This window comes from Aulonocara stuartgranti (assembly GCF_965226115.1).
Source record: "Aulonocara stuartgranti genome assembly, chromosome: 16".
In the NCBI taxonomy this organism is placed as follows: Eukaryota; Metazoa; Chordata; class Actinopteri; order Cichliformes; family Cichlidae; genus Aulonocara; species Aulonocara stuartgranti.
In genome coordinates this window covers 34,567,127-34,638,660 of record NC_138952.1, presented here as the reverse complement: position 1 = coordinate 34,638,660, position 71,534 = coordinate 34,567,127, and the positions used below count along the sequence as shown (strand labels likewise).

The 71,534-nt window shown below is 39.4% G+C and overlaps 1 protein-coding gene and 3 long non-coding RNA genes across 5 annotated transcripts; 2 read left to right on the top strand and 2 right to left on the bottom strand.

Annotated features, from left to right (window-relative positions):
- Positions 1-33,455: 33,455 nt before the first annotated feature.
- On the bottom strand, positions 33,456-36,385 carry LOC309690754. Its single transcript, XR_014271806.1, has 2 exons — positions 36,294-36,385; positions 33,456-36,214 (listed from the first exon to the last, which is right to left on the bottom strand). It is a non-coding gene; the product is annotated as an uncharacterized lncRNA (long non-coding RNA).
- A 5,869-nt stretch (positions 36,386-42,254) lies between these two features.
- LOC309690753 (uncharacterized protein) lies at positions 42,255-56,622 on the bottom strand. Of its 2 annotated transcripts, none has more exons than XM_082508067.1 (6): positions 56,513-56,622; positions 56,333-56,434; positions 55,797-56,057; positions 52,625-52,767; positions 50,993-51,096; positions 42,255-42,693 (listed from the first exon to the last, which is right to left on the bottom strand). In XM_082508067.1, exons 1-6 carry the CDS (start codon positions 56,574-56,576, stop codon positions 42,678-42,680), a joined length of 690 nt encoding a protein of 229 aa, XP_082364193.1. In that variant the 5' UTR covers positions 56,577-56,622; the 3' UTR covers positions 42,255-42,677. The 2 variants fall into 2 exon arrangements, with proteins under 2 accessions (XP_082364193.1, XP_082364192.1); XM_082508066.1 differs by lacking the exon at positions 42,255-42,693 and adding an exon at positions 49,114-49,530.
- A 4,020-nt stretch (positions 56,623-60,642) lies between these two features.
- On the top strand, positions 60,643-61,951 carry LOC309691054. Its single transcript, XR_014271872.1, has 2 exons — positions 60,643-61,300; positions 61,430-61,951. It is a non-coding gene; the product is annotated as an uncharacterized lncRNA (long non-coding RNA).
- A 476-nt stretch (positions 61,952-62,427) lies between these two features.
- LOC309691309 lies at positions 62,428-64,518 on the top strand. Its single transcript, XR_014271949.1, has 3 exons — positions 62,428-62,614; positions 63,111-63,154; positions 64,224-64,518. It is a non-coding gene; the product is annotated as an uncharacterized lncRNA (long non-coding RNA).
- Positions 64,519-71,534: the final 7,016 nt, after the last annotated feature.

Below are 71,534 nucleotides of genomic sequence, written 5' to 3'. Positions count from 1 at the left end.
GTAAATATCTTGTACTTGATTTTACACCTTTTAATGTCAAAGTTGGCCTCTGTGCTTTTTCAGTGTTGGAAAGACTCTTTCTTGCACTGAGGTCTGCTTATTGTAAATATCTTGTACTTGATTTTACACCTTTTAATGTCAAAGTTGGCCTCTGTGCTTATCAGTGTTGGAAAGACTCTTTCTTGCACTGAGGTCTGCTTATTGTAAATATCTTGTACTTGTTTGAACACCTTTTAATGTCAAAGTTGGCCTCTGTGCTTATCAGTGTTAGAAAGACTCTTTCTTGCACTGAGGTCTGCTTATTGTAAATATCTTGTACTTGTTTGAACACCTTTTAATGTCAAAGTTGGCCTCTGTGCTTATCAGTGTTAGAAAGACTCTTTCTTGCACTGAGGTCTGCTTATTGTAAATATCTTGTACTTGTTTTTATACCTTTTAATGTCAAAGTTGGCCTCTGTGCTTATCAGTGTTAGAAAGACTCTTTCTTGCACTGAGGTCTGCTTATTGTGAATATCTTGTACTTGTTTGAACACCTTTTAATGTCAAAGTTGGCCTCTGTGCTTTTTCAGTGTTGAAAAGACTCTTTCTTGCACTGAGGTCTGCTTATTGTAAATATCTTGTACTTGTTTGAACACCTTTTCATGTCAAAGTTGGCCTCTGTGCTTTTTCAGTGTTGAAAAGACTCTTTCTTGCACTGAGGTCTGCTTATTGTAAATATCTTGTACTTGTTTGAACACCTTTTCATGTCAAAGTTGGCCTCTGTGCTTTTTCAGTGTTGGAAAGACTCTTTCTTGCACTGAGGTCTGCTTATTGTAAATATCTTGTACTTGATTTTACACCTTTTAATGTCAAAGTTGGCCTCTGTGCTTTTTCAGTGTTGGAAAGACTCTTTCTTGCACTGAGGTCTGCTTATTGTAAATATCTTGTACTTGATTTTACACCTTTTAATGTCAAAGTTGGCCTCTGTGCTTATCAGTGTTGGAAAGACTCTTTCTTGCACTGAGGTCTGCTTATTGTAAATATCTTGTACTTGTTTGAACACCTTTTAATGTCAAAGTTGGCCTCTGTGCTTATCAGTGTTAGAAAGACTCTTTCTTGCACTGAGGTCTGCTTATTGTAAATATCTTGTACTTGTTTGAACACCTTTTAATGTCAAAGTTGGCCTCTGTGCTTATCAGTGTTAGAAAGACTCTTTCTTGCACTGAGGTCTGCTTATTGTAAATATCTTGTACTTGTTTTTATACCTTTTAATGTCAAAGTTGGCCTCTGTGCTTCTTCCGTGTTGGAAAGACTCTTTCTTGCACTGAGGTCTGCTTATTGTAAATATCTTGTACTTGATTTTTACACCTTTTCATGTCAAAGTTGGCCTCTGTGCTTATCAGTGTTGGAAAGACTCTTTCTTGCACTGGGGGCTGCTTATTGTAAATATCTTGTACTTGTTTGAAGACCTTTTAATGTCAAAGTTGGCCTCTGTGCTTATCAGTGTTGGAAAGACTCTTTCTTGCACTGAGGTCTGCTTATTGTTAATATCTTGTACTTGTTTTTACACCTTTTAATGTCAAAGTTGGCCTCTGTGCTTATCAGTGTTGGAAAGACTCTTTCTTGCACTGAGGTCTGCTTATTGTAAATTTCTTGTACTTGTTTTTATACCTTTTCATGTCAAAGTTGGCCTCTGTGCTTATCAGTGTTGGAAAGACTCTTTCTTGCACTGAGGTCTGCTTATTGTAAATATCTTGTACTTGTTTTTATACCTTTTCATGTCAAAGTTGGCCTCTGTGCTTATCAGTGTTGGAAAGACTCTTTCTTGCACTGAGGTCTGCTTATTGTAAATATCTTGTACTTGTTTTTACACCTTTTAATGTCAAAGTTGGCCTCTGTGCTTATCAGTGTTGGAAAGACTCTTTCTTGCACTGAGGTCTGCTTATTGTAAATATCTTATACTTGTTTGAACACCTTTTAATGTCAAAGTTGGCCTCTGTGCTTGTCAGTGTTGGAAAGACACGTTTTTGCACTGAGGTCTGCTTATTGTAAATATCTTGTACTTGTTTGAACACCTTTTAATGTCAAAGTTGGCCTCTGTGCTTTTTCATTGTTGGAAAGACTCTTTCTTGCACTGAGGTCTGCTTATTGTAAATATCTTGTACTTGTTTGAACACCTTTTCATGTCAAAGTTGGCCTCTGTGCTTTTTCAGTGTTGGAAAGACTCTTTCTTGCACTAAGGTCTGCTTATTGTAAATATCTTGTACTTGTTTGAACAACTTTTAATGTCAAAGTTGGCCTCTGTGCTTATCAGTGTTGGAAAGACTCTTTCTTGCACTGAGGGCTGCTTATTGTAAATATCTTGTACTTGATTTTACACCTTTTAATGTCAAAGTTGGCCTCTGTGCTTATCAGTGTTGGAAAGACTCTTTCTTGCACTGAGGTCTGCTTATTGTGAATATCTTGTACTTGATTTTACACCTTTTAATGTCAAAGTTGGCCTCTGTGCTTATCAGTGTTGGAAAGACTCTTTCTTGCACTGAGGTCTGCTTATTGTAAATATCTTGTACTTGTTTGAACAACTTTTAATGTCAAAGTTGGCCTCTGTGCTTTTTCAGTGTTGGAAAGACTCTTTCTTGCACTAAGGTCTGCTTATTGTAAATATCTTGTACTTGTTTGAACAACTTTTAATGTCAAAGTTGGCCTCTGTGCTTATCAGTGTTGGAAAGACTCTTTCTTGCACTGAGGTCTGCTTATTGTAAATATCTTGTACTTGATTTTACACCTTTTAATGTCAAAGTTGGCCTCTGTGCTTTTTCAGTGTTGGAAAGACTCTTTCTTGCACTGAGGTCTGCTTATTGTAAATATCTTGTACTTGTTTTTACACCTTTTCATGTCAAAGTTGGCCTCTGTGCTTATCAGTGTTGGAAAGACTCTTTCTTGCACTGAGGTCTGCTTATTGTAAATATCTTGTACTTGTTTGAACACCTTTTAATGTCAAAGTTGGCCTCTGTGCTTATCAGTGTTGGAAAGACTCTTTCTTGCACTGAGGTCTGCTTATTGTAAATATCTTGTACTTGTTTGAACACCTTTTCATGTCATAGTTGGCCTCTGTGCTTTTTCCGTGTTGGAAAGACTCTTTCTTGCACCGAGGTCTGCTTATTGTAAATATCTTGTACTTGATTTTTACACCTTTTCATGTCAAAGTTGGCCTCTGTGCTTTTTCAGTGTTGGAAAGACTCTTTCTTGCACCGAGGTCTGCTTATTGTAAATATCTTGTACTTGTTTTTACACCTTTTCATGTCAAAGTTGGCCTCTGTGCTTATCAGTGTTGGAAAGACTCTTTCTTGCACTGAGGTCTGCTTATTGTAAATATCTTGTACTTGTTTGAACACCTTTTAATGTCAAAGTTGGCCTCTGTGCTTTTTCCGTGTTGGAAAGAATCTTTCTTGCACTGAGGTCTGCTTATTGTAAATATCTTGTACTTGTTTGAACACCTTTTCATGTTAAAGTTGGCCTCTGTGCTTATCAGTGTTGGAAAGACTCTTTCTTGCACTGAGGTCTGCTTATTGTAAATATCTTCTACTTGTTTGAAGACCTTTTAATGTTAAAGTTGGCCTCTGTGCTTTTTCAGTGTTGGAAAGACTCTTTCTTGCACTGAGGGCTGCTTATTGTAAATATCTTGTACTTGATTTTACACCTTTTAATGTCAAAGTTGGCCTCTGTGCTTTTTCAGTGTTGAAAAGACTCTTTCTTGCACTGAGGTCTGCTTATTGTAAATATCTTGTACTTGTTTGAACACCTTTTCATGTCAAAGTTGGCCTCTGTGCTTTTTCAGTGTTGGAAAGACTCTTTCTTGCACTGAGGGCTGCTTATTGTAAATATCTTGTACTTGATTTTACACCTTTTAATGTCAAAGTTGGCCTCTGTGCTTTTTCAGTGTTGGAAAGACTCTTTCTTGCACTGAGGGCTGCTTATTGTAAATATCTTGTACTTGATTTTACACCTTTTAATGTCAAAGTTGGCCTCTGTGCTTTTTCAGTGTTGGAAAGACTCTTTCTTGCACTGAGGTCTGCTTATTGTAAATATCTTGTACTTGATTTTTACACCTTTTAATGTCAAAGTTGGCCTCTGTGCTTTTTCAGTGTTGGAAAGACTCTTTCTTGCACTGGGGGCTGCTTATTGTAAATATCTTGTACTTGTTTGAAGACCTTTTCATGTCAAAGTTGGCCTCTGTGCTTTTTCAGTGTTGAAAAGACTCTTTCTTGCACTGGGGGCTGCTTATTGTAAATATCTTGTACTTGTTTGAAGACCTTTTCATGTCAAAGTTGGCCTCTGTGCTTTTTCAGTGTTGAAAAGACTCTTTCTTGCACTGAGGTCTGCTTATTGTAAATATCTTGTACTTGTTTTTACACCTTTTAATGTCAAAGTTGGCCTCTGTGCTTTTCAGTGTTGGAAAGACTCTTTCTTGCACTGAGGGCTGCTTATTGTAAATATCTTGTACTTGTTTGAAGACCTTTTAATGTTAAAGTTGGCCTCTGTGCTTTTTCAGTGTTGAAAAGACTCTTTCTTGCACTGAGGTCTGCTTATTGTAAATATCTTGTACTTGTTTTTACACCTTTTAATGTCAAAGTTGGCCTCTGTGCTTGTCAGTGTTGGAAAGACACGTTTTTGCACTGAGATCTGCTTATTGTAAATATCTTGTACTTGTTTGAACACCTTTTAATGTCAAAGTTGGCCTCTGTGCTTTTTCAGTGTTAGAAAGACTCTTTCTTGCACTGGGGGCTGCTTATTGTAAATATCTTGTACTTGTTTTTACACCTTTTAATGTCAAAGTTGGCCTCTGTGCTTGTCAGTGTTGGAAAGACACGTTTTTGCACTGAGGTCTGCTTATTGTAAATATCTTGTACTTGTTTGAACACCTTTTAATGTCAAAGTTGGCCTCTGTGCTTTTTCAGTGTTGGAAAGACTCTTTCTTGCACTGAGGTCTGCTTATTGTAAATATCTTGTACTTGTTTGAACACCTTTTAATGTCAAAGTTGGCCTCTGTGCTTATCAGTGTTGGAAAGACTCTTTCTTGCACTGAGGTCTGCTTATTGTAAATATCTTGTACTTGTTTGAACACCTTTTCATGTCATAGTTGGCCTCTGTGCTTTTTCCGTGTTGGAAAGACTCTTTCTTGCACCGAGGTCTGCTTATTGTAAATATCTTGTACTTGATTTTTACACCTTTTCATGTCAAAGTTGGCCTCTGTGCTTTTTCAGTGTTGGAAAGACTCTTTCTTGCACCGAGGTCTGCTTATTGTAAATATCTTGTACTTGTTTTTACACCTTTTCATGTCAAAGTTGGCCTCTGTGCTTATCAGTGTTGGAAAGACTCTTTCTTGCACTGAGGTCTGCTTATTGTAAATATCTTGTACTTGTTTGAACACCTTTTAATGTCAAAGTTGGCCTCTGTGCTTTTTCAGTGTTGGAAAGACTCTTTCTTGCACTGAGGTCTGCTTATTGTAAATATCTTGTACTTGTTTGAACACCTTTTAATGTCAAAGTTGGCCTCTGTGCTTTTTCCGTGTTGGAAAGAATCTTTCTTGCACTGAGGTCTGCTTATTGTAAATATCTTGTACTTGATTTTTACACCTTTTCATGTCAAAGTTGGCCTCTGTGCTTATCAGTGTTGGAAAGACTCTTTCTTGCACTGAGGTCTGCTTATTGTAAATATCTTGTACTTGTTTGAAGACCTTTTAATGTTAAAGTTGGCCTCTGTGCTTATCAGTGTTGGAAAGACTCTTTCTTGCACTGAGGTCTGCTTATTGTAAATATCTTCTACTTGTTTGAAGACCTTTTAATGTTAAAGTTGGCCTCTGTGCTTTTTCAGTGTTGAAAAGACTCTTTCTTGCACTGAGGTCTGCTTATTGTAAATATCTTGTACTTGTTTGAACACCTTTTCATGTCAAAGTTGGCCTCTGTGCTTTTTCAGTGTTGGAAAGACTCTTTCTTGCACTGAGGGCTGCTTATTGTAAATATCTTGTACTTGATTTTACACCTTTTAATGTCAAAGTTGGCCTCTGTGCTTTTTCAGTGTTGAAAAGACTCTTTCTTGCACTGAGGTCTGCTTATTGTAAATATCTTGTACTTGTTTGAACACCTTTTCATGTCAAAGTTGGCCTCTGTGCTTTTTCAGTGTTGGAAAGACTCTTTCTTGCACTGAGGGCTGCTTATTGTAAATATCTTGTACTTGATTTTACACCTTTTAATGTCAAAGTTGGCCTCTGTGCTTTTTCAGTGTTGGAAAGACTCTTTCTTGCACTGAGGGCTGCTTATTGTAAATATCTTGTACTTGTTTGAACACCTTTTAATGTCAAAGTTGGCCTCTGTGCTTATCAGTGTTAGAAAGACTCTTTCTTGCACTGAGGTCTGCTTATTGTAAATATCTTGTACTTGATTTTACACCTTTTAATGTCAAAGTTGGCCTCTGTGCTTTTTCAGTGTTGGAAAGACTCTTTCTTGCACTGAGGGCTGCTTATTGTAAATATCTTGTACTTGTTTGAACACCTTTTAATGTCAAAGTTGGCCTCTGTGCTTATCAGTGTTAGAAAGACTCTTTCTTGCACTGAGGTCTGCTTATTGTGAACATCTTGTACTTGTTTTTATACCTTTTAATGTCAAAGTTGGCCTCTGTGCTTTTTCCGTGTTGGAAAGACTCTTTCTTGCACTGAGGTCTGCTTATTGTAAATATCTTGTACTTGATTTTTACACCTTTTAATGTCAAAGTTGGCCTCTGTGCTTTTTCAGTGTTGGAAAGACTCTTTCTTGCACTGGGGGCTGCTTATTGTAAATATCTTGTACTTGTTTGAAGACCTTTTCATGTCAAAGTTGGCCTCTGTGCTTTTTCAGTGTTGAAAAGACTCTTTCTTGCACTGGGGGCTGCTTATTGTAAATATCTTGTACTTGTTTGAAGACCTTTTAATGTTAAAGTTGGCCTCTGTGCTTTTTCAGTGTTGAAAAGACTCTTTCTTGCACTGAGGTCTGCTTATTGTAAATATCTTGTACTTGTTTTTACACCTTTTAATGTCAAAGTTGGCCTCTGTGCTTTTCAGTGTTGGAAAGACTCTTTCTTGCACTGAGGTCTGCTTATTGTAAATATCTTGTACTTGTTTTTACACCTTTTAATGTCAAAGTTGGCCTCTGTGCTTGTCAGTGTTGGAAAGACACGTTTTTGCACTGAGATCTGCTTATTGTAAATATCTTGTACTTGTTTGAACACCTTTTAATGTCAAAGTTGGCCTCTGTGCTTTTTCAGTGTTAGAAAGACTCTTTCTTGCACTGAGGTCTGCTTATTGTAAATATCTTGTACTTGTTTGAACACCTTTTAATGTCAAAGTTGGCCTCTGTGCTTTTTCAGTGTTAGAAAGACTCTTTCTTGCACTGAGGTCTGCTTATTGTAAATATCTTGTACTTGTTTTTACACCTTTTAATGTCAAAGTTGGCCTCTGTGCTTGTCAGTGTTGGAAAGACACGTTTTTGCACTGAGATCTGCTTATTGTAAATATCTTGTACTTGTTTGAAGACCTTTTAATGTTAAAGTTGGCCTCTTTGCTTTTTCCGTGTTGGAAAGACTCTTTCTTGCACTGAGGGCTGCTTATTGTAAATATCTTGTACTTGTTTTTACACCTTTTCATGTCAAAGTTGGCATCTGTGCTTTTTCCGTGTTGGAAAGACTCTTTCTTGCACTGAGGGCTGCTTATTGTAAATATCTTGTACTTGTTTGAACACCTTTTCATGTCAAAGTTGGCATCTGTGCTTTTTCCGTGTTGGAAAGACTCTTTCTTGCACTGAGGGCTGCTTATTGTAAATATCTTGTACTTGTTTGAAGACCTTTTCATGTCAAAGTTGGCCTCTGTGCTTTTTCAGTGTTGAAAAGACTCTTTCTTGCACTGGGGGCTGCTTATTGTAAATATCTTGTACTTGTTTGAAGACCTTTTAATGTTAAAGTTGGCCTCTGTGCTTTTTCAGTGTTGAAAAGACTCTTTCTTGCACTGAGGTCTGCTTATTGTAAATATCTTGTACTTGTTTTTATACCTTTTAATGTCAAAGTTGGCCTCTGTGCTTTTTCCGTGTTGGAAAGACTCTTTCTTGCACTGAGGTCTGCTTATTGTAAATATCTTGTACTTGATTTTTACACCTTTTCATGTCAAAGTTGGCCTCTGTGCTTTTTCAGTGTTGAAAAGACTCTTTCTTGCACTGGGGGCTGCTTATTGTAAATATCTTGTACTTGTTTGAAGACCTTTTAATGTTAAAGTTGGCCTCTGTGCTTTTTCAGTGTTGAAAAGGCTCTTTCTTGCACTGAGGTCTGCTTATTGTAAATATCTTGTACTTGTTTGAACACCTTTTAATGTCAAAGTTGGCCTCTGTGCTTTTCAGTGTTGGAAAGACTCTTTCTTGCACTGAGGTCTGCTTATTGTAAATATCTTGTACTTGTTTTTACACCTTTTAATGTCAAAGTTGGCCTCTGTGCTTTTTCAGTGTTAGAAAGACTCTTTCTTGCACTGAGGGCTGCTTATTGTAAATATCTTGTACTTGTTTGAACACCTTTTAATGTCAAAGTTGGCCTCTGTGCTTTTTCAGTGTTAGAAAGACTCTTTCTTGCACTGAGGGCTGCTTATTGTAAATATCTTGTACTTGTTTTTACACCTTTTCATGTCAAAGTTGGCATCTGTGCTTTTTCCGTGTTGGAAAGACTCTTTCTTGCACTGAGGGCTGCTTATTGTAAATATCTTGTACTTGTTTGAACACCTTTTCATGTCAAAGTTGGCATCTGTGCTTTTTCCGTGTTGGAAAGACTCTTTCTTGCACTGAGGGCTGCTTATTGTAAATATCTTGTACTTGTTTTTACACCTTTTCATGTCAAAGTTGGCCTCTGTGCTTATCAGTGTTGGAAAGGCTCTTTCTTGCACTGAGGTCTGCTTATTGTAAATATCTTGTACTTGTTTGAACACCTTTTCATGTCAAAGTTGGCCTCTGTGCTTTTTCAGTGTTGGAAAGACTCTTTCTTGCACTGAGGTCTGCTTATTGTAAATATCTTGTACTTGTTTGAACACCTTTTAATGTCAAAGTTGGCCTCTGTGCTTTTTCAGTGTTGGAAAGACTCTTTCTTGCACTGAGGTCTGCTTATTGTAAATATCTTGTACTTGTTTGAAGAGCTTTTAATGTTAAAGTTGGCCTCTGTGCTTTTTCAGTGTTGGAAAGACTCTTTCTTGCACTGAGGTCTGCTTATTGTAAATATCTTGTACTTGATTTTTACCGCTTTTCATGTCAAAGTTGGCCTCTGTGCTTATCAGTGTTGGAAAGACTCTTTCTTGCACTGAGGTCTGCTTATTGTAAATATCTTGTACTTGTTTGAACACCTTTTAATGTCAAAGTTGGCCTCTGTGCTTTTTCAGTGTTGGAAAGACTCCTTCTTGCACTGAGGTCTGCTTATTGTAAATATCTTGTACTTGTTTTTACACCTTTTCATGTCAAAGTTGGCCTCTGTGCTTTTTCAGTGTTGGAAAGACTCTTTCTTGCACTGAGGTCTGCTTATTGTAAATATCTTGTACTTGTTTGAAGACCTTTTAATGTCAAAGTTGGCCTCTGTGCTTTTTCAGTGTTGAAAAGACTCTTTCTTGCACTGGGGGCTGCTTATTGTAAATATCTTGTACTTGTTTGAAGACCTTTTAATGTTAAAGTTGGCCTCTGTGCTTTTTCAGTGTTGAAAAGACTCTTTCTTGCACTGAGGTCTGCTTATTGTAAATATCTTGTACTTGTTTTTACACCTTTTAATGTCAAAGTTGGCCTCTGTGCTTTTCAGTGTTGGAAAGACTCTTTCTTGCACTGAGGTCTGCTTATTGTGAATATCTTGTACTTGTTTGAACACCTTTTAATGTCAAAGTTGGCCTCTGTGCTTGTCAGTGTTGGAAAGACACGTTTTTGCACTGAGATCTGCTTATTGTAAATATCTTGTACTTGTTTTTACACCTTTTAATGTCAAAGTTGGCCTCTGTGCTTGTCAGTGTTGGAAAGACTCTTTCTTGCACTGAGGTCTGCTTATTGTAAATATCTTGTACTTGTTTTTACACCTTTTAATGTCAAAGTTGGCCTCTGTGCTTGTCAGTGTTGGAAAGACACGTTTTTGCACTGAGATCTGCTTATTGTAAATATCTTGTACTTGTTTGAACACCTTTTAATGTCAAAGTTGGCCTCTGTGCTTTTTCAGTGTTAGAAAGACTCTTTCTTGCACTGAGGTCTGCTTATTGTAAATATCTTGTACTTGTTTGAACACCTTTTAATGTCAAAGTTGGCCTCTTTGCTTTTTCCGTGTTGGAAAGACTCTTTCTTGCACTGAGGGCTGCTTATTGTAAATATCTTGTACTTGTTTTTACACCTTTTCATGTCAAAGTTGGCATCTGTGCTTTTTCCGTGTTGGAAAGACTCTTTCTTGCACTGAGGGCTGCTTATTGTAAATATCTTGTACTTGTTTTTACACCTTTTCATGTCAAAGTTGGCATCTGTGCTTTTTCCGTGTTGGAAAGACTCTTTCTTGCACTGAGGGCTGCTTATTGTAAATATCTTGTACTTGTTTGAACACCTTTTCATGTCAAAGTTGGCATCTGTGCTTTTTCCGTGTTGGAAAGACTCTTTCTTGCACTGAGGGCTGCTTATTGTAAATATCTTGTACTTGTTTGAAGACCTTTTCATGTCAAAGTTGGCCTCTGTGCTTTTTCAGTGTTGAAAAGACTCTTTCTTGCACTGAGGTCTGCTTATTGTAAATATCTTGTACTTGTTTTTATACCTTTTAATGTCAAAGTTGGCCTCTGTGCTTTTTCAGTGTTGAAAAGACTCTTTCTTGCACTGGGGGCTGCTTATTGTAAATATCTTGTACTTGTTTGAAGACCTTTTAATGTTAAAGTTGGCCTCTGTGCTTTTTCAGTGTTGAAAAGACTCTTTCTTGCACTGAGGTCTGCTTATTGTAAATATCTTGTACTTGATTTTTACACCTTTTCATGTCAAAGTTGGCCTCTGTGCTTTTTCAGTGTTGGAAAGACTCTTTCTTGCACTGGGGGCTGCTTATTGTAAATATCTTGTACTTGTTTGAAGACCTTTTCATGTCAAAGTTGGCCTCTGTGCTTTTTCAGTGTTGAAAAGACTCTTTCTTGCACTGGGGGCTGCTTATTGTAAATATCTTGTACTTGTTTGAAGACCTTTTAATGTTAAAGTTGGCCTCTGTGCTTTTTCAGTGTTGAAAAGACTCTTTCTTGCACTGAGGTCTGCTTATTGTAAATATCTTGTACTTGTTTTTACACCTTTTCATGTCAAAGTTGGCCTCTGTGCTTTTTCCATGTTGGAAAGACTCTTTCTTGCACTGAGGTCTGCTTATTGTAAATATCTTGTACTTGTTTTTACACCTTTTCATGTCAAAGTTGGCCTCTGTGCTTTTTCCGTGTTGGAAAGACTCTTTCTTGCACTGAGGTCTGCTTATTGTAAATATCTTGTACTTGTTTGAACACCTTTTCATGTCAAAGTTGGCCTCTGTGCTTATCAGTGTTGGAAAGACTCTTTCTTGCACTGAGGTCTGCTTATTGTAAATATCTTGTACTTGTTTGAACACCTTTTAATGTCAAAGTTGGCCTCTGTGCTTTTTCAGTGTTGGAAAGACTCTTTCTTGCACTGAGGTCTGCTTATTGTAAATATCTTGTACTTGTTTTTACACCTTTTCATGTCAAAGTTGGCCTCTGTGCTTTTTCCATGTTGGAAAGACTCTTTCTTGCACTGAGGTCTGCTTATTGTAAATATCTTGTACTTGTTTTTACACCTTTTCATGTCAAAGTTGGCCTCTGTGCTTTTTCCGTGTTGGAAAGACTCTTTCTTGCACTGAGGTCTGCTTATTGTAAATATCTTGTACTTGTTTGAACACCTTTTCATGTCAAAGTTGGCCTCTGTGCTTTTTCCGTGTTGGAAAGACTCTTTCTTGCACTGAGGTCTGCTTATTGTAAATATCTTGTACTTGTTTTTACACCTTTTCATGTCAAAGTTGGCCTCTGTGCTTATCAGTGTTGGAAAGGCTCTTTCTTGCACTGAGGTCTGCTTATTGTTAATATCTTGTACTTGTTTTTACACCTTTTCATGTCAAAGTTGGCCTCTGTGCTTATCAGTGTTGGAAAGGCTCTTTCTTGCACTGAGGTCTGCTTATTGTGAATATCTTGTACTTGTTTTTACACCTTTTCATGTCAAAGTTGGCCTCTGTGCTTTTTCAGTGTTGGAAAGACTCTTTCTTGCAATGAGGTCTGCTTATTGTAAATATCTTGTACTTGTTTGAACACCTTTTAATGTCAAAGTTGGCCTCTGTGCTTTTCAGTGTTGGAAAGACTCTTTCTTGCACTGAGGTCTGCTTATTGTAAATATCTTGTACTTGTTTGAACACCTTTTAATGTCAAAGTTGGCCTCTGTGCTTATCAGTGTTAGAAAGACTCTTTCTTGCACTGAGGTCTGCTTATTGTAAATATCTTGTACTTGTTTGAACACCTTTTAATGTCAAAGTTGGCCTCTGTGCTTTTCAGTGTTGGAAAGACTCTTTCTTGCACTGAGGTCTGCTTATTGTAAATATCTTGTACTTGTTTTTACACCTTTTAATGTCAAAGTTGGCCTCTGTGCTTGTCAGTGTTGGAAAGACACGTTTTTGCACTGAGATCTGCTTATTGTAAATATCTTGTACTTGTTTGAACACCTTTTAATGTCAAAGTTGGCCTCTGTGCTTTTTCAGTGTTGGAAAGACTCTTTCTTGCACTGAGGTCTGCTTATTGTAAATATCTTGTACTTGTTTTTACACCTTTTCATGTCAAAGTTGGCCTCTGTGCTTTTTCAGTGTTGGAAAGACTCTTTCTTGCACTGAGGGCTGCTTATTGTAAATATCTTGTACTTGTTTGAAGACCTTTTAATGTTAAAGTTGGCCTCTGTGCTTTTTCAGTGTTGGAAAGACTCTTTCTTGCACTGAGGGCTGCTTATTGTAAATATCTTGTACTTGTTTGAAGACCTTTTAATGTTAAAGTTGGCCTCTGTGCTTTTTCAGTGTTGGAAAGACTCTTTCTTGCAATGAGGTCTGCTTATTGTAAATATCTTGTACTTGTTTGAACACCTTTTAATGTCAAAGTTGGCCTCTGTGCTTTTCAGTGTTGGAAAGACTCTTTCTTGCACTGAGGTCTGCTTATTGTAAATATCTTGTACTTGTTTGAACACCTTTTCATGTCAAAGTTGGCCTCTGTGCTTGTCAGTGTTGGAAAGACACGTTTTTGCACTGAGGTCTGCTTATTGTAAATATCTTGTACTTGTTTGAACACCTTTTAATGTCAAAGTTGGCCTCTGTGCTTTTCAGTGTTGGAAAGACTCTTTCTTGCACTGAGGTCTGCTTATTGTAAATATCTTGTACTTGTTTGAACACCTTTTAATGTCAAAGTTGGCCTCTGTGCTTATCAGTGTTAGAAAGACTCTTTCTTGCACTGAGGTCTGCTTATTGTAAATATCTTGTACTTGTTTGAACACCTTTTAATGTCAAAGTTGGCCTCTGTGCTTATCAGTGTTAGAAAGACTCTTTCTTGCACTGAGGTCTGCTTATTGTTAATATATTGTACTTGTTTTTATACCTTTTAATGTCAAAGTTGGCCTCTGTGCTTTTTCCGTGTTGGAAAGACTCTTTCTTGCACTGAGGTCTGCTTATTGTAAATATCTTGTACTTGTTTTTATACCTTTTCATGTCAAAGTTGGCCTCTGTGCTTATCAGTGTTGGAAAGACTCTTTCTTGCACTGAGGTCTGCTTATTGTTAATATCTTGTACTTGTTTTTACACCTTTTCATGTCAAAGTTGGCCTCTGTGCTTTTCAGTGTTGGAAAGACTCTTTCTTGCACCGAGGTCTGCTTATTGTAAATATCTTGTACTTGTTTGAACACCGTTTAATGTCAAAGTTGGCCTCTGTGCTTTTTCAGTGTTGGAAAGACTCTTTCTTGCACCGAGGTCTGCTTATTGTAAATATCTTGTACTTGTTTGAACACCTTTTAATGTCAAAGTTGGCCTCTGTGCTTATCAGTGTTGGAAAGGCTCTTTCTTTCACTGAGGTCTGCTTATTGTAAATATCTTGTACTTGTTTGAACACCTTTTAATGTCAAAGTTGGCCTCTGTGCTTATCAGTGTTGGAAAGGCTCTTTCTTGCACTGAGGTCTGCTTATTGTAAATATCTTGTACTTGTATTTACACCTTTTCATGTCAAAGTTGGCCTCTGTGCTTTTTCAGTGTTGGAAAGACTCTTTCTTGCACTGAGGTCTGCTTATTGTAAATATCTTGTACTTGTTTGAACACCTTTTAATGTCAAAGTTGGCCTCTGTGCTTATCAGTGTTGGAAAGGCTCTTTCTTGCACTGAGGTCTGCTTATTGTAAATATCTTGTACTTGTTTGAACACCTTTTAATGTCAAAGTTGGCCTCTGTGCTTATCAGTGTTGGAAAGGCTCTTTCTTGCACTGAGGTCTGCTTATTGTAAATATCTTGTACTTGTTTTTACACCTTTTAATGTCAAAGTTGGCCTCTGTGCTTTTCAGTGTTGGAAAGACTCTTTCTTGCACCGAGGTCTGCTTATTGTAAATATCTTGTACTTGTTTTTACACCTTTTCATGTCAAAGTTGGCCTCTGTGCTTTTTCAGTGTTAGAAAGACTCTTTCTTGCACTGAGGGCTGCTTATTGTAAATATCTTGTACTTGTTTGAACACCTTTTAATGTCAAAGTTGGCCTCTGTGCTTTTTCAGTGTTGGAAAGACTCTTTCTTGCACTGAGATCTGCTTATTGTAAATATCTTGTACTTGTTTGAACACCTTTTAATGTCAAAGTTGGCCTCTGTGCTTTTGCAGTGTTAGAAAGACTCTTTCTTGCACTGAGGGCTGCTTATTGTAAATATCTTGTACTTGTTTGAACACCTTTTAATGTCAAAGTTGGCCTCTGTGCTTTTTCAGTGTTAGAAAGACTCTTTCTTGCACTGAGGGCTGCTTATTGTAAATATCTTGTACTTGTTTGAAGACCTTTTAATGTTAAAGTTGGCCTCTTTGCTTTTTCCGTGTTGGAAAGACTCTTTCTTGCACTGAGGTCTGCTTATTGTAAATATCTTGTACTTGATTTTACACCTTTTAATGTCAAAGTTGGCCTCTGTGCTTTTGCAGTGTTGGAAAGACTCTTTCTTGCACTGAGGTCTGCTTATTGTAAATATCTTGTACTTGATTTTACACCTTTTAATGTCAAAGTTGGCCTCTGTGCTTTTGCAGTGTTGGAAAGGCTCTTTCTTGCACTGAGGTCTGCTTATTGTTAATATATTGTACTTGTTTGAACACCTTTTAATGTTAAAGTTGGCCTCTTTGCTTTTTCCGTGTTGGAAAGACTCTTTCTTGCACCGAGGTCTGCTTATTGTAAATATCTTGTACTTGATTTTTACACCTTTTCATGTCAAAGTTGGCCTCTGTGCTTTTTCCGTGTTGGAAAGACTCTTTCTTGCTCTGAGGTCTGCTTATTGTGAATATCTTGTACTTGTTTTTACACCTTTTCATGTCAAAGTTGGCCTCTGTGCTTTTTCCGTGTTGGAAAGACTCTTTCTTGCACTGAGGGCTGCTTATTGTGAATATCTTGTACTTGTTTGAACACCTTTTAATGTCAAAGTTGGCCTCTGTGCTTATCAATGTTAGAAAGACTCTTTCTTGCACTGAGGTCTGCTTATTGTAAATATCTTGTACTTGTTTGAACACCTTTTAATGTCAAAGTTGGCCTCTGTGCTTATCAGTGTTGGAAAGACTCTTTCTTGCACTGAGGTCTGCTTATTGTAAATATCTTGTACTTGTTTGAACACCTTTTAATGTCAAAGTTGGCCTCTGTGCTTTTTCAGTGTTGGAAAGACTCTTTCTTGCAATGAGGTCTGCTTATTGTAAATATCTTGTACTTGTTTGAACACCTTTTAATGTCAAAGTTGGCCTCTGTGCTTATCAGTGTTGGAAAGGCTCTTTCTTGCACTGAGGTCTGCTTATTGTAAATATCTTGTACTTGTTTTTACACCTTTTCATGTCAAAGTTGGCCTCTGTGCTTTTTCAGTGTTGGAAAGACTCTTTCTTGCACTGAGGTCTGCTTATTGTAAATATCTTGTACTTGTTTGAACACCTTTTCATGTCAAAGTTGGCCTCTGTGCTTATCAGTGTTGGAAAGACTCTTTCTTGATTTGAGGTCTGCTTATTGTAAATATCTTGTACTTGTTTGAACACCTTTTAATGTCAAAGTTGGCCTCTGTGCTTTTTCAGTGTTGGAAAGACTCTTTCTTGCACCGAGGTCTGCTTATTGTAAATATCTTGTACTTGTTTGAACACCTTTTAATGTCAAAGTTGGCCTCTGTGCTTATCAGTGTTGGAAAGGCTCTTTCTTGCACTGAGGTCTGCTTATTGTAAATATCTTGTACTTGTTTGAACACCTTTTAATGTCAAAGTTGGCCTCTGTGCTTATCAGTGTTGGAAAGGCTCTTTCTTGCACTGAGGTCTGCTTATTGTAAATATCTTGTACTTGTATTTACACCTTTTCATGTCAAAGTTGGCCTCTGTGCTTTTTCAGTGTTGGAAAGACTCTTTCTTGCACTGAGGTCTGCTTATTGTAAATATCTTGTACTTGTTTGAACACCTTTTAATGTCAAAGTTGGCCTCTGTGCTTATCAGTGTTGGAAAGGCTCTTTCTTGCACTGAGGTCTGCTTATTGTAAATATCTTGTACTTGTTTGAACACCTTTTAATGTCAAAGTTGGCCTCTGTGCTTATCAGTGTTGGAAAGGCTCTTTCTTGCACTGAGGTCTGCTTTTTGTAAATATCTTGTACTTGTTTTTACACCTTTTAATGTCAAAGTTGGCCTCTGTGCTTTTCAGTGTTGGAAAGACTCTTTCTTGCACCGAGGTCTGCTTATTGTAAATATCTTGTACTTGTTTTTACACCTTTTAATGTCAAAGTTGGCCTCTGTGCTTATCAGTGTTGGAAAGGCTCTTTCTTGCACTGAGGTCTGCTTTTTGTAAATATCTTGTACTTGTTTTTACACCTTTTAATGTCAAAGTTGGCCTCTGTGCTTTTCAGTGTTGGAAAGACTCTTTCTTGCACCGAGGTCTGCTTATTGTAAATATCTTGTACTTGTTTGAACACCTTTTAATGTCAAAGTTGGCCTCTGTGCTTATCAGTGTTGGAAAGGCTCTTTCTTGCACTGAGGTCTGCTTTTTGTAAATATCTTGTACTTGTTTTTACACCTTTTAATGTCAAAGTTGGCCTCTGTGCTTATCAGTGTTGGAAAGGCTCTTTCTTGCACTGAGGTCTGCTTATTGTAAATATCTTGTACTTGTTTTTACACCTTTTAATGTCAAAGTTGGCCTCTGTGCTTTTTCAGTGTTAGAAAGACTCTTTCTTGCACTGAGGGCTGCTTATTGTAAATATCTTGTACTTGTTTGAAGACCTTTTAATGTTAAAGTTGGCCTCTTTGCTTTTTCCGTGTTGGAAAGACTCTTTCTTGCACTGAGGGCTGCTTATTGTAAATATCTTGTACTTGTTTGAACACCTTTTAATGTCAAAGTTGGCCTCTGTGCTTTTTCAGTGTTAGAAAGACTCTTTCTTGCACTGAGGGCTGCTTATTGTAAATATCTTGTACTTGTTTGAACACCTTTTAATGTCAAAGTTGGCCTCTGTGCTTTTTCAGTGTTAGAAAGACTCTTTCTTGCACTGAGGGCTGCTTATTGTAAATATCTTGTACTTGTTTGAACACCTTTTAATGTCAAAGTTGGCCTCTGTGCTTTTTCAGTGTTAGAAAGACTCTTTCTTGCACTGAGGGCTGCTTATTGTAAATATCTTGTACTTGTTTGAACACCTTTTAATGTCAAAGTTGGCCTCTGTGCTTTTTCAGTGTTAGAAAGACTCTTTCTTGCACTGAGGGCTGCTTATTGTAAATATCTTGTACTTGTTTGAAGACCTTTTAATGTTAAAGTTGGCCTCTTTGCTTTTTCAGTGTTAGAAAGACTCTTTCTTGCACTGAGGGCTGCTTATTGTAAATATCTTGTACTTGTTTGAACACCTTTTAATGTCAAAGTTGGCCTCTGTGCTTTTTCAGTGTTAGAAAGACTCTTTCTTGCACTGAGGGCTGCTTATTGTAAATATCTTGTACTTGTTTGAAGACCTTTTAATGTTAAAGTTGGCCTCTTTGCTTTTTCCGTGTTGGAAAGACTCTTTCTTGCACTGAGGTCTGCTTATTGTAAATATCTTGTACTTGATTTTACACCTTTTAATGTCAAAGTTGGCCTCTGTGCTTTTGCAGTGTTGGAAAGACTCTTTCTTGCACTGAGGTCTGCTTATTGTAAATATCTTGTACTTGTTTGAACACCTTTTAATGTCAAAGTTGGCCTCTGTGCTTATCAGTGTTGGAAAGGCTCTTTCTTGCACTGAGGTCTGCTTATTGTAAATATCTTGTACTTGTTTGAACACCTTTTAATGTTAAAGTTGGCCTCTTTGCTTTTTCCGTGTTGGAAAGACTCTTTCTTGCACCGAGGTCTGCTTATTGTAAATATCTTGTACTTGATTTTTACACCTTTTCATGTCAAAGTTGGCCTCTGTGCTTTTTCCGTGTTGGAAAGACTCTTTCTTGCACTGAGGTCTGCTTATTGTGAATATCTTGTACTTGATTTTTACACCTTTTCATGTCAAAGTTGGCCTCTGTGCTTTTTCCGTGTTGGAAAGACTCTTTCTTGCACTGAGGTCTGCTTATTGTGAATATCTTGTACTTGTTTGAACACCTTTTAATGTCAAAGTTGGCCTCTGTGCTTATCAATGTTAGAAAGACTCTTTCTTGCACTGAGGTCTGCTTATTGTAAATATCTTGTACTTGTTTGAACACCTTTTAATGTCAAAGTTGGCCTCTGTGCTTATCAGTGTTGGAAAGACTCTTTCTTGCACTGAGGTCTGCTTATTGTAAATATCTTGTACTTGTTTGAACACCTTTTAATGTCAAAGTTGGCCTCTGTGCTTTTTCAGTGTTGGAAAGACTCTTTCTTGCAATGAGGTCTGCTTATTGTAAATATCTTGTACTTGTTTGAACACCTTTTAATGTCAAAGTTGGCCTCTGTGCTTTTTCAGTGTTGGAAAGACTCTTTCTTGCAATGAGGTCTGCTTATTGTAAATATCTTGTACTTGTTTGAACACCTTTTAATGTCAAAGTTGGCCTCTGTGCTTTTTCAGTGTTGGAAAGACTCTTTCTTGCACCGAGGTCTGCTTATTGTAAATATCTTGTACTTGATTTTTACACCTTTTCATGTCAAAGTTGGCCTCTGTGCTTTTTCCGTGTTGGAAAGACTCTTTCTTGCACTGAGGTCTGCTTATTGTGAATATCTTGTACTTGTTTGAACACCTTTTAATGTCAAAGTTGGCCTCTGTGCTTATCAATGTTAGAAAGACTCTTTCTTGCACTGAGGTCTGCTTATTGTAAATATCTTGTACTTGTTTGAACACCTTTTAATGTCAAAGTTGGCCTCTGTGCTTATCAGTGTTGGAAAGACTCTTTCTTGCACTGAGGTCTGCTTATTGTAAATATCTTGTACTTGTTTGAACACCTTTTAATGTCAAAGTTGGCCTCTGTGCTTTTTCAGTGTTGGAAAGACTCTTTCTTGCAATGAGGTCTGCTTATTGTAAATATCTTGTACTTGTTTGAACACCTTTTAATGTCAAAGTTGGCCTCTGTGCTTATCAGTGTTGGAAAGGCTCTTTCTTGCACTGAGGTCTGCTTATTGTAAATATCTTGTACTTGTTTTTACACCTTTTCATGTCAAAGTTGGCCTCTGTGCTTATCAGTGTTGGAAAGACTCTTTCTTGCACTGAGGTCTGCTTATTGTAAATATCTTGTACTTGTTTGAACACCTTTTCATGTCAAAGTTGGCCTCTGTGCTTTTTCCGTGTTGGAAAGACTCTTTCTTGCACTGAGGTCTGCTTATTGTAAATATCTTGTACTTGTTTGAACACCTTTTCATGTCAAAGTTGGCCTCTGTGCTTTTTCAGTGTTGGAAAGACTCTTTCTTGCACTGAGGTCTGCTTATTGTAAATATCTTGTACTTGTTTGAACACCTTTTCATGTCAAAGTTGGCCTCTGTGATTTTTCAGTGTTGGAAAGACTCTTTCTTGCACTGAGGTCTGCTTATTGTGAATATCTTGTACTTGTTTGAACACCTTTTAATGTCAAAGTTGGCCTCTGTGCTTATCAGTGTTGGAAAGACTCTTTCTTGATTTGAGGTCTGCTTATTGTAAATATCTTGTACTTGTTTGAACACCTTTTAATGTCAAAGTTGGCCTCTGTGCTTTTTCAGTGTTGGAAAGACTCTTTCTTGCACTGAGGTCTGCTTATTGTGAATATCTTGTACTTGTTTGAACACCTTTTAATGTCAAAGTTGGCCTCTGTGCTTTTTCAGTGTTGGAAAGACTCTTTCTTGCACTGAGGTCTGCTTTTTGTAAATATCTTGTACTTGTTTTTACACCTTTTCATGTCAAAGTTGGCCTCTGTGCTTATCAGTGTTGGAAAGACTCTTTCTTGCACTGAGGTCTGCTTATTGTAAATATCTTGTACTTGTTTTTACACCTTTTCATGTCAAAGTTGGCCTCTTTGCTTTTTCAGTGTTGGAAAGACTCTTTCTTGCAATGAGGTCTGCTTATTGTAAATATCTTGTACTTGTTTGAACACCTTTTAATGTCAAAGTTGGTCTCTGTGCTTTTTCAGTGTTGGAAAGACTCTTTCTTGCACTGAGGTCTGCTTATTGTAAATATCTTATACTTGTTTTTACACCTTTTCATGTCAAAGTTGGCCTCTGTGCTTATCAGTGTTAGAAAGACTCTTTCTTGCACTGAGGTCTGCTTATTGTTAATATATTGTACTTGTTTGAACACCTTTTAATGTTAAAGTTGGCCTCTTTGCTTTTTCCGTGTTGGAAAGACTCTTTCTTGCACTGAGGTCTGCTTATTGTGAATATCTTGTACTTGTTTTTACACCTTTTCATGTCAAAGTTGGCCTCTGTGCTTTTTCAGTGTTGGAAAGACTCTTTCTTTCACTGAGATCTGCTTATTGTAAATATCTTGTACTTGTTTGAAGACCTTTTAATGTCAAAGTTGGCCTCTTTGCTTTTTCCGTGTTGGAAAGACTCTTTCTTGCACTGAGCTCTGCTTATTGTAAATATCTTGTACTTGATTTTTACACCTTTTCATGTCAAAGTTGGCCTCTGTGCTTTTTCAGTGTTGAAAATACTCTTTCTTGCACTGAGGTCTGCTTATTGTAAATATCTTGTACTTGTTTTTACACCTTTTCATGTCAAAGTTGGCCTCTGTGCTTATCAGTGTTGGAAAGACTCTTTCTTGCACTGAGGTCTGCTTATTGTAAATATCTTGTACTTGTTTGAACACCTTTTAATGTCAAAGTTGGCCTCTGTGCTTATCAGTGTTAGAAAGACTCTTTCTTGCACTGAGGTCTGCTTATTGTTAATACATTGTACTTGTTTGAACACCTTTTAATGTTAAAGTTGGCCTCTGTGCTTTTTCAGTGTTGAAAAGACTCTTTTTTGCACTGAGGTCTGCTTATTGTAAATATCTTGTACTTGTTTGAACACCTTTTAATGTCAAAATTGGCCTCTGTGCTTTTTCAGTGTTGGAAAGACTCTTTTTTGCACTGAGGTCTGCTTATTGTAAATATCTTGTACTTGTTTGAAGAGCTTTTAATGTCAAAGTTGGCCTCTGTGCTTTTTCAGTGTTAGAAAGACTCTTTCTTGCACTGAGGTCTGCTTATTGTTAATATATTGTACTTGTTTTTATACCTTTTAATGTCAAAGTTGGCCTCTGTGCTTTTTCCGTGTTGGAAAGGCTCTTTCTTGCACTGAGGTCTGCTTATTGTAAATATCTTATACTTGTTTGAACACCTTTTCATGTCAAAGTTGGCCTCTGTGCTTTTTCAGTGTTGGAAAGACTCTTTCTTGCACTGAGGTCTGCTTATTGTAAATATCTTGTACTTGTTTGAACACCTTTTCATGTCAAAGTTGGCCTCTGAGCTTATCAGTGTTGGAACGACTCTTTCTTGCACTGAGGTCTGTTTATTGTAAATATCTTGTACTTGTTTTTACACCTTTTCATGTCAAAGTTGGCCTCTGTGCTTATCAGTGTTGGAAAGACTCTTTCTTGCACTGAGGTCTGCTTATTGTAAATATCTTGTACTTGTTTTTACACCTTTTCATGTCAAAGTTGGCCTCAGTGCTTGTCAGTGTTGGAACGACTCTTTCTTGCACTGAGGTCTGCTTATTGTAAATATCTTGTACTTGTTTGAACACCTTTTCATGTCAAAGTTGGCCTCTGAGCTTATCAGTGTTGGAACGACTCTTTCTTGCACTGAGGTCTGCTTATTGTAAATATCTTGTACTTGTTTTTACACCTTTTAATGTCAAAGTTGGCCTCTGTGCTTGTCAGTGTTGGAAAGACACGTTTTTGCACTGAGATCTGCTTATTGTAAATATCTTGTACTTGTTTGAAGACCTTTTAATGTTAAAGTTGGCCTCTTTGCTTTTTCCGTGTTGGAAAGACTCTTTCTTGCACTGAGGGCTGCTTATTGTAAATATCTTGTACTTGTTTTTACACCTTTTCATGTCAAAGTTGGCATCTGTGCTTTTTCCGTGTTGGAAAGACTCTTTCTTGCACTGAGGGCTGCTTATTGTAAATATCTTGTACTTGTTTGAACACCTTTTCATGTCAAAGTTGGCATCTGTGCTTTTTCCGTGTTGGAAAGACTCTTTCTTGCACTGAGGTCTGCTTATTGTAAATATCTTGTACTTGTTTGAAGACCTTTTAATGTTAAAGTTGGCCTCTGTGCTTTTTCAGTGTTGAAAAGACTCTTTCTTGCACTGAGGTCTGCTTATTGTAAATATCTTGTACTTGTTTGAACACCTTTTCATGTCAAAGTTGGCGTCTGTGCTTTTTCAGTGTTAGAAAGACTCTTTCTTGCACTGAGGTCTGCTTATTGTAAATATCTTGTACTTGTTTGAACACCTTTTCATGTCAAAGTTGGCGTCTGTGCTTTTTCAGTGTTAGAAAGACTCTTTCTTGCACTGAGGTCTGCTTATTGTTAATATCTTGTACTTGTTTTTATACCTTTTAATGTCAAAGTTGGCCTCTGTGCTTTTTCCGTGTTAGAAAGGCTCTTTCTTGCACTGAGGTCTGCTTATTGTAAATATCTTGTACTTGATTTTACACCTTTTCATGTCAAAGTTGGCCTCTGTGCTTATCAGTGTTGGAAAGACTCTTTCTTGCACTGAGGTCTGCTTATTGTAAATATCTTGTACTTGATTTTACACCTTTTAATGTCAAAGTTGGCCTCTGTGCTTATCAGTGTTGGAAAGACTCTTTCTTGCGCTGAGGTCTGCTTATTGTAAATATCTTGTACTTGTTTGAACACCTTTTAATGTCAAAGTTGGCCTCTGTGCTTATCAGTGTTGGAAAGACTCTTTCTTGCACTGAGGGCTGCTTATTGTAAATATCTTGTACTTGTTTTTACACCTTTTAATGTCAAAGTTGGCCTCTGTGCTTATCAGTGTTGGAAAGACTCTTTCTTGCGCTGAGGTCTGCTTATTGTAAATATCTTGTACTTGTTTGAACACCTTTTAATGTCAAAGTTGGCCTCTGTGCTTATCAGTGTTGGAAAGACTCTTTCTTGCGCTGAGGTCTGCTTATTGTAAATATCTTGTACTTGTTTGAACACCTTTTAATGTCAAAGTTGGCCTCTTTGTTTTTTCCGTGTTGGAAAGACTCTTTCTTGCACTGAGGTCTGCTTATTGTAAATATCTTGTACTTGATTTTACACCTTTTAATGTCAAAGTTGGCCTCTTTGCTTTTTCAGTGTTGGAAAGACTCTTTCTTGCACTGAGGTCTGCTTATTGTAAATATCTTGTACTTGATTTTACACCTTTTCATGTCAAAGTTGGCCTCTGTGCTTATCAGTGTTGGAAAGACTCTTTCTTGCACTGAGGTCTGCTTATTGTAAATATCTTGTACTTGTTTTTACACCTTTTAATGTCAAAGTTGGCCTCTGTGCTTATCAGTGTTTGAAAGACTCTTTCTTGCACTGAGGTCTGCTTATTGTAAATATCTTGTACTTATTTGAACACCTTTTAATGTCAAAGTTTGCCTCTGTGCTTTTTCAGTGTTGGAAAGACTCTTTCTTGCACTGAGGTCTGCTTATTGTAAATATCTTGTACTTGATTTTACACCTTTTAATGTCAAAGTTGGCCTCTGTGCTTTTTCAGTGTTGGAAAGACTCTTTCTTGCACTGAGGTCTGCTTATTGTAAATATCTTGTACTTATTTGAACACCTTTTAATGTCAAAGTTGGCCTCTGTGCTTATCAGTGTTGGAAAGACTCTTTCTTGCACTGAGGTCTGCTTATTGTAAATATCTTGTACTTGTTTGAACACCTTTTAATGTCAAAGTTGGCCTCTGTGCTTTTTCAGTGTTGGAAAGACTCTTTCTTGCACTGAGGTCTGCTTATTGTAAATATCTTGTACTTGTTTGAACACCTTTTCATGTCAAAGTTGGCCTCTGTGCTTTTTCAGTGTTGGAAAGACTCTTTCTTGCACTGAGGTCTGCTTATTGTAAATATCTTGTACTTGTTTGAACACCTTTTCATGTCAAAGTTGGCCTCTGTGCTTATCAGTGTTGGAAAGACTCTTTCTTGCACTGAGGTCTGCTTATTGTAAATATCTTGTACTTATTTGAACACCTTTTAATGTCAAAGTTGGCCTCTGTGCTTATCAGTGTTGGAAAGACTCTTTCTTGCACTGAGGTCTGCTTATTGTAAATATCTTGTACTTGTTTGAACACCTTTTAATGTCAAAGTTGGCCTCTTTGTTTTTTCCGTGTTGGAAAGACTCTTTCTTGCACTGAGGTCTGCTTATTGTAAATATCTTGTACTTGATTTTTACACCTTTTCATGTCAAAGTTGGCCTCTGTGCTTTTTCAGTGTTGGAAAGACTCTTTCTTGCACTGAGGTCTGCTTATTGTAAATATCTTGTACTTGTTTGAACACCTTTTAATGTCAAAGTTGGCCTCTGTGCTTTTTCAGTGTTGGAAAGACTCTTTCTTGCACTGAGGTCTGCTTATTGTAAATATCTTGTACTTGATTTTACACCTTTTAATGTCAAAGTTGGCCTCTTTGCTTTTTCAGTGTTGGAAAGACTCTTTCTTGCACTGAGGTCTGCTTATTGTAAATATCTTGTACTTGTTTGAACACCTTTTAATGTCAAAGTTGGCCTCTGTGCTTGTCAGTGTTGGAAAGACACGTTTTTGCACTGAGGTCTGCTTATTGTAAATATCTTGTACTTGTTTGAACACCTTTTAATGTCAAAGTTGGCCTCTGTGCTTTTTCAGTGTTGGAAAGACTCTTTCTTGCACTGAGGTTTGCTTATTGTAAATATCTTGTACTTGTTTTTACACCTTTTCATGTCAAAGTTGGCCTCTGTGCTTGTCAGTGTTGGAAAGACACGTTTTTGCACTGAGGTCTGCTTATTGTAAATATCTTGTACTTGTTTGAACACCTTTTAATGTCAAAGTTGGCCTCTGTGCTTTTTCAGTGTTGGAAAGACTCTTTCTTGCACTGAGGCCTGCTTATTGTAAATATCTTGTACTTGTTTGAACACCTTTTAATGTCAAAGTTGGCCTCTGTGCTTATCAGTGTTGGAAAGACTCTTTCTTGCACTGAGGTCTGCTTATTGTAAATATCTTGTACTTGTTTTTACACCTTTTATGTCAAAGTTGGCCTCTGACCTTATCAGTGTTGAAAAGACTCTTTCTTGCACTGAGGTCTGCTTATTGTAAATATCTTGTACTTGTTTTTACACCTTTTAATGTCAAAGTTGGCCTCTGTGCTTTTTCAGTGTTGGAAAGACTCTTTCTTGCACTGAGGTCTGCTTATTGTAAATATCTTGTACTTGTTTTTACACCTTTTCATGTCAAAGTTGGCCTCTGTGCTTTTTCAGTGTTGGAAAGACTCTTTCTTGCACTAAGGTCTGCTTATTGTAAATATCTTGTACTTGTTTGAACACCTTTTAATGTCAAAGTTGGCCTCTGTGCTTATCAGTGTTGGAAAGACTCTTTCTTGCACTGAGGTCTGCTTATTGTAAATATCTTGTACTTGTTTGAACACCTTTTCATGTCAAAGTTGGCCTCTGTGCTTCTGCAGTGTTAGAAAGACTCTTTCTTGCACTGAGGGCTGCTTATTGTAAATATCTTGTACTTGTTTGAAGACCTTTTAATGTTAAAGTTGGCCTCTGTGCTTTTTCAGTGTTGGAAAGACTCTTTCTTGCACTGAGGTCTGCTTATTGTAAATATCTTGTACTTGTTTGAAGACCTTTTAATGTCAAAGTTGGCCTCTGTGCTTTTTCCGTGTTGGAAAGGCTCTTTCTTGCACCGAAGTCTGCTTATTGTAAATATCTTGTACTTGTTTGAACACCTTTTCATGTCAAAGTTGGCCTCTGTGCTTCTGCAGTGTTAGAAAGACTCTTTCTTGCACTGAGGGCTGCTTATTGTAAATATCTTGTACTTGTTTTTACACCTTTTCATGTCAAAGTTGGCCTCTGTGCTTATCAGTGTTGGAAAGACTCTTTCTTGCACTGAGGTCTGCTTATTGTAAATATCTTGTACTTGTTTGAAGACCTTTTAATGTCAAAGTTGGCCTCTGTGCTTGTCAGTGTTGGAAAGACTCTTTCTTGCACTAAGGTCTGCTTATTGTAAATATCTTGTACTTGTTTGAACACCTTTTCATGTCAAAGTTGGCCTCTGTGCTTTTTCATTGTTGGAAAGGCTCTTTCTTGCACTGAGGCCTGCTTATTGTAAATATCTTGTACTTGTTTGAACACCTTTTAATGTCAAAGTTGGCCTCTGTGCTTTTTCATTGTTGGAAAGGCTCTTTCTTGCACTGAGGCCTGCTTATTGTAAATATCTTGTACTTGTTTGAACACCTTTTAATGTCAAAGTTGGCCTCTGTGCTTTTTCAGTGTTGGAAAGACTCTTTCTTGCACTGAGGCCTGCTTATTGTAAATATCTTGTACTTGTTTGAACACCTTTTCATGTCAAAGTTGGCCTCTGTGCTTTTTCATTGTTGGAAATGCTCTTTCTTGCACTGAGGTCTGCTTATTGTAAATATCTTGTACTTGTTTGAACACCTTTTAATGTCAAAGTTGGCCTCTGTGCTTTTTCAGTGTTGGAAAGACTCTTTCTTGCACTGAGGCCTGCTTATTGTAAATATCTTGTACTTGTTTGAACACCTTTTAATGTCAAAGTTGGCCTCTGTGCTTATCAGTGTTGGAAAGACTCTTTCTTGCACTGAGGTCTGCTTATTGTAAATATCTTGTACTTGTTTTTACACCTTTTATGTCAAAGTTGGCCTCTGACCTTATCAGTGTTGGAAAGACTCTTTCTTGCACTGAGGTCTGCTTATTGTAAATATCTTGTACTTGTTTGAACACCTTTTCATGTCAAAGTTGGCCTCTGTGCTTTTTCATTGTTGGAAAGACTCTTTCTTGCACTGAGGGCTGCTTATTGTAAATATCTTGTACTTGTTTGAAGACCTTTTAATGTCAAAGTTGGCCTCTGTGCTTCTGCAGTGTTAGAAAGACTCTTTCTTGCACCGAAGTCTGCTTATTGTAAATATCTTGTACTTGTTTGAAGACCTTTTCATGTCAAAGTTGGCCTCTGTGCTTTTTCCGTGTTGGAAAGACTCTTTCTTGTACCGAAGTCTGCTTATTGTAAATATCTTGTACTTGTTTTTACACCTTTTCATGTCAAAGTTGGCCTCTGTGCTTATCAGTGTTGGAAAGGCTCTTTCTTGCACTGAGGTCTGCTTATTGTAAATATCTTGTACTTGTTTTTACACCTTTTAATGTCAAAGTTGGCCTCTGTGCTTGTCAGTGTTGGAAAGACTCTTTCTTGCACTGAGGTCTGCTTATTGTAAATATCTTGTACTTGTTTGAACACCTTTTCATGTCAAAGTTGGCCTCTGTGCTTTTTCATTGTTGGAAAGACTCTTTCTTGCACTGAGGTCTGCTTATTGTAAATACCTTGTACTTGTTTTTACACCTTTTCATGTCAATGTTGGCCTCTGTGCTTATCAGTGTTGGAAAGACTCTTTCTTGCACTGAGGTCTGCTTATTGTAAATATCTTGTACTTGTTTGAACACCTTTTATGTCAAAGTTGGCCTCTGTGCTTTTTCAGTGTTGGAAAGACTCTTTCTTGCACTGAGGTCTGCTTATTGTAAATACCTTGTACTTGTTTTTACACCTTTTCATGTCAATGTTGGCCTCTGTGCTTATCAGTGTTGGAAAGACTCTTTCTTGCACTGAGGTCTGCTTATTGTAAATATCTTGTACTTGTTTTTACACCTTTTATGTCAAAGTTGGCCTCTGTGCTTTTTCAGTGTTGGAAAGACTCTTTCTTGCACTGAGGTCTGCTTATTGTAAATATCTTGTACTTGTTTTTACACCTTTTATGTCAAAGTTGGCCTCTGACCTTATCAGTGTTGAAAAGACTCTTTCTTGCACTGAGGTCTGCTTATTGTAAATATCTTGTACTTGTTTTTACACCTTTTAATGTCAAAGTTGGCCTCTGTGCTTTTTCAGTGTTGGAAAGACTCTTTCTTGCACTGAGGTCTGCTTATTGTAAATATCTTGTACTTGTTTTTACACCTTTTCATGTCAAAGTTGGCCTCTGTGCTTTTTCAGTGTTGGAAAGACTCTTTCTTGCACTGAGGTCTGCTTATTGTAAATATCTTGTACTTGTTTGAACACCTTTTCATGTCAAAGTTGGCCTCTGTGCTTATCAGTGTTGGAAAGACTCTTTCTTGCACCGAAGTCTGCTTATTGTAAATATCTTGTACTTGTTTGAACACCTTTTCATGTCAAAGTTGGCCTCTGTGCTTATCAGTGTTGGAAAGACTCTTTCTTGCACTGAGGGCTGCTTATTGTAAATATCTTGTACTTGTTTGAAGACCTTTTAATGTCAAAGTTGGCCTCTGTGCTTTTTCCGTGTTGGAAAGACTCTTTCTTGCACCGAAGTCTGCTTATTGTAAATATCTTGTACTTGTTTGAACACCTTTTCATGTCAAAGTTGGCCTCTGTGCTTTTTCATTGTTGGAAAGACTCTTTCTTGCACTGAGGTCTGCTTATTGTAAATATCTTGTACTTGTTTGAACACCTTTTCATGTCAAAGTTGGCCTCTGTGCTTCTGCAGTGTTAGAAAGACTCTTTCTTGCACTGAGGGCTGCTTATTGTAAATATCTTGTACTTGTTTGAAGACCTTTTAATGTTAAAGTTGGCCTCTGTGCTTATCAGTGTTGGAAAGGCTCTTTCTTGCACTGAGGTCTGCTTATTGTAAATATCTTGTACTTGTTTTTACACCTTTTCATGTCAAAGTTGGCCTCTGTGCTTTTTCATTGTTGGAAAGACTCTTTCTTGCACTGAGGTCTGCTTATTGTAAATATCTTGTACTTGTTTTTACACCTTTTAATGTCAAAGTTGGCCTCTGTGCTTATCAGTGTTGGAAAGGCTCTTTCTTGCACTGAGGTCTGCTTATTGTAAATATCTTGTACTTGTTTTTACACCTTTTCATGTCAAAGTTGGCCTCTGTGCTTTTTCATTGTTGGAAAGACTCTTTCTTGCACTGAGGTCTGCTTATTATAAATATCTTGTACTTGATTTTTACACCTTTTAATGTCAAAGTTGGCCTCTGTGCTTTTTCAGTGTTGGAAAGACTCTTTCTTGCACTGAGGTCTGCTTATTATAAATATCTTGTACTTGATTTTTACACCTTTTAATGTCAAAGTTGGCCTCTGTGCTTTTTCAGTGTTGGAAAGACTCTTTCTTGCACTGAGGTCTGCTTATTATAAATATCTTGTACTTGTTTGAACACCTTTTAATGTCAAAGTTGGCCTCTGTGCTTTTTCAGTGTTAGAAAGACTCTTTCTTACACTGAGGTCTGCTTATTGTAAATATCTTGTACTTGATTTTACACCTTTTAATGTCAAAGTTGGCCTCTGTGCTTATCAGTGTTGGAAAGACTCTTTCTTACACTGAGGTCTGCTTATTGTAAATATCTTGTACTTGTTTGAACACCTTTTAATGTCAAAGTTGGCCTCTGTGCTTATCAGTGTTAGAAAGACTCTTTCTTGCACTGAGGTCTGCTTATTGTGAATATATTGTACTTGTTTTTATACCTTTTAATGTCAAAGTTGGCCTCTGTGCTTATCAGTGTTGGAAAGACTCTTTCTTACACTGAGGTCTGCTTATTGTAAATATCTTGTACTTGTTTGAACACCTTTTAATGTCAAAGTTGGCCTCTGTGCTTATCAGTGTTAGAAAGACTCTTTCTTGCACTGAGGTCTGCTTATTGTGAATATCTTGTACTTGTTTTTACACCTTTTAATGTCAAAGTTGGCCTCTGTACTTATCAGTGTTAGAAAGACTCTTTCTTGCACTGAGGTCTGCTTATTGTAAATATCTTGTACTTGTTTTTATACCTTTTAATGTCAAAGTTGGCCTCTGTGCTTCAGCAGTGTTAGAAAGACTCTTTCTTGCACTGAGGTCTGCTTTTTGTAAATATCTTGTACTCTTACTTATTGGTTTTCATTATGTGAATAACTTGAAAATCTTAGCTCAAACAGCTGCAAAACCCAGCACGGGGATATTGAATTCTATAAGATGAAGCCATGAACATGTGAATCTGAATCTTCTATCAAAAGTTACACCGATTTATATGAAGTTGTGCAAAAACGCTTTCTTTCGCCAAGACAGTGCGTTTCTCACTGTTACATGCATTTGAATGGGGAACTCGCACGAAACAAAGCATAGGTTTTCATTATGTGAATAACTTGAAAATCTTAGCTCAAACAGCTGCAAAACCTGTTTGCCCAGCAACAAAAACAGAAACAAATCAATCTGTATAAAAAAAATGGTACGATAAGGGCATCTGGTCAGTGATGCATTTGTTAAATGATAGAGGTAAAATTTTATTAGAAGATTTCACCACCAATTATAATCTGTAAATAAATAACAAAGAATTTCAAAAAATTACTAAGGCTATCCCTCAAAACATTCTTTGTACAGCATATAATCTTTGTCAAAACCCTGACTATAGATCCCCTGACCTCCCTGAACTCTTGGTAAATGGGCATAACATTACAGCTAACAGTCTAAAAAACTCCCAAATTAGGGAATTATTTACTAATGTTTTTCCCTTATAGATCCAATCCAAATTCCATCTCACATCTGTTCTCCGGTGATCAAAAAGAGATCAGAAAAAATTACCTAAAACTTCCCATTCCTCCCAAAGTTAAGGAGGTCCACTACAAAATACTCTCTGGTATTTACCCTTCCAAAGAATTTCTCAGACGTCGCTTTGCTATTGATAATAATTCTTGCTCTTTTTGTGATGGGGATATTGAATCAACAGAACATTTATTTTATGATTGTATATTCTGTAAAGCCCCTTGGAACGATGTGCACTACTGGCACTTTCCAAAGATTCCAAACTTACTTGAATTTTCTAAAAATGATATTATCTTTGGTTCTCTAAGAAAAGAAAAGAAGCTTGAAAATGTTTTAAATGTAATAATTATTATGGGGAAATTCGTCATTCACAAATGTCGTTTTCTGAAAACTTTTCACAAAGAACTCTGCCTCTTCCTCTCATCTGTTAAATTTATTGACAAAAAACAAGCTCTGGTCCTGAATCATATGATTATTGAACTAGATCTGCAAGAAATCCCTAAAGCATAATGTCTTTTTTTTTTTTTTTTGTTTTGTTTGTGTCATGATCCTGGGTCCTTTTGACCCAGCGTTTTGTGTTTTCTCTTCGCGATTTTGGTTCTGTTCTCTAATTGGTGTTTACCCTGTTCCCCCCCGTGTGTTCCTGTTTTATTGTGAAGGTCTGTGTCTTATGTGAGTGTTTTCAGTTTGCCTCCCTGGTCTCGTCATGTTAATCACTCCCAGCTGTGTCTCCCACCTGTGTGTAATCTCCCTGTGTTCTGAGTGTATTTAAGTTGTATTTTCTGTCTTAGTAATCGCTGGTTCGTCTGTGTTGTTTCCCCTCGGTCTCCCTGCGTCTCCCCGTATGTATTTTTCCGGACCTCCCTGCATCCTCATTCTGGTTTGTCTTATTAGTTTACCCAGTTTAGGTTTCCGGTTTCATGTTTTGTCGCCACCGCTGTTTGTACTTACACCCCTGTAAATAAACACTCACCTGCACCAGAGCTGCCGCCTTTTGGGTCCTTACTACAAATCCACACGGCTTGCCCCGCAAACCGTGACAGTTTGTTTGCTTTGATTCTGTTTGGGGTTTGATTTTATTTTTATTTTTTTTGTTGTTGTTTGTACTTCCTGTTCATTATCTATCTTTTATGGCTGTATCCCAATTCAGGGTCTGCAGCCTTAAAGTACGCATTTCAAGGCCGATTACGTCACAGCGGCGCGCCGAAGGCTGTCCCAATTCAAAGGCTGCTCAAAATGCGGCCCTGAAATGCGTCCTTCATTTCCCTGAATTTTAAGGACGTGACGATGTAGACTTCGTGGCCCAACATATCCCAGAATGCATAGCGCGGCGGTGGGTGTGGATAATTTTGCTGGAAAAAAAACGGCGGATGGGGGTGCCCGAAGAGTAAACTTTAAGTAAGTACTGAATATTGATAGGTTTTTAGCTTGAACCCATCCGCTGGAACGTTGAAGACAATATAATTACACTGCAAAGCAAGATACGAGTAGGCAAAGTTCTTCATGTTATTCGTGCACGGGAGAAAACCGAAGAGGCGCCGTTCCCTCGCCTGACCCCAGTTGCTCTCGTCCGCTCTCCCGTACCACTGTTCTTTTTATTGAGGTTACATGAATATGCATAGGTTCATTAACATATGACGTCTACATAGGTATACATGTGAACAAAGAATACTGTGTGTGTGTGTGTGTGTGTGTGAGGTCAAGGTGTGACCCTGTGAAGACTCCCCAAACGCTGGTGCTAGGAGCGGGTCCATCTGAACAAAAGGCTCTTATACTTAAACAGATATACGTGTGTTTGCTATACCATATATCAACAAGAGAAGATACGACCTCTCCTAGGAGGTGTGATCTACGCCAGAACACTCTGTAGAGGGAGTGAACGCACTCCCCCTTCATGCTACACAGAGCTGTTACAGACCTCCTAGGATGAGACATTCTTTCAATCTACAATTGATTATACACCTCTAAGCATATATGGTTAAATATTTCTAAGCATAAATGACAATGAACAATACAAATCTAACATTTCCCCCCTTTTTGACCTTTATGCTTGAAAAGTTCCCAGTTATGAATACTTCATGTCTGACAGTTTCAATGCAAACATTTTTATACACAGCATATGTCAATCACCTTAAATTACTGAAAAAGTACACAGTTTAACAAATGTATTAGCAGTTATCCCATTACTCATTGATCTCATCCAATGGCAAATTGCATCCTACAAACAAACAAAGAAATTGTTAATTCAATAGTGAAAATAAGAAAGTAACATTTTCAAAAATATCTCAGCTTGGTGATGCTTCCTCCGGGTGTGCACATCACATGTCTCTCTGCAGAGTGGTTTGAGTTCTGCAGGGCGTCAGTAATGTCTCTTCCAGTTGTTTCCATCATTGTCCATAGGACCAGAGTCCAAATGTATGTAGAATAGACATTCAAACATACCAGTTGGTTTTGTTGTTTGTCAACATGGGTCTCAGCTATCATGAAAGCTGCAGACCTCTCAGCACTCTAGTTTTATGGCCTCTACCTTCGTCTTGTGAGGGGAATATTTATGAATCCTCCACTGTCCACGCTCTGCAGAAAAACCTCTCTGTGGAAAGGGTGCTGGGTTCCGTTATCTTACTGCTGTTGTGATCCCAGCAGCCTTCAGAGTGTCATCGTATGCACAGTACAGTGGCACAGCATTAGGTGATGTTCATAGGAAACTGCTGTCATCACCACCATAGCTTCCGGTTCCTGTGCTTTCACAGAATCATGATGTCATCCTTAGATTCCCTCTGCGTTGTCGATGGAGCTTGGCACGCTCCCCTCATCCCTCGAGTTTACATGTTCTAACGCTGCTGAAGGTTTAAGGCAGAGCACGTCGTACACCTTAGTTGTCTTCCTCAGCATCAATATTGAATCTTTCATTTTATTTAAAATCTTGCTGTGGGAAGTCTCCTCTTGATCTCCTGGAAGCTCAGTAGCACAGCTCTCTGTGTGATGTCTGCTGTGCTGAAGATGATCTCTGATCCTCCTGAAGTCTCTCTCCTGGCCTCAGCTCCCATCTTGTGGACGATCCTCTCAGGCACTCCTTCTCGTCACGCATAGTCCTGATTTTGGGCCTGCTGGACCTGTCTCAAAACACTCAGCTTCTCTGCCTTCCTCCTGGTTCAGCTGATTCAGCCGTCACGCCTCGCACTTGGTTGCCCTAGAGTTGATCAGAGGCTGGAGGTTGAAGTGCGAGCTTACCCTACGGGGGCTCAATCAGCACTCCCCCCTCACCACTGAAACAACCAAGTGTGAGATTTCTCTATTGTGCTGTCTTGAGGGTGCTGGGGTTTCCTGGGACCTCGACCTCTTTGCAGTGGCTCTGATAAGTTTGCAGGCAGTTTCATGGTCCTTGCTGTGGCTCCGAGGTCTGATCTCATGATGGGCCCCAACCAGCTCGACCTTTGAACTCAACCACTGCCTGGGCTGTCAGTTATGCCTGGAATGGTTCTCGCTTCTCACTGGGCCTCTGAAGATTCCTCAGGAGATTACTGCTGCACCTGTATTTCCTTGCTAGGAGGAAAAACTTCTATTTGGAGAGCATGTCAACAATCATCAAACCACATTCTTTAGTTCAGTGAACTTCACTTATAGGCCATCAAAGCCTCATCTGAACATGGATGCACCACTTGCATAGGTTTAATACTTGTAAATAAACGGTTAATCACACAAATCACTGCAACAATAATAGAAAACATTGTTTAATGTTAATTCCTGGACCCCACCTCTTGACGCATGGACACTCTCATGCGTCAACTCACCAAACCTGGATCCCTGTCATAAAGAAAAAGGTTAGCTAGATCATGTCCCAGGCAACATCAGGGCATCTCCGCTGGAGTAGCTCCGTAACCCTGCAATAAAAGATGTTAGCGTGTTTTGCATATTAAGTTTGCTTAACACCTGGCTCTGCCAGGAGCCTGCATACACACCATCATGGCCTGGAAACAAGATCTGGAAATGAAATCAAACTTCACACTCGTAAACAATTGTATCATAAGAACAATAAGCATTCAACATCAGCAAGACAAGTGTCATGTGCAGGTTTTCTCAAATCAGTAAACTACAATTATTTCCATAAGTCGCCTCGGACATGGATAATCCCATGTACTCAGGCAACATTAACGTAATCGGTGACTGCTCTTAAGCAAAGTCACTCCGCTCATATATTACTATGGGCTCAAAGTGGCCAGCTAAGAGCCCATATTCAACTTTTCCATAAACACTGCATCTCCTATCTGTTTTTCTCATGTCACTTGTCCGCTTCCGCTGAATCTTCCACATGCAGTCTCAGAAAAACAAACATTAGCAATACACATTGACTGTGGTCAGACGCAGGTCAGACACAGGTCAACAGGTTCCAGAGGTGCCATAAAAAAGACCATAAAATCAACCATCCATTGCTGTGGAAAGAATGTTATTCATATCATCAAAGTAACCGTCACATTTTCCCAAAAACACAGTGTAACAGCATCACCACTCATAACCTATAAACACAGTTTTCTTCACACATAAACCCAGAAATCCTGTAGTAGGAAAAAACATCAACCAGTTGTCCTGGTATAAATCGCATCATCAATTCACATGAAGAACTGGCATGCTGTAAGAATGTAAAAGAAATGCAAATGTTAGCGCTGCGCAGACGTATTGTCACGGAGGAGCAGGGAGGACTCGGCGCAGACTGAAATCTCAGAAAAACAGGTTTATTTACACACTCCAGGTGCACTATATACAGGTGAAGGAGAAGGGGGCCAGGGTTCCCAGGGGTGCAGAGAGGAGTCGGGAAAAGCGTCCAGAGTCCCCAAACCAAGCACGAGAAATCTGCATACAGAGAACAAGAGTTAGCACAGAACTTTCACGGACAGAGCTCAAAACTGGCTGAGGCTAAAGTAGCACTGACGAGCGTTACTCAATAGTCCAGCGGCGAGGTGCTCTCAGTCACTGCCTTAAGTAGCGGGAGCAAACAAGGTGAGGAGCCACAGGTGATTGCCTACAGGTGGTGGAGGCCGGGAGCTCACAATGAGCTCCGCCCAGGCAGCGAGCAGAGAGAGAGGAGAGAGAGAATAGACAAAACATAACATGTAGCCACACAGGGCCAGCCGAGCAGGCACGGGGACCATGACACGTATACACACTTTCTCACAGTTTCCTCTGTGAGCAACACAAGGTAGTGAATAACACCCCTGGTAGATGCACAGACACAGAAAGTGGCACTTAAAAGGTTAAATGATCACGCAACCTCGAATGTTGCTGTCATCTTCCGCTCCCGTAAAAGGAAACACACATAGATTCATCTGCACCTTTGTCAAGTGGGGTTTAACTTCACACAGTCGTGTTACATCAGTAAAGTCTTGTCAGCTTTTGTCAGCATTTACCAGTCAGTCAGTTTTTTTTTTTCTTTCACTCATTCATTCATGCATTCTTTCTTTGCTGATAGTGGAACCTATCGTCGCATTTAGTTTCCACTTCCAGCAAAATGACGTCATCTCAAAAAGAAAAAGAACTTTAGATCGGATTACATCGCTGAATCCTTTTTAGGCCGGGGCTTTCATTTAATATTGTCCCAATAAGTAGCTTTCTCCTGAGCCCATTTCAACGTGGAGAAAACTCACTTGTAACGGCTTTCTCGACAGGTCGTATAGCACTTTTAATTCCCGACGTGCAGATCTGCTTAAAGAAAAGAAATAGACAAACAAAATCAGTGCCTGTTCAAAAGATAAAAATGAAAAAATAACAGAGATTATCAAACCAAACTCTCAGTGCACTGTAAAAGTATCAAAATAAAAAGGCCTTGTTAAGTCATGACACAAACTCCTCATCAACTTCACAACAGGAGAAGAATCATCAGCTAGATTCACTCCAAATCAACCATCAGCTGCACAACACACAACATAACCCTAATGTCATATTAGCTATGAGTTTAATCACCAGGTCTGTGCTCTTCACTCATTTAGGCCACAGATCTATTTTATTCAATTTTTCCTTTTTCCCTTCATCATAAAACATGTGACATGCTGTCATGCACTTCACAAAAGAAGTTTGTTCTGACGTATTCAGAGTTGTGTATCTAAATACAGGATTTACTCGCACATCAAAACAGGAAACTCAGTGTTTTAGAGTCTCCACACAACACACAACAAACTCCAACACATCTCATTCACTCGTGCTAGAATTCAATCACCTTTCATTAATCTAAGAACGATCAACTAATTTGCATATCAGCTATTAACCCACTAAGTTGACAGGACGACAGAAATGCATGTTCAAAATAGTATCACAAAAGACAATTTCCCTCATACAGTAAATTACTTGTGCTGCATCAATCAAGCAGGAAGCTTCTCCCAATTTACTATATTAACAACTAAATTTATTGTCTGATCACTGGTTGGTCAAACCAGAATCTTTTTTCCCACAAAAGTTAAACTGTTGTCCTGCAACCTAGAGAGTCAATTTTTTGCATTGGATAAATTCAGTGTTTGATAACAAGTGTCTGCTAAATTGACACTATTTTAACACTGATGAAAGATAACAAGCTAATTTTCATTGCATGGGTGTTTGTGTTATTAGGCAGGTTTAATGCATGTCTGTGGAGCTGCATCTCCAGCAGAGCATGTTCTTAAACCTGCCTTTCCTACACACTTCTCTACTATTATTTAATCATTTCTTAACTAATGTGCTATGAGTCTTCATGAGTTATTTTGTGTTTGGAATTGTTAGTAGGGTTAATGCATGTTCTGCTTGTTTGTGTGATTTTGTATGTTTCTATTTTCGCAGTGTTTCAGACTCCTTCACAATTTTCCAACTTAAGCAGTCAGTTTTCTTTTCCCCAGGTTTGCTAACCCAAATTTTGATTTCCCACATTAAATAATTCCTATGTGTTCTCACCTAGTCTTCTCACTCTGTTGTCCTCTCACTCTGTTGTCCTCTCCCACTTCAACAGTCCAACAGCTGGCAGTTCTCCTTCAGCTTTGTCCTGTGTTTCACTGTCTCTTCTTGCCATTTTACTCCACAGGTGGCAAATGTCAAACTCCAACAGTCTCCTCAGTTCTCCTCAAATGTTCTTGTCACATGCACAGTGAAGTTTCAGCTTGTTGTAAACACAGTGCCATTCATCCGATCAGTCAGGATGATGGGTTTGCTCTTCTTCTCTGATGCTGTTTGTCCGCACTGCTGCTTTTGCTGGGACTCTTTGTTCAGGACTTTGCTGCTGTCTCTTTATCTGCCATGTTATTGCTCTTTGGAGCTGCATTCGTTATCTTCAGGGAGGAGTGAGCACTTGCTTGTGAGGTTGAGAGACACATACACATTGCGCTTTAAATAAGTCAGCCAGAAACTTGGCCTGCATGTTTCCAATGATGTTAAACTATAACTCTCTTCCGACTGCTGCATGTGGAAAATTGATTCAGGTCTGCTTTTCACCTGAAAGTGACAAACTAAGACATTTTCATTATTATCATCGCTGCTTAACCAACACACATCTCTCTCTCTCTCTCTCTCTCTCTCTGTGTTTTTGTGAACAATCCTTTCTTAAAAGCAGAAAATGAAATTGTGGTTGTTTTTGGCTGATCAACACAAAACCTTTTCCCTATGATTATTTTTCATCTACAATATAAATTCTTTCTCTTTTTCATCTGCATAAATAAATCACATGGCTGATGATACCATGGTGATCCATAAATATGATCACCAGTTTATTTAATTATTTTTAACCCAACAAAACAAATAAACAAAAACATGATGCTGATGCTACACACACACGAGTCAAGGTGCAGGAAAACTGCTCATGGAAACGCTGCACACTCATAGCTCTGTTTCCCTCTCTTTGAGTAGTTCTCAGACAGCTCTTGATCTGATAATGTGTAGCTTGCTCATCAGCTCAGAGGAAAAAACCCCGCAACGCAACATCACGCAGTAGTTGCATGCTCTGCCCACAGCGGCAAAGTCTTACACTTTCATATTCAATACAGCTTCTCCATCATGTACTTTTAGATGTGCCATACAGGGTTCAGCATATTAGTTGTTTTCACAGGTGTGCTGTATATCTCAACAACGGCTCATAATAAGACGACAGTCTTTCACACAGAACAAGTGCCTCTATGCACTTCATTAGTTCAAATATTTGCCTATATCACTTCACCTCATATGTCATTGTACTGAATTTGAGCAACCACAAGCTTAATGTAGATTACTTTTAACAACTATCCACCTCAATTACGTCTGTGGTCTGGCACACAGGCTGTTGTCGATCAGGGCAAGCTAAAGAGTTAACATTTTGTGTCAGCAAGGGGGTGGGGGAAAGCCATTCACCACAGCACATCTCAAGTGCTGCTGATGTGGCAGGCCTTCTCCACACGCTCTTCAAGGCTGGTGTGTTTTCTGAAAACTTCTCTCTCATCTTTATTTAAATACTTTGTGCTGCCAGGAGCAAAGTCCAGCACAAACGTCTGTCTCCCTCCGACTCACTCTTGGTTGCTTAGAAACCCATGATAATAACAACAGTCGGTGTCACAGACCACGTGTTCTGCTCCGCACACACTCACACACAGCAACAACAAAAACGACGATGACAACAATGACAACAACACAAAATAGGCCTATTGTCCAGCACAATCTGGACCCTGCGGAACTTCTCAACACCCCACTGAGCGGTGGAGAACTCACTACAGTACCCCACACAGCGGTCTGTATTTCGCCCCACTAAGACGGCGAACAAAAAAAAGTTCGAACTGCGCAACTCTGCGACTTAATGCTTCTGTACAAAAAACCCCACTGAGCGGCTTTGTACATCGCCCCACTTAGACGGCAAATTTTAGCCCCACTGAGCGGCCACGGACAACTCCCCACTGAGCGGCGAAGACGTACAAACAATTTTATCCCCACTGAGCGGCCACGGACAACGCCCCACTGAGCGGCGAAGACGTACAGTTATAGAGTTGGACTCTAAACTTACTCGGTGTTGCTTAGCGTGTAATATCAGCCTCGAACAGCTGGTGTGATTATGCGAACGTGCACCCGGTCAAATCCTTCTGCTCACCGGACCTGGAGTACCTGATGATTAAGTGCCGGCCATTCTGGCTACCGAGGGAATTTACAGCAGTGATTATTACGGCTGTTTACATACCCCCACAAGCCGACACTGACCGTGCACTCAGGGAACTGTACAGCGTGATCAGCAGTGAGGAAACCGCACACCCAGAGGCAGCGTTTATCACAGCCGGAGACTTTAATAAGGGAAACCTGAAGAAAGTCTCACCAAAACTCCATCAACACATCCTTTTTAACACACGTGGAAACCGGCTACTCGACCACTGTTACACCTCTTTCCGGGATGCGTACAAAGCCCTCCCCCGCGCCCCATTCGGCCAATCAGATCACTGCTCCATCCTGCTCCTGCCCGCCTATAGGCAGAAGCTGAAACAGGAAGCTCCAACCCGGAGGGCGGTGCACTGTTGGACGGACCAATCGGAGTCTGCGCTGCGGGACTGTTTTGATCACGCGGACTGGGAAATGTTTCACGTGGCCGCCAGAGACATTGATGAGTACACAGACTCAGTCTGTGGATTTATCAGGAAATGCGTGGAAGATGTCGTCCCATCCAGAACAGTTAAATCCTTCCCAAATCAAAAACCCTGGATTAACAGAGATGTTCGCGCGGCACGGAACACCGCCTTTGCCTCCGCGAACACATCGGACTACAAACACGCACATTACCAACTCCGGAAGACGATCAAAGCAGCCAAACGTGAGTACAGGGACAGGGTGGAGCAACAGTTTGACAACCCTCGGAGTATGTGGCAGGGACTAAACACGATCACAGACTTTAGAGGGAAACCATCCTGTGTGAGGATCTAAACGTATTCTACGCTAGATTCGACACAGCGAACACCATGAGACCGGACAGTGTGCGTACCGCGGATGACGTCAGTGCGCACACTGTGTCTGAGGAGGATGTGCGGAAGTGCTTCAGGAAGGTGAACGCGCGCAAAGCTACTGGTCCGGACGGGATTCCCGGCCGCGTCCTCAAGTCATGCGCGGCTCAGCTGGCTGGAGTGTTCACACACATCTTCAACCTTTCCCTCTCTCTGTCTGTAGTCCCAGCCTGCTTCAAAATGGCCACCATCGTCCCTGTACCCAAATCCTCCACCATCTCCTCATTGAACGACTGGCGACCTGTAGCCCTGACCCCCATCGTAAGCAAATGCTTCGAGAAGCTGGTCAGGGACTTCATCTGCTCTGCACTACCCGACTCACTGGACCCTCTACAGTTTGCATACCGCCACAACAGGTCCACTGATGATGCCATAGCCCTGACACTACACACTGCCCTGTCACACCTGGAGAAGAGAGACACGTATGTGAGGATGCTGTTTGTAGATTACAGCTCAGCATTCAATACCATCGTTCCCTCGAAGCTGGACAGGAAACTGCAGGATCTAGGACTGAGCAGCTCCCTCTGCAGCTGGATCCTTAGCTTCCTGTCTGACAGACGCCAGGTGGTCAGACTGGGCAGCATCACCTCATCCCCCATCACACTGAACACTGGTGCTCCACAGGGGTGTGTACTGAGCCCTCTCCTGTACTCACTCTACACCTATGACTGCACAGCCACTAACAGCTCCAACATCATTGTGAAGTTTGCGGACGACACTACAGTGGTGGGTCTTATCACCAACGGTGATGAGACGGCTTACAGGGAGGAGGTCAGCGCCCTGACCCACTGGTGTCAAGACAACCATCTCACCCTCAACGTCGCAAAGACAAAGGAGTTGATAGTGGACTTCCGGAGGTGCAGAGAAGTACACACCCCCATCACCATCAACGGCGCTGCTGTGGAGAGAGTGAGCAGCTTCCGGTTCCTTGGAGTACATCTGGCTGAGGATCTTACGTGGTCAGTACACACAAACAAAACAGTGAAGAAGGCGCAGCAGCGCCTCTTCTTTCTCAGGAGACTGAAAAGATTCGGCATGAGCCCCCGCATCCTCAGGACCTTCTATCACTGTGCCATTGAGAGCATCCTCACTGGATGCATCACCACCTGGTATGGCAACAGCACCGCTTACAACTGCAAAGCTCTCCAGCGAGTAGTGCGGTGCTCTGAACGGATAATTGGAGGTGAGCTTCCCTCCCTCCAAGACATCTACAGGAAGCGCTGCCTGAGGAAAGCGGGGAGGATCATCAAGGACTCCAGTCACCCCAGCCATAAACTGTTCAGACTGCTTCCATCAGGAAGGAGGTTCTGCAGCATCCGGTCCCGTACCAGCAGACTGAGAGACAGCTTTTTCCATCAGGCCATCAGACTGCTGAATACGTCATAGACACCTCAGCTTCACTACTGGAACTTCAACATTATGCACTCCATACTGTATATAAATGCCACTTGTTTTGCACATATTCAACTCTGTATATTTTATATATTTTATTATTATTATTATTATTATTTTTTTTTTTTTTACTATTTAATTTGTAAAAATGTGTATACACACACACACACACACACACGTAGGAAAATATTTAGTATACACATCCAGAAATGCATACACTATTATATATTGTACATATATTTATTAGTTTCAGGTTGGCCATTCTTGTATTTTGCTCGTTTGTGTTGTTGTGTTTGCACATCTCTGTTGCTTGTGGGGCTCGCACACAAGAATTTCACTCGCATGTGCTGTGCCAGTGTGCCTGCACATGTGATGTGACAATAAATTGAAGACAATATAATTACACTGCAAAGCAAGACACGAGTAGGCAAAGTTCTTCATGTTATTCGTGCACGGGAGAAAACCGAAGAGGCGCCGTTCCCTCGCCTGACCCCAGTTGCTCTCGTCCGCTCTCCCGTACCACTGTTCTTTTATTGAGGTTACATGAATATGCATAGGTTCATTAACATATGACGTCTACATAGGTATACATGTGAACAAAGAATACTGTGTGTGTGTGTGTGTGTGTGTGTGTGAGGTCAAGGTGTGACCCTGTGAAGACTCCCCAAACGCTGGTGCCAGGAGCGGGTCCATCTGAACAAAAGGCTCTTATACTTAAACAGATATACGTGTGTTTGCTATACCATATATCAACAAGAGAAGATACGACCTCTCCTAGGAGGTGTGATCTACGCCAGAACACTCTGTAGAGGGAGTGAACGCACTCCCCCTTCATGCTACACAGAGCTGTTACAGACCTCCTAGGATGAGACATTCTTTCAATCTACAAATGATTATACACCTCTAAGCATATATGGTTAAATATTTCTAAGCATAAATGACAATGAACAATACAAATCTAACAAATATTATGTCACTTATTTATGTGCAAATGTTTAATAACGAAGAACATTAAAACATTACTGTTGGCCACATGTCGGCAAAGTTATGTGACATTAGTGACGTTTGTACTAACTTTGTTTTAAAGCCTTTACTTTAAAATATACGCCGTTCAATAGCTGACCTTAATCTTACAGAGAATGATCAAAGCTCATGTAGAAACAAACAAACAAATGAACAAAAGATTTTCTCCTTCATTTCTGTCACACAAAGTTGTATGACACGTTTCCAGCTGTTAGTATCATGGTTGCTAGGCAACCTGGGCAGCACAACGGAGGCTAGACCATCCCATTTCACAAGCCTCGCACTTCCGGCCTTAGCGGTCTTTGAGTGCGCGGCCCTTGAGGATCGTTGAGGCTGCGTACTTTAAGGCTGCAGACCCTGAATTGGGATACAGCCTATATGCTGGAATTCAGCCTTTTCTGATACTATTTCATGTTGGGAAAATAGAATCTTTGTAGAGATTGCCATAATTGTTGTACATTTCTGTGCAAATAATAATAATAAAAATAAAAAAAAACATCCTTAAAATTCAGGGAAATGAAGGACGCATTTGAGGGCCGCATTTCGAGCAGCCTTCAAATTGGGACAGCCTTCGGCGCGCCGCTGTGACGTAATCGGCCTTAAAATGCAGCCTTTAAGGCTGCAGACCCTGAATTGGGATACAGCCATAGAGCGAACGAATCACTCAGGACTCACTAACCCACTCCCTCCTGGCTCACAGCTTCTTCTTCTTCTTGGTTGGCAACCAATGTTAAGGCGCATTACCGCCCCCTGGCTCACAGCTCAGTGGACATTTAGATGAGAAAATATATATTTGACACATTTAACGAAAATACTAATAAAATAAAAATAAACAAAATAAATGTTTATTAAGCAATTTTGATAGGAAATTGCTTAGTTTTAGAAATGTTTTTGCTGTTTTTTGCTCTATAAAATAGTTTTAGTTTTAGAATCACTCATCTTAGCAGTAGGATATACATGAAAATGTACATTTTTGCACTCTCTGGTCAACTGACTCAGTGAATCAAATGACTCAAAAAACCAGATTCACTTTGGTGAGTGACTCATTAAAACTCGATTCAGTAAAAAGAATCAAATTTACCATCACTACTTTCGACCAAAACAGGCGCAGCTTGATGACATCATCAATATGCGCTATCGCGATAGAGCGGTATAGTCAAAATCTCTATCGTTGGCCAAATTTATATCGTTTTTATCGTATATCGTTTATATCGCCCACCCCTAATGTATATAAAAACATATCAGAGAGGGGAAACAAATTGGCCCAGCCACTGCTACAGATATGCGGACGACACCTGGGTCAAAATCAAAACTCAAGAAGTATCCTTCACTGCAAACATCAACGCTGTGGATAAAAACATAAAGTTCGCCAGGGAAGACACAAAGAATAACTGTTTGCCAATCCTGGACTGTGCCGTGCACATTGAAGGGAATGGAAACCTCAACATTAAAGTTTACCGGAAGCCCACACATACACATTCACAGACACATATAGACTAGTACCTCCTCTTTTACTCCCACCACCCTCTGGAACACAAACGTGGAGTAATCCGGACCCTACAACACCAGGCAAAAATATTCCTTCTAAGCCTGAAGAGAAAAAGAAGGAACACACACATGTAAAGAAAGCTCTTAAAACATGTGGTTATCTTAATTGGGCTTTTATCAAGTCAGCAAAGATGCACAGAAAAGAAGATCAGGCACCAACTAAGGAGGATAAGAAGAACAAGTGGAACAAAATTGCCATCCCCTATGTAGCAGGTTTATCAGAGAAACTCAGGAGAGTTTTTTCCAAGCACGACATCCCAGCTTACTTCAGACCCAGCAACACACTCAGACAAAAACTGGTTCATCCCAAAGACAAAACCCCCAAACACAAACTTGACAACGTAGTGTATGATGTACAGTGTCGCGAGAAATGCTCAGACCTCTACATTGGAGAGACTAAACAGCCACTTCAGAATTCAGAATACGTTACTCTCATTGAGTTTTATGCAAGTAGAGGTGACATAGGCTGCGAGATTGAGACACAGGTATCAGAACCTCTTAATGCGTGTTTTGTTTGCGTTTCCACCGGCGTGGAATTACCAAAAATAGAGAGGGCATAGCCGAACATATGAAACAGGAAAGACCGCCGTGTAATCCATTTATTTCAACAAAGTAACTGTATTCTGAATACCACCTTTTTAAATGGTAACTGTAACAGAAAAGTTACTCATATTTTGTATTTTAAATACATAACTTTGGTGCATGTATTCTGTTACTTCCCAACACTGCCATAGTATATAATGGATTTCTTCTCCACAACCATGGCATGTCTGCAGCTTAAACTGTCAGACAAGAGAGAAAAAGTCTCTGTTTGTGACAAAGAAGGCCACAGGAAAAAGAGTGAATCAGCTATTCGAAACAACAAAATTGATGCTATCTCAGAGAGAACAGACAACCTTTAACCATCTTCAGCATTATGTCAAAAATGCTGATGAAACCAGAGCTGAAAAACTCCTGCACTTCTGCACTGGGTCTTCTGTCATCTGTGTTGACAAAATTCTCACGTGCTTTAATGCTGAAACTGGGCTCAACAGAAAGCCTGTTGCTCACACCTGTGGAGCTACCCTTGAAGTACCATGCACTGACAGTTCTTATCCTGAATTTTGCACCGAGTTTGTCCTTTCCAGCAATTACTTTGAAATGCACATCATTTGAACTTGATGGGAGTACTAATGGTTACAGATGTAAATGTTATAATTATCCCTGAGTTCATATATTCTGTCTTTTTTTATTTGTCATTGAAGGATTTGATGCATTCATCGATATAGTGAGCTGTCATCAAGTTAATTTTCTGATGGTTTAGTTGTCTGTTACATCAGATTTCATAAGGACTGTTTACTTTTTAAAATGCTTTGAAAATGACTGCATGTTTCAGTTCTGTTGAAACCAGGTTTGAGGTTAGCATTAAAGGGACAGCTCGCATCAAAATCAACTGTACATATTGTCATTGTTTTGCCTTAGCTTTTGTTTTTACTCCTGCCATCAGCCCAAATAAAGGCTCGCTTTTGTTTAAAGTTCAGTTTCTCTCACTGTCTGCTTTTGGGTCTAGCGTACCCCGCCGTAACACACATTTTCTTTTGGCCTGCTGTTTATCCGCTTAAATTGTTTTGGTGTGAGTTGCCCAGTTTTGGGAGATATTAGCTGTAGAGATGTCTTCCTTCTGTTACAGTTTTTGCTCGTTGCTTGAACACTATAAACCCATGCTTAGACTAAAGTAACACAACTTGAAGCTTTTGTTACCATACCTCAAACACATGTACCCATACCTTAAACAAAAGTGCTGCTTTGCACTCTGGTTGCAATTATGCAACACACTTACTCCTTTATGCAACACACATGGTCCTGCATGCTACACTCTATTTCATACATAAGACACTTCGTTCAAAAATGAAATTTCAGGGTGCCATTTGGAAAACACATGTATCCAAAATACAAAACACATCGGGTAATTGCAACCACTCAAATATACACCTGAAGGCACTTACTTGCAAAACTGAACACCAATTAGCCAACCACAAAAAGCCCTCAGTTTAGCCATTTCAAGAACTTTGCAAGCATGGATGGAGGGAGAGCAAGAGGAAGAGGAGGAGGAGGTCAAAGAGGCCATGCACGGACCCATATTTCTGATGATATAAGAGCAACTTTGGTGGACCATGTCATCAACCACGGCCTGACTATGAGGGAAGCTGGGCAGAGAGTCCACCCACATCTAAGCCGCTTCACAGTGGCATCTGTAATAAGAAAATTCCAACTAGAAAACAGGTCTGTCTTCATCTCACTGCCTTCTACTCCACTCAGATGGTTTTATAGTACTGTTCTACAGTTACCATATCAAGTGTACAGCGTACTGCAGGGTGCTAATGCTCCTTTTGCAGCCAAAGTGGTAGTTTCTGTGAAACATACCATGATTACTTATATTGAAGTACAGTGTTGTACAGTGGATGACACAGTATATACAGTAAAGTACTGTAAGAAAAATAAGCAAACCGATGACAATATGTGGTTGTATTTCTCTAGAATGACTCGAAGACCTTCTGGGGGAGGACGCCAACGCCTGTTCACACAACGGCAGGAACTTGCCGTTGTGGACCTAGTGAGGGCAGACAATGCCATCCGTCTCCACCAGCTACGAAAGCAAATACTTGCAGACAGGCAAGTGTTCAACAACATAAACCATGTGAGCATCACCACCATCAGACGCATCTTGGGAAAACACAGCATCACCATGAAGCAGCTCTACAGAGTCCCATTTGAGAGGAACAGTGACAGGGTCAAAGGACTTCGAGCTGAATATGTACCAATATGCCTTCTGAATGAACAATGGAAATCAAAGACTGCAGTGCTTTATATAAAGTAGACTAGTGTGTTCCCCCTGCTCTGTAAGTGTTTGCATATGATGCAAGTATGTGTCATTTTGTCAACAGAGTTACATTTTGACAAAGGAATGTTAGGTTTTGATAGCAGAGTTTAGGTTTTGAGAGTAGAGTTTCAATTTGGTGCAGATGTGAATGGTATATTTCCCAGTGTTGTGTCATGTTTACTTGTGTTTAGGGTTTTGGCACAATGAGCAAAGTTTTGCAAAATGTGTTCAGGCAACGGGCAAAAACTGTAAATGAAAAATAAATGCACATTACATTTTTGTGTCTGATTTTTTTTTTTTGCTCTACATTAGACCTACATTTTTTTTTTTTTTGCAGTATGCTTACCAGTCAGTAATGTTTTGGTTAAATTATAAAAGCATTTGTGTCTAAGTCTTAAAACGATGGTGAAATGTTTTAATTCTTTAAACACAGAGTCAAATTGACTGCTGACTCACTTTATATCCTGACATATGATTGAGATGGTTTTCATTATTTTATCATCTCTTGCACAAGTGAGTCTGTGTTATGTCATGTGAAAAGCCTTAACTTTTTTGACAGTAGAGACTTGAGAATGATGTTGCTCATATGAAAAGTGCATAAAAATGATCAGAAATAACAGAGTAAAAAAAACAACAACAACATTCTTCCAAATGGTGTTCACTAACATTTAACACAACAGCACCCTCTAGTGGAAGCGCTTGTCATTTCAAACTGTTCAAGAGGCGCTAGATTGTGGACAATGTTATACCAAAAATAAACAAACAAAACCAAAACAAACAACTTCAGATTTAAAGATTTTCCGTTTAAAAGCAAAGCAATAGTTTGTCAGCATTATTTTAAAATATATTCTCTCATACTCTTTTATATTCTCTGTTGAAATTGTTGCCTTTTTGACAGACACCAGTGAAGTAAACTGAAGTAACTGAAGTAAAGTAGTCTGCAGGCTCCCCCCCCCCCCCCCCCCCCCCCAGCACTTTAGAAACTACAATCTTTGTGTGTTTACTAATAAACGACTGTGTTTGATTCTCTGAATTAAAAACTGGCTGCTGATTAAATGTTGTAACAAGAAATACAAACATTGGCTAATTTTTCCGTTAATGTAATATTGCAGATTTAAAAAGTTGCACTTATTTATAGTGAGAATAGAATTCATCATTAAAATGAAATTCAGAATAGAATAACAATCATAGCTAAAATTTCAAAGCATGTAAAAATATATGGTCTCGATGTAAAATGGTGTTATGGTATTTTTTTACAGATCCATTTCATAGAAGCTGTACATGAAATATCATTCCAAGTCCTCTGGTCTGCAGCTCTTATATGCACACAGTCTTCTTCACCATGCCGTGAGCCTCCATTATTGGGTTCATTTTTTGCCCAGTTCCTGATAGGACAATTAACAATAAAGGTGTTTAATGAGGATAAAAAATTAAATATGACACTCCTGACTCTACAGCTCTTTAGCTGTAGGAAAAATTGAGGTGAACAAATGCTTTTCTTAGGACATAGTTATGGAAGAAATAAGCCTACACAGAGTACAGCAAAGTCAAACACACTATTCCAGATAAAAATAATGCAGTGTATTAATGTGGTGGTTAGCACTGTTGCCTAGGTTTAAATCTATTGGCTACCAGAGTCCTCTCTGTGCGCAGTTTGCATTTTCTCTGCCTATGTGAGTTCTCTGTCACTTCCTCCCACAGTCCAAAGATGTGTGCTATCTTAATAGAGGAGAAAATGGATAGATGTCATGAAATATTTAAAACATTATAACTGAGTTCTTCTGTCAGCATGTGCCTAAAAGAAGTCAGTACAATCCATCTTTAAAGTTCTGCTCTTATTTTGGCTCATCCTACTGACATGTAGTCTAAGGAAATTGGAAAGAAAAGTGTCTGGACTTCTTTGAGTTGCTTGAAGACGTTTCACCTCTCATCCGAGAAGCTTCTTCAGTTCTAAGGTCAAATGGTGGAGAGTCCCAGATTTGCCATCACCAGTGTGTGAATGTGTGTGTGAATGGGTGGATGACTGGATATGTAAAGCGCTTTGGGGGACTACATTGGAGAGACCAAACAGCTACTTCACAAGCGCATGGCACAACACAGAAGAGCCACCTCCACAGGACAAGACTCAGCAGTCCATCTGCATCTAAAGGTCAAAGGTCACACTTTTGAGGATGCCAATGTTCACATTTTGGACAGAGAGGATAGATGGTTTGAAAGAGGAGTGAAAGAAGCATCTATGTCCACTGTGAGCGACCATCTTTGAACAGAGGCGGGGGTTTACGACACCAACTGTCTGCCATCTATAATCCAGTTTTGAGATTCTTCCCAGACGCCTCAACGCCCGCTCACATCCTGGGCCATCTGACCTCAGGAAATCACATGATAGGGTGGGGCCAGGTTTCACTATGAGCTCACCCGAAACCCTGGCTGATTGTGACCCACACCCATTTCCATACCTTGGCTCATGTGATTAGGTAGAGGATCATCAGGAGGTCCTTTTGTCCCTCTTTGGGGGGAAACTCCAACTGGGTTTAAATCTGGGACTCTCCACCATTTGACCTTAGAACTGAAGAAGCTTCTCGGATAAGAGGTGAAATGTCTTCAAGCAACTCAAAGAAGTCCAGACACTTTTCTTTCCAATTTCCTTAGACTACATGTCAGTAGGATGAGCCAAAATAAGAGCAGAACTTTAAAGATGGATTGTACTGACTTCTTTTGGGCACATGCTGATGACCTGGATGACTGAGAACCTTCACAGACCTACTGACATGTAAGCTCTATGTTCATGAGAAAACATCTGCTAGAAATTCAGTAAAAGTAATAAACTGAACCACAGTAAAGACTTACGCCAGAGTGAGTGGAGTTCCATCTACCCATTTCCACAGTCCCTCCATTCCATAGTCAGTCAAACCAATCCAAGTGTTATCGTTGATGATTGTAGCGAGAAAGTTCTGTTTAACATGCAAAAAAAAAATTTGTTTATTTTTTAAACAGAATTTAGGGTGTGCTGTTTTTTTGAAGAAAATTCTCAATTTCTTTGACACATTTCTCACAATCAGGTAAATATTTTTTCCTTCAGTGCAATGAGCTAACAGGAACCTGAAAACTAACACATGTCACATCAAGGTGGAGAACCAGTGTGTACATCACATTCATCTTCTGCTTTTTTACATTCTGTTGTCTTTTTCTGCCTCCACACATCACGTTTCTGATTGTTCCGTCGTTAGCTGGCTGACTGCATAAAATATTTATCTAAGCAGACTTGAGGTTTCAATAAGTCATATGTACATTCACAGAAAAGTACAGATTGAGAGGCACCCTGAACCAAAACGGATACTGCAGCATTCTGCAGTGCCATGCAATACCCTCTGGTATGCACCTAGTTGGTCAGGGGTTCATCCTAAAGCAAGATAACGATCCAAAACATGAGTCCAAGCTATCCCAGAACTACCTCAATAAAAAATAACATGATGGTAAACTTAAAAACATGGAGTGGCCAGCACAGTCTGCAGACTTAAACTCCATAAAGCTGGTTGGGGATGAACTGGACAGAAGAGTGAAAGCAAAGCACCTACAAGTGCCTGTTTGATATAACGATGTGGATCGGATGGCAATATGAAAACGTCTATTGTTTCAAATTATGCTATCGCTTGTTTTGTGGTGTTGCAAAATAAACTGTTAACGGCAATATTTTATCATTTTGATGGTTTCTTAAAGTTCTCTCTTTCACTTATATTTAAATTAACCACACTACGGACGGAGAACCGACTGTTTTTATGCGTTGTAGTTAGCAACAACATGGGTAAAACCGTCACGTGGCTCTGCCGTCTGCTTGTTTGTTTTCCACATAAACCTTTCACAATAAAGCTGAAGATCCTATTGAGATTTTTCAAAATGAATCACATGAAATAGTATGCAGAGTGTTTACAGATGAGAAGCTAAAAAGAGCCGTCAGGTGCTAAAAAAATAAACCTTAGAACAGGCTCTTGCCAGCAGCACGTTGTGTAATAAATACAAAGAAAATTGCGGCCGTTTCAACTTTTGCAACAGTCAGTCCAGCTGAAAACACTTCACCCAAGTCGGGTTGCCCGAGCTTCACAGAATTTACAGAAAATGTTACATTTTTGTGATTTATATCGTTGGATGATAAATGTCTTATATCGGGATATGAGATTTTGGTCATATCGTACAGCCCTACATGGGTGTGTTCAACTGTTGTATCTGCCAAATGAGGCTACTTCGATGAGTCTAGAGTTTAGAATACATTTTGATTCTGTGATTTCTTTTTTCACTCAATTGCTTATTTGTGCTATGCTTTCATTTAAGACTACAATGAGACATTAAATAGCATAATTTTTAATAAACAACTAGAAAAAATGTGTGTTCTAAAACGTTTGACTGGTAGTATATATATATATATATATATATATATATATATATATATATATATATATATATATATATATACACATACTGTACCTGTTCTTCAGAGTTCTTCATCACCACCAGATCTGCCCCTTTGCCTCTACAGTCCTGTCTAGCTTCACCCCAGTTACCAGATCTTACAGAGAGGAAATAACAACTACCACTGAATATGCTCCATCCTGTGGGACACGTTTTTTCTGGAAGAAACATCAAACAAGAAACATCAAACAGTAGTTTTAATAGTTATTAACAGTACCTATTACTTATTATGTTAATATAAATTAGTTTTATATTAACATATTTTGTCAGTTAGATCAACTAAACATCACATGTCCTGCTGGAGAATCAAGATAAAACAAATTGTGTCATAAAATAAAATTGTGAAAGCACTAGAACCAAATTGTTTGTGTGCTCATTTTGATGAAGGATGTGACAGATCTAAGTTACCAGTGTTACACACCACACTTTTCACATATTTTTCAGCCTCACATTTGAAAAAAAGCAGTCCTACATATTTATTTAATATGTGGATTGAAGGACATATCCAGGTCAAAAATCACTCCAAGGTTCCCCACAGTGTTACTGGAGACAAAAATAATGCCATCCAGAGTAAGCATTTGGTTAGCTATCGTATTTCTAATCTTTTTAGGGCCAAGGACAATAACCTCAGTTTTATCTCAATATAGACGGAGAAAAATTAGAGTTTATCCAGGTCTTTATGTCTTTAAGACATCCCTGCAGGTTAACTAATTGATGTGTGTTATCTGGCTTCATGGATAGATAAAGTCAGGTGTCATATGCATAGCCATGAAAATGCATGCTATGCTTTCTAATGATACTGCCTAAGGAAAGCTTGTATAATGTAAACAGAATTGGTCCTAGCACTGAACCCTGTGTATAAAGAGGACTCTCCATTTGCATCTCCTCCTGTGGCCAGTTTATTATCCCAGAAGGGTATCTGACAACCAGCAGGGCATAGGCTTGATTGCTTATATCTTGTTCTTCCTGTTCAGCTGACTCCTCAGGACAAGCCTTACTCTCTGCAGTTATTTGGTTGCGGTTTTCCAAGAGGCCTCTTCGTGTTTCCCATTTTCCTGTGGGATTCTCAGGTACTTGTAGCGGTCCACAATGTCTGCAGCACTGACTTCTGGTAGTGCAATCCCCTCATTTCTAACTACCTTCCCTCTCTTTGTTACCTTCCGACTACATAGGCTTATGCAGAATAGCAGTGGAGTCACAGCATCTCTTTGGTAAATCTCGCACTTGATGATGACTTGTACAGTTTGCTTGAAGTTGGCCTGTAGTGTTGTTCTCCACATCTCCACTGAATTCCTGATGAAGGCTCTTAGGGTCCTGGTGGTTCTGGGCATTATAAGATCCATTTGTGAGGCATTGAGTTTATTGGCTTTCTTGCAGTTAATCCAAGAGATGCAAAGGTTGGTCAGCCTGGTCTTGCCGTATTGAGTTACTGCTTTTTTTCCTAACAGTTAGCTAAGACTGTGAGTCTTTGCTTGGCACGCAGTTTTTAGTCAGGTATGGACACCTAGTTGTACTTCTTAGGAACCCCTCTCTTCATCACTCCTTTCAGCTGTTCTCATAGTGGGCTAACTTCTGTCTGTCTAACTCTCTGTGGTTTCAGTGATGGTTACAGTAGGCATTATGCATAATGCTAAATTCACATCTTCAAATAGACTTTTGGAGAGTACTTCACATACTAATGGTAATCAGCCACTGAGGCACTGAGGGTCCAGGTTTCCACCATAGCCCTGATCTTCTTGTAACACAAAAGGACCTGACGCACATAGCATTGCAAGTTTTCAAATGTTTATTTGCAGTGTTTTTCTTGTTCCTTTCGTCTGCATGGATTTCCAGCTTCAGATCGGCACACACCTCACAGTTCTCTTGTCAGGTCCCGCCGACCTACTCAAGTAGGGAAGGCATGATTAGATGATGGAGACCATCATCATGACCTGCACTGATCTGACACCACGCCATAAACACATTGCTTCACCCCTCCCCTGCAGCTGGGCCACAAACCACATACACACTCTTCTCCTTCAGGTGCTCTCATATTCCACACCTTGAATGCACCAGTTGTTCTTGGGGCTTGGAGTGTCAGTCTCGGAGTGTGGGGATTATGATATCTCCATCCTGACCTGACATCCCGGTTCCCTCTCTCCATAGCGTTTGTGTTTTACCTTGTAAATCTCTAGTTGTGATAGCAGGTGCTTTTTCTAGTTGTTCAAATACTTAGCTAGTAGTTGTTTTGATTTTAAACTAGATGTCTTTTCTTTTTGTGTAGTACTCTTTCCAAAGTCAGTACGATTTTGATAAAAGTAGAAAACTATTTGATATTCGTCTTAAATTAATGTTGAAAAGAAAAAAAAGTTTTGATTATCTGAGTGTCTTTGTTGTGAATCTGTGTTATGAACAATGCCTTAACTGTTCTGAGGTCTGCATTAACAGTGGCGAGGCAACGAGACTTTCCAGCATGACCCACCGTAAGGAAGAGGCAGTAACAGTTTGACTGAAAACTGTCAGAGATTTACAGTTAACAAACAGTCAGGTGAGTAAACAACACTGAGACACTTGAGATTGATAATGTGTGGCACGGGTGAATCTCAGACAGAGAGACACACCGAACTGCAGTATTCGTTTACTTTTATAGGTTACATCGTCAATATGCAAATATAATCACATTTCCTGTTACGCAGGTCCTGATGCTGTCTGTGTGTAAGCTGTGTGTGTGTGTGTGTGTGTGTGTCATAAAGTGTGTGTGCTACAAGTCAATTTCTAAGAATAAGATAATGCAAGTCAACTTCTGCGGATGTGTATTTCTGTACTCATCTCTTGCGGTAAATGTCACAGAGTCACAGGGTCAGCTTCCTGTTTCAACAGAAAACTGTGTCTGGTGAAATATGTGAACATAAGTATAACATAACATTTGAAGCATAATCAAATAAAACATTAAAAACTCCCTGACAAAAACGATAGGTTATTTTGGCATTTCATCCTTATTATTGAAATAGTATTTAAACTTCATTCATCAGAATTTCAACTTTATCCTCAAAATTTTAGATTTAAATATAAAAATTCAAAAATTCTATTCATTAAGGCACAAAGAGACAAGGACTTTTCACAATACCTGGAAAGTGAATCCTTGTTTTTCATTATTAACTTTTACAAACACACACAAGTAATTTCAACAGGAAATACACATACTCACTCTGCTTTGACAAACTCTGAAGCCGTTCCAACTCATTTGCCTTTTCAGCAAGGTTGGCCTGCAGAAGGTCTCTCTCCTCAGTCATGGAGGAAAGCTTGTTTCCGGTACTGGACAGATTTGCCTTAAGAAGGTCTCTCTCTTCAGTCATGGAGGAAAGTTTGTTTCCGGTAGTGGACAGACTTGCCTTAAGAAGGTCTCTCTCCTCAGTCATGGAAGAAAGTTTACTACTCACAGCTGAGACATCTGCAGCTGAATCATGAACTAAAATAATTGGAGATGCATGTTTTTGAGACACAGAAAAAAGCTTGTGCATAAATTTTTATAGTTTTTAGACCAAAACTAAAGTATTTCAAATTTGCCTGTAGGCAATGAAAAATGTTCTTAAACTGATATTTATGATAGTGTACTCTATGGGAGAGTATGAGTGTGTGTGTGTCACAGTTCATTCAGCATGGTCTGAAACCATCCAAAATACAAAGTTCAAGACATTTTATTCTGTTCATATGTGGGCTCATGAGTGTTAGAATCAGACTCACAGTAAACACCAAGGGTGATGAGTCCGATTAGCAGGAAAAAACTCAGCAGGCCCAAACAGGGAATCACACCTGAGTGGAAACTCCTCTTATAGTTCCTTGGACCTGAAAAGAGAAACAAACACTAATGAAGTGGAAAATAGTTATGACTGATGATAAAAATATGTCTACTCTGTTTCTTACCTGTGCAGTTTTTTGCATTGTCAAATTTGTCATACTCAGTATTCATATAAATTTCCTCCATCATTTGTTAGAATGCCAGATATTCCTGAGATGGTCAGCTCTGCAGAACAGGCCAGCAATACTGTGAATGCGTCATTAGTTTCAATTTCTTCTCTTAATAACTTTAGGGGAACTAAACTTATCACAGTAATAGCTGGGCGATGTGAAAAGAAACAAAAGTATTTTTTTTCTGAGGAACTTTCAGTTCCCTAATACAAACCAAAAGTGATGGGAAACAAGCTAACACTGTGGGAATTAGAAGATTCTTCATGTGAATCGTTATACAAGTTGCACATTTTGCAAAACACAAGTGGAAACTTAGTCACATAGTTTTGATGACACCATTTTTGCTGCTGCAAACCGCACCAAGGTTTTTCTAGTGCACTAAAATTCAAGCACGAAGGGAGAATTGAGAAGAATACAGAAGTACAAATACTTGATTTTGCACAACAGAGCAGATGAATAAACACAGGGTAACACACATATAAAACAGTGGAGGAAGGTGCACACAATTAAAAAAAAAATCTGAAAGAGATAGGAGACTGCAAGGTGACTTTGGAAATCAATTAGAGGAAGCGAGTGAAGACAGAGGCCAGATTTAAATGATGGAAGCTGAAAACGTATGAATATTGCGAAGAATTCAGGGAGGAGCTGAGACAGGTTCTGGGTAATAATGAAGGGTTACCAAATGACTCAGGGATTAGAGTATAAATGGTGGTTGTGGTGTAGAGAGAGGAAACAAAACAAGAAAACCTGGTGATGGAATTAAAATGCCCTTTGAGGAATTTGCCCAGACAGACTTTTTCCAAAGGCAACTGGATGCTACCAGGAAGAGGTCAGAGGAAAGGATGGAGGAAAAGAGGAAAAGGCCAGAAACCCAACTAACAGGCCGCCTCTGCAGGTTCTGCCACATGAACCTGAAACAGGGCCCAAATAGCCCACATGTTCGCACGGGCTTCCCTGGAGTGGCAGGGAAATATATCTACTGCCCTTCAAAAGTGCAATCTCTGCACAGGCACAAGGGCATGGCCAAGGAGATTACCTGGAAGGAGTTTCAGGAGTCTCCTTTCTACGAGGCAGAGAGACAAAGATGGGTGGAAGAAAAAAGGAAATAGGGGAGAAACTGTTGATATTGTACATAAGATAGTTTTGTTCTAGTTTTGTAGTGTTTATTTTGTTTAAATAAATAAAAACTGATTGTAAATATAAAAATGTAAATAAATTGTGTTCTGTAAAAATAGCAGCACAGCTCTCTTCTTTATAACCTCTTAGAGTTCACCTGTATGTTTACATATCTGTGTAAGCTTACCATCAGGTAATCAGTTTTAAGAAGCTGTGAGTGCTGCCCTGAAAGCTTACATAATATTTCTAAATCACTTCATGTAATGATAACAAGCCATCCTTTCTCTAGTGAGGCCTCACAGCTTTTATCTTTAAAATCTTTCTGGTTGATTTATATCATTAGAAACATGACTGCTGTCTTTTATCTGTGTGACTGTACAGCCTGTTTCAGACATGACAACCAGACAGTGTATGAAGTTATCTTTAATACACGCAGCACAGCTGGAGATTGTCCAGACACTTTCTCACTAATATTTTTGGTTTAGGTATAGTTCATTTCTGGCTTGAAGCTTATCTACAAAAGCAGTTCAATAAGGAGAGATCATGTGGTAAAACCGAACATGATTTATTGAGATACAGAAATAAATGTAACTGTTAGGCAGTTAGACTTCAATGACCCATCATAGCAGAAGAAATCTCAGCAGGGACAGGATTTTACACAAGCCACCTTTTGCAGTCAAGCGTGGGTGAGAGTCTCCTACATTTTTATCTTGTACTTGTTTTTACACCTTTTAATGTCAAAGTTGGTCTCTGTGATTTTTCAGTGTTGGAAAGACTCTTTCTTGCACTGAGGTCTGCTTGTTAAATAAAAAAGTGTAAAATTAAATTTCAATAAACTAACCATAATGCCAGCTCATATGCTCTTAACGCTGCATCTTTAACTCTTTTACAGGATTTGCAGTCTTCTGATTCCTGATGAGTTCCGTAAGTGACAAGCTTACTGACTGTGTTTACTCTTCTGTGTATTAGGTATTAGGAGTAGGTACGGGTGCAGGGGAAGGCTGTGTCCTGGCTGACTCTATTCATGAAAAATATAATCTGTGTTACAACAAGATTGAAATTGAAACTCAGCATTGTTTCCCAATTTTCCAAACCCATATGAACTGTAGCCTCAGCTTTCTGTGCTTAGCTGACAGGAGGGATAGCAGAACAGATGTGTTATAAAATTTTGAGCAATGTCCTTGTACAATATTAAGCTGCTTGTAAAGTGAAGAAAGTAGACACTTTAATCAGCCCACTCCTACAACCTGAAATGTGTGAAAGTCTAAATATTTATCAGAGGGGCTCACTAAAGATGATTTCAACAGGACAAAACTGCTTAAACTACTTCAATCTCCCACTGTGACCACTGGTGCAGGGCAGGATGAGGGTTTGAAGGTCAGTTCCTGCTATTGCAGCATCACTGAGTGTCTATCTTAAGATAAACATCATTTATTTTTGAGGTCGGTTTTGATCAAGAACATAAGTATAGCCTGCATGAAACAACCAGAGCAGGAGGTTCAATCAAGAACACATATGACATATGACACATATCTGCTTGACACGAAAGCAGTGCACACTGAACTCAGGTAACATTTGTTATTAGAGGAGGTCAAAAAGTGTGTCAGTGAGAAATATCCATCAAAAGCATGATTTACACTAGCTGCAGCTCACAGTCAGCAACTCATCAGTTTTGTTGTTCAAACCAAACAAGAATTTTTCACATCATGTTGTCCTGCAGGAACTCACCGGATCACCTCTCCAGCACTTTGATCCCAAGACAGGAATACAATATGCAGAGTTAGTTTAATTGATTGGAATTCAGCTGTCATCTTCAGAGTGTTTCATTTGATAAAGTTAAGAACGAGAAATCAAGTGGTCAGAGCTATCATGGTGATATTCAGGGTCAGATTCTGTGCTAGTGCAAAACCTTCTTTTGGCCTGAAAAAGCTGCTGTGGGGTTTACAACAGAGGAGCAATTGAAAGCCTGCAGGTCAAATTAGCGTCAGGATGCATTTGCAAAAATGTTTCGTGTGAGTAGAAAGTTCTCTGGGTGATCCAACCGTGCGTTAGTTGATATACAAACATGCAATGAGAACATTTCAGTAATTAGCTGTTAAGTGTCACCCAAACATGAGGAGGCCAGTGAAGGAGCCAGTGACGGTTTAACAAAAAGAATACAGTGTGAGTGCAGGTTTACATGTTTCTCTCTGAGAAAAAGAGACGTCGATGTGTTTCTATTAGTGTGAAATCCTTTTTAGAAATTAGGCACTGTGTGAGGTCATTTAGTAAGAGTCAGTGAATCTTTCACAGTTGTAAAACACATAAAAAGAAACAACATAAGTAACGTATGTTTTTTCCCGAGGGTGGTGGGGTAGGACTTCATGTGTGGGTGACTGAGAATGTCCATTTTATTAGATATGTTGTTGTAACTGTTTCAAAGTGAGTAATACATGAATCTGCAATGATTTTTCTTCCTTAAAAGAGGACTGTGTACAGTGTCCATTTGTGTCTGTCTCCACGTTGGGTGATTGTGGAGTATTTGAATATGTGTGCATGAGGGTGGGAATGCCCGTTGGTGGCTGCGTGCGCCTGTTCGACTGTGTCTGTATGTCAGGTCGGTTACACTCCATGTCTCTGGGAACATCTCAGGCCCTCCAAGGTATGGAGGCCTATCTCGATTCACCACACTCCTTGCCGTTAGCTGATGCCCTCAGGCGTCGGTGTGTTGGTGGTTCTGGTGTCCGGGGCTGGGCGCTCAGGTATGTACCGGCTCACTCCCAGTGACTGCTTGGCGGGGTCTGGCACCCGTGGCTCCGTCAGGCCACTTCCGGGGGGTGGGGGGCTCTCAGTCCTCTGGGCCTGTGGCTCAGGTCACTCTGGCACAGCTGTCTGCCGGCAGAGCCCACGGCCACATCACGGGCCCCCTGCGGCTTCTGCTCCGTGGCTGCTGGGTGACCTCTAATCTGGGGCTCTCCTCAACGCTTCCCAGGAGGGTGGCATGGCTGCAACTCCGATAGTCCTCCTTGGGCTCTCACATTCTGGGGGCCTCTGGGTGTCTGGGGCCTGGATCTCCTCCATGCCTGCTACATGCACTGGGGGACAGACTATGGCTCCCTGTTAAATCCAGAATTGAATTCAAAATCCTGCTCCTCACATACAAGGTCTTAAATAATCAGGCCCCATCTTATCTTAATGACCTTGTAGTACCATATCACCCTATTAGAGCACTTCGCTCTCACACTGCAGGCTTACTTGTTGTTCCTAGAGTATTTAAAAGTAGAATGGGAGGCAGAGCCTTCAGTTTTATCTTTTGTCCTGTCTTCCTCTGCTCATCCCAACAGGTTGTGGCAGATGGCTGTCCCTTCCTCAGCCTGGTGCTACTGGAGGATTCTTTCTTTTAAAATGGAGTTTTTCCTTCCCACTGTTGTCAAAGCGCATGCTCATCAGAAATCATATGATTATTGGGTTTTTTCTGTATTTTTCTCTCATCCACATCAAAAGGAGCAGGTTAAAGTGGTTCTGGCATCTGACAAGGATTCCTCCTGAGCGTCTCCCAGGTGAGGTGTACTGGACGAGCTCCCACCAGGAGGAGGCCCTGAATCAGACCCAAGACATGATGGAGTTCCCCTAGATAAGCTGGAGGAGGTGGGTGTGGAAAAGGAGGTCTGGAGTTCTCTGCTTAGGCTGCTGCCCCCACAACCCGGCCACAGATAAGTGAAATAAGTAGATCAAATATAACTTGGTGTTCTAAAGAATATTGTTGTTTCCTTGCAGGACACCAGGAGAGATGAGCCCTCCATCACAGATGGTGTGGTCACCTGCAGGTTCAAGGTCATTGCATCTCCAGCCCACATCTACTGCCACTGTACTTAAGGGAAGTTGGGACAATGTTAAAGACTTTCGTCAGACAATTGCATTTGGATGAGCTAAATTCATGACAGGCACTCAAGCAGTAATGCCTCGACTGACAAACGAACATACCAAGCTTCTGTGTTGTTTGAGCCAGAGACTGCACTTGTGGATGAACAATAAAAACATTTTATATTTATTATATTAGTAATGTAACTTGCAATAAAAAGTTATGGGAAGCTTAAACTTAGTTTCAGAATAATTAAATCTGAGACTTTGTTTTATTGAAAAGTTATTAAAGTTTTAAAGTGTGTGACAAATAAAATAATAAATTATTAAGTAACACCAGCTACAATATTGGAAATATGTGTGTTGTTCAGCAGAACAGTGTCCAGTATGTTGGCTGAAATGCTTTAAATTTGAAAATAAAAGTTGGGCTGATTTTAACGCATTACAAGGAGTGTTTTAATTATTATTTTCTAAATAAGCAGTGTTTATATTACGTGTAATGAAATAAGTTCAAGGATAATAAAAGGTAATGAGATTTAATTGCATTCAACTTATGTGCAGCAAAACTAAAAATAAGTTACGGAAGTGTTCAAATAATATGTGTGCTTTTAAAAATGCTCGTCTATTTAAAGACTACACAATCTGTGTTAATTCTAATTATACCACAATCCCTTGCCTGTTGTGTTAAATATACATAAACAGTATGTGTTATCAGATGAAAGTACAAAACTCTCAAGAACCCCCCTCCTAAATTTCAGGTGGCATTTTAAAAACATGCCATGACATAACACACAGCTGCTATAATCATACAGTGAGGTCAAATGTCAATTATCGTTATAGGTTCTTGCTATATGTTATAACATAAACACAGCACAGTTGTAAGAATAATAGTTTATAGGTTCTAAGGCTTTTTGTCAGTTTAATAGTGAGCTTTACGAGACTCATTTTCGTGCCAAAGGCTTGCACAGGCCTAAGTTCCCTTATGACAACTAGAGCTGGAAACAAGACCTCAAGCGATCCTAAGGCTAATTAGCACGGCTAGCATTTAAAAAACATCTGTTAAATGTTGTCATTGCTAGCATATACCTGTATTACAGCATGGTAAGTAGCGAGAACGCAAAGTTTTTGTTACCTTTGAAAAGAAAAATGTGAAGCTGTAATATTAGCATGAGCTATGCTAATGTTATTCACTGAAACAAACATCTCAGGTACTGACTTACTGCTTTCTAATATCTGTGTTTATTTCTGGATATACCTACATGGTTATTAGACATCCCACATAAAGGGTGACAAAGGCAGTAACTATAAATGACCATAACTTTACTGTAAATTACACTGATGGGCTCAGTTCATATAGTTATATCACGTGCACACGCATGTTAGCAACCATAACCATGCAGGCTGTTGGTATATGAATGCTGCGCAAGGTTCCAGCTGTTCCTTTACACTTGCTCTTGGATTTGTCTTGACCTGCTCCAAGCTCAGCTTGTGGAAAGATAACTTTTGGAGAATATTTCTACAGAAAGCAGATTTTACTACAAAGCAACAACAACTACTGCATCTTTGGATCTTTTGTACTTGTGTTTCATCATAACAGCAAAGCTTGAAGATCGTGGACCCCGACTCGTCGACAGCCACCAGGTACATTTCAAAATTTCTTCAATTATTTCAAGAATCACTAGATGACTATAGTAATTTTACAGGTTCCAGTGTGAATATCACGTTTTAATGTGATCAAAATAAGTGTGTTCTAAGACTTTTCCTGGCAAATCGCTTTTATGCTTTAAATTTTCCAGGAGAGGTGTAGAATTTATTACCGACTGGTGTATGAATGTGAAAAAAGGTTTTACTTTGATTTGAAGCCTTCAAATTTGACACTTTTTTCCAATGAAATGGTTAAAATTAGCTTAAAATTCGTAAAATGCCCCCCTCCCCAAATATACATATGTATATGTGTATATCGGTTTCTATGGTAACAGCATCTCCTCACAATGTTAGGACATATAGGAGTAAACACACCAGGTCCCCTGTAGGTCCTGACATCATTTTCTTCTCAAAGGCTTCATTTGAATAAACTATAACTTTTCCCCAGCTACATATGCGATGATAAATAAAATAAAATGAAATAATATAAAAAAGAATATTAAAACATCAATCATAGTCAAAAATAATCATAAAGTCAAACTGTTACAAAAATGTGTTTTATTTTTAAAATTGTGTGTGGAGTTCTACTGCCTTTTTTGCATTAGCAATATTTAGGACATGGAATTGGTACATGGGGAGATTAAATGTTTCGTTATATTTTACATCGTTAATGAAAGAATTAAAAAAAATATGAGAATGAGCTGCTAAATTATTTATGGGTTTTCTGCAGTATGCTATTCATGTCCAGTTCTTTACAAATCAGTACCTATTATCCATGACCTAGTCCAACGTAGTGTTTGCATAAAGGTTTAAAAAGAACAAATAAACAAAATGAATGTATACAAAATACAATACTGTTACCTTAAAAGTGTAGTGTGCACAGAGTGAGCTGCCTTGGCAGAGATTTGGATGCTTCACTTAATGATTGTGGACATAGTTGAAATCTTGTTTTCTTCTCACATGAACAAGTAAAGTGTCATTCAGTCTGATATGAATGTAGCCTGTAGCTTTAGCACTGGGTGCTTACTACATTCCTACTGTTATTTTAAACTTTGTTTCCTTACAGGCTGTCTTGACTACATTGTTGAACGTCCCAAGAACGAGACCTTTCTGAAGTCATCAGGATCCTTGATGACAGTCTCCTGAGCGCCATCTCTTCTGATGAAGCGTGGGACACTGATACCGTGCGTGTCAGTAAAGGTGAGTACATCGCCCTCTCATCCTCCCCCTCTTCTCATGAAGAACTGGATGCTGATGCGTGTCAGTGAAGTGGAAGGTGAGTACCCCCTCCCCACCTTGCTTTCTTGCACTGAGGTCTGCTTATTGTAAATATCTTGTACTTGTTTTTACACCTTTTCATGTCAAAGTTGGCCTCTGTGCTTATCAGTGTTGGAAAGACTCTTTCTTGCACTGAGGTCTGCTTATTGTAAATATCTTGTACTTGTTTTTACACCTTTTCATGTCAAAGTTCACCTCTGTGCTTATCAGTGTTAGAAAGACTCTTTCTTGCACTGAGGTCTGCTTATTGTAAATATCTTGTACTTGTTTTTACACCTTTTCATGTCAAAGTTCACCTCTGTGCTTATCAGTGTTAGAAAGACTCTTTCTTGCACTGAGGTCTGCTTATTGCAAATATCTTGTACTTGTTTTTACACCTTTTAATTTCAAAGTTGGTCTTTGTGCTTTTTCATTGGTGGAAAGACTCTTTCTTGCACTGAGGTCTGCTTATTGTAAATATATTGTGTTAACTTGTTATTTTCTGTTTTATCGCGAGAGTACTGTTGCCCGCGAAGGGTTGTTGTTGTTGTCCGTATGAAAAATGGCGGAATGAATAAAGCGCTGTGAATGAGAGTACGACGTCGTGTCTTTTGAGTTAACATTGGTAGCAGAGGATGGTTTCCAATTACAAAGTACCACCAAAGCTTGATGTAGCCAGGCCATACGAATGCTGGAAGAATGAAGTCAACATCTGGAGACGAGTTACGGAGCTGGATAAAAAGAAACAGGCACTCGCGGTGGTGCTGGGCCTCGAGGGAAGAGCCAGAGAAACGGCCATGGAGATACCCGCAGACAAAGATGACGGTATGGAAATACTGCTTGCAAAACTTGACGCGGTGTTTCAGAGAGAAGAGAAAGACCGCGCTTATGAAGCCTACTCGTGTTTTGACTCCATTGCAAAGAACCACAGCGTGTCCATGGCAGACTACATTATAGACTTTGAACAGCGTTATAACCGGATGAAAAAGTGGAGGAGTGTAACATTACTTTGTACACTAAAGCCTCAATGACAGACGCTGAAATTTTCCTGACTGAGGCACTGGGGTCAACCATTATTGATACTGCATGTACACGTACAGTTTGTGGTCAGAAGTGGCTAGATAGTTACATGCGTGACCTCAGCCAAGGCCAAGTAAACAAGCTGTTGCAATCAGAAACCCCCAGCTCCAGACCATTTCGCTTTGGGGATGGTATTGTAGTGTATTCCAGCAGAAAAGTGAAACTTCCAGCCAAAATTGGACAAACAAAATGTGACATTGAAAGTGAAGTAGTTCCTGTTGACATTCCACTACTACTGAGCAAAACGTCTCTCAAGAAAGCAGGGACTGTTCTAGACATGGAGAATGACAGTGTTGTCATGTTCAAGCAGCCTGTTCCTCTAGAGCTCACTAGTTCGGGACACTATTGCGTGGACATTAGAGATGAAAATACTACAGAAAGTTGCAATGAAAATGAAGTTCTCATGGTAACTGCTGAAATGTCTACAAAAGAGAAACAGAAAGTCCTTGTGAAACTTCATAAGCAGTTTGGTCATGCATCTGCAGAGAGGTTATTGAGGCTCATCCAAAGCTCTGGCAATACAGATAAACAATGTGCAGTTATTCTACAAGAGATAGTTCATGACTGTGACATTTGTCAGAAATATTGCAAAACCAAGCCGAGACCTGCTGTTGGTCTACCCCTGGCTTCTGAGTATAATGAGACAGTAGCGATGGATCTACATGAGCTGGAGCCCAATGTGTGGTACCTTCACATCATCGACCACTTCACACGCTTCAGTGCCGGCAGCATCGTAAAGACAAAGAAAGCTGCAGAGATCATCAACTCCTTCATTCACACCTGGATAAGCATTCACGGTGCCCCCAGACGGCTCTACACAGACAACGGCGGAGAGTTCAACAACACAGACATTCGGGACATGGCTGAAAACTTCAACATTGAGGTAAAAACAACGGCGGGGTATAGTCCCTGGAGCAACGGACTACTGGAGAGACATAACATAACACTTACAGAAATCCTCCTGAAGGTAAAAAAGGAATGTGGATGTGACTGGCACACTGCGCTAGACTGGGCCCTTATGGCCAAAAACAGTATGCTTAATGTACATGGTTATAGTCCACATCAACTTGTGTTTGGCCAAAACCCCAACCTTCCTTCTGTGTTGATGGATAAGCCACCTGCCTTAGAGGGCACAACTGTAAGTGCAAGAGTAGCTGAACATATCTCAGCATTACATGCTTCCAGGAAAGCATTTACTGAGGCAGAGTGTTCAGAAAGGATCAGGAGAGCACTACGCAAACAACTTAGGCCTACAGATGACAAATATGAGGCAGGAGATAAAGTATACTACAAACGAGTCGACTGTACAGAGTGGAAGGGTCCAGGTGTAGTTATTGGGCAGGATGGAACTGTTGTATTTGTAAGACATGGGGGGACTCTTGTAAGAGTACACCAGTCAAGATTGACTAAAGTGGATTCACAGACTGGAGATAAACAAATACCACACAGTACTACTGATGATGACAACAAAGACGCAGTTGAAAATGATGACACTGACACACACGATGGTGAACAGAGTATTAGTGAGGAAGAAGACATCACTATTGACAGAGAAACCAACACTACAGAAAACATGTCTGTCACACAAACTGCAAATGAGCCCTCTACACCCACTGATCACGTCTCTGCAAATGTAAAATTAAGATCAGGACAGCTGATTGCTTTTACCAACAGAGACAACGGTGTTCAACACACAGCCAGAGTGCTAGGCAGAGCGGGAAAAGCAAAAGGGCAATACAAAAACTGGTACAATGTGCAATATCTTGAGCATGATGGTAGTGAAGGTGAAAACAGAGATGCAGATGTACTCATAACAAAAGATATTTCCTTTGATTCTGCTAAGCAGCAGGAGATTGAGAGCTGGCAAAGTAATGGTGTGTTTGATGAAGTGAAAGACCTGGGTCAAAAATGTCTGTCTACTAGATGGGTCTGTACACTCAAAGAAACTACTAATGGTGTTGTCCCAAAGGCTCGACTTGTGGCACGGGGGTTTGAAGAGGTAAATACTAAAGAACTACAGAAAGACTCTCCAACATGTGCGTCTGAGTCCCTCAGACTGGTGCTAGCTGTGATATGTCAAAACAAGTGGAGAGTAAATTCAATGGACATTAAATCTGCCTTCTTGCAGGGAATGGAACTGTCAAGAGGCATCTATCTTCGTCCCCCACCTGAAGCTGGCAAGGACAATGTTCAATGGAAACTGAAAAAGTGTGTTTATGGACTTGCAGATGCTTCACTTTATTGGTACAATAAGGTCAAAGACATTATGCTCAAAACTGGTGGTAAAATATCACAGGTTGATCCTGCAGTGTTCTATTGGCAGAATGAACAATCTGAGGTTACAGGAGTGCTTGCATGTCACGTTGATGATTTCCTTTGGGCTGGTTCAAGTCACTTTGCAACTCATATCATTCCTGTACTGAAATCTACCTTCCTTGTGGGCCGTGAAGAACATGACAGCTTTTCTTATGTTGGTATGGACATTTGTACAGTTAATGATGTAATAGAGGTGCATCAACAACTTTACATTGACAACCTACAACCGGTTCAGTTACAAGCAGCACGGGCTGTACAGAGGGAGGCTTCCTTAAGTGAAACAGAACGTGAGCAACTCAGGTCAAAAATAGGACAGATTTTGTGGGTTGCCAAACAAACAAGGCCTGATGTTATGTTTGACACATGTAGCCTTGGATCTAATATCAAAGATGCAACTGTACAGTCTATTCATGAAGTGAACAAAGTAATCCGTAAACTTAAGGCAGAGAAAGTGACTCTTAAGTTTCAGCACTTGGGTAACAGTGAGGATCTGGCATTGGTTGTTTTCAGTGATGCTTCATTTGGCAACCTTCCTGATGGCGGTACTCAAGGAGGGGCATTAATCGTCCTTATGGGTAAAGGAGGAAAGTTTTGTCCTCTCTTCTGGCAGTCTAAAAAAATCAGGCGCGTGGTCAGAAGTACACTGGCAGGAGAAACTCTTGCCATGTCAGATGGATGTTTTGCCAGGAAGACTGCACTGTTCATGTTTTCAGTGATGCTTCATTTGGCAACCTTCCTGATGGCAAGACATGGCCATGTCAGATGGAATTCCATCTGACATGGCAAGAGTTTCTCCTGCCAGTGTACTTCTGACCACGCGCCTGATTTTTTTAGACTGCCAGAAGAGAGGACAAAACTTTCCTCCTTTACCCATAAGGACGATTAATGCCCCTCCTTGAGTACCGCCATCAGGAAGGTTGCCAAATGAAGCATCACTGAAAACATGAACAGTGCAGTCTTCCTGGCAACACTTTTTTCTGAGCTTACAACTGGTCTTACACTGGTCTAAACGCTCTTCCTTTGATCTGTGTGACTGATAATCATTCCTTGTTTGATGCACTCAAGTCTACTAAGCAGGTTACAGAGAAGAGACTGGGGCTAGAAATGAGCAGCATTAAAGAGCTCATACAAGGCAAGAAAATCAGACAGGTTTGTTGGTCAGATTCAAAATCTCAACTTGCTGATTGTCTGACAAAAAAGGGAGTTTCACCTTTAACCCTTCTAAAGGCGCTAGATGAAGGACTCTGGATACTGTAATCCTTTGTTTACAAAGTTGTCTTTGCATTCAAATGTACCATTGTTTATTGTGTGCAATGATAGTATGCTTTAAGTAAAGCAAAGCACTTTTGAAATTTTTTTTTTGTTTATATAAATATATACATATATGTATACAAATGTTTACAGGGGTGTGTTTATACTTTTATTTTATTTTATTTTAAGAAAGAGGGAGATTGTTAACTTGTTATTTTCTATTTTATCGCGAGAGTACTGTAGCCCGCGAAGGGTTGTTGTTGTTGTCCGTATGAAAAATGGCGGAACAAATAAAGCGCTGTGACTGAGAGTACGACGTCGTGTATTTTGAGTTAACACTTGTACTTGTTTTTACACCTTTTAATGTCAAAGTTGGTCTCTGTGATTTTTCAGTGTTAGAAAGACTCTTTCTTGCACTGAGGTCTGCTTATTGTAAATATCTTGTACTTGTTTGAACACCTTTTAATGTCAAAGTTGGCCTCTGTGCTTTTTCATTGTTGGAAAGACTCTTTCTTGCAATGAGGTCTGCTTATTGTAAATATCTTGTACTTGTTTTTACACCTTTTAATGTCAAAGTTGGCCTCTGTACTTTTTCAGTGTTGGAAAGACTCTTTCTTGCACTGAGGTCTGCTTATTGTAAATATCTTGTACTTGTTTTTACACCTTTTCATGTCAAAGTTGGCCTCTGTGCTTTTTCAGTGTTGGAAAGACTCTTTCTTGCACTGAGGTCTGCTTATTGTAAATATCTTGTACTTGTTTGAACACCTTTTAATGTCAAAGTTGGCCTCTGTGCTTTTTCAGTGTTGGAAAGACTCTTTCTTGCACTGAGGTCTGCTTATTGTAAATATCTTGTACTTGATTTTACACCTTTTAATGTCAAAGTTGGCCTCTGTGCTTATCAGTGTTGGAAAGACTCTTTCTTGCACTGAGGTCTGCTTATTGTAAATATCTTATACTTGTTTTTACACCTTTTATGTCAAAGTTGGCCTCTGTGCTTTTTCAGTGTTGGAAAGACTCTTTCTTGCACTGAGGTCTGCTTATTGTAAATATCTTATACTTGTTTTTACACCTTTTATGTCAAAGTTGGCCTCTGTGCTTTTTCAGTGTTGGAAAGACTCTTTCTTGCACTGAGGTCTGCTTATTGTAAATATCTTGTACTTGTTTGAACACCTTTTAATGTCAAAGTTGGCCTCTGTGCTTTTTCAGTGTTGGAAAGACTCTTTCTTGCACTGAGGTCTGCTTATTGTAAATATCTTGTACTTGATTTTACACCTTTTAATGTCAAAGTTGGCCTCTGTGCTTATCAGTGTTGGAAAGACTCTTTCTTGCAATGAGGTCTGCTTATTGTAAATACCTTGTACTTGTTTTTACACCTTTTAATGTCAAAGTTGGCCTCTGTGCTTTTTCAGTGTTGGAAAGACTCTTTCTTGCACTGAGGTCTGCTTATTGTAAATATCTTGTACTTGTTTTTACACCTTTTCATGTCAAAGTTGGCCTCTGTGCTTTTTCAGTGTTGGAAAGACTCTTTCTTGCACTGAGGTCTGCTTATTGTAAATATCTTGTACTTGTTTGAACACCTTTTAATGTCAAAGTTGGCCTCTGTGCTTTTTCAGTGTTGGAAAGACTCTTTCTTGCACTGAGGTCTGCTTATTGTAAATATCTTGTACTTGTTTGAATACCTTTTCATGTCAAAGTTGGCCTCTGTGCTTGTCAGTGTTGGAAAGACTCTTTCTTGCACTGAGGTCTGCTTATTGTAAATATCTTGTACTTGTTTTTACACCTTTTCATGTCAAAGTTGGCCTCTGTGCTTATCAGTGTTGGAAAGACTATTTCTTGCACTGAGGTCTGCTTATTGTAAATATCTTGTACTTGTTTGAACACCTTTTCATGTCAAAGTTGGCCTCTGTGCTTTTTCAGTGTTGGAAAGACTCTTTCTTGCACTGAGGTCTGCTTATTGTAAATATCTTGTACTTGTTTGAACACCTTTTAATGTCAAAGTTGGCCTCTGTGCTTATCAGTGTTGGAAAGACTCTTTCTTGCACTGAGGTCTGCTTATTGTAAATATCTTGTACTTGATTTTTACACCTTTTCATGTCAAAGTTGGCCTCTATGCTTTTTCAGTGTTGGAAAGACTCTTTCTTGCACTGAGGTCTGCTTATTGTAAATATCTTGTACTTGATTTTTACACCTTTTCATGTCAAAGTTGGCCTCTGTGCTTATCAGTGTTAGAAAGACTCTTTCTTGCACTGAGGTCTGCTTATTGTAAATATCTTGTACTTGTTTGAAGACCTTTTAATGTTAAAGTTGGCCTCTGTGCTTATCAGTGTTGGAAAGACTCTTTCTTGCACTGAGGTCTGCTTATTATAAATATCTTGTACTTGATTTTACACCTTTTAATGTCAAAGTTGGCCTCTGTGCTTTTTCCGTGTTGGAAAGACTCTTTCTTGCACTGAGGTCTGCTTATTGTGAATAT

Excerpts from the sequence above, each read along its gene's own strand:
- LOC309690753 (XM_082508066.1), bottom strand. The coding sequence starts at position 56,576 with ATGATGGAGGAAATTTATATGAATACTGAGTATGACAAATTTGACAAT. Across the intron at positions 56,058-56,332 it reads CATCACCCTTGGTGTTTACT|TTCATGATTCAGCTGCAGAT; the intron begins GTGAGTCTGATT and ends CAATTATTTTAG. Across the intron at positions 51,097-52,624 it reads TGAAGAACTCTGAAGAACAG|AACTTTCTCGCTACAATCAT; the intron begins GTACAGTATGTG and ends CATGTTAAACAG.